The following is a 66,592-nucleotide window of genomic DNA, read 5'->3' on the forward strand; positions in this document are numbered from 1 at the left end:
CTAGTCGTTGATTCCGGGGGCTGACTTTCCAAAGACCGCCGGAGGAAGAGGTTTAAAGTCGCCTCTGTGATTTTCCCGGGGAGGGGACTACATCATGACAAATTCGAGGTGCAGGTCCTAATGGCTGGCAAGTTTCCGCCAGGGAGGATGATTCCAACGGAAGGTTAAGTTCAACTCTCTGACTCTTTAGGAAGTGTCCGGGACTTGGGAAACGCGTCGCCGTGGCCTCCCCAGCCTAAAGGACTCGCCTCGCAGAGCGCTCGGGCACCAACCAGCGCCTCCGGCGACGGCGGGCGCGCCCACCACCGCGGTGTGCGATTCAGAGACTCGCGGCACTAGGCGGCGCCGAAGGGCGACGGTAGGCGGCGCCGCAGGGCAGACTGCGCATGCGCGGTTGGAGGCCGGCGCCGGAGCCCACGCTCCCGGCCACCGGCTCCCGGGAGAACATGAAGGCCGGCGAGGACGCCAGAGGAGCGCGCGGCGAGGGGCCACGGAAGCTGGGGCTCTGCGTCCTCTGCGGTCTGCCCGCAGCAGGGAAGTCGACCTTCGCGCGGGCCCTCAGTCAGCGGCTGCGGCAGGAGCGGGGCTGGGCCGCGGGCGTCGTCGCCTACGATGACGTCATGCCGGACGCGTTCCTCGAGGAGGCGGGCGCAACGCCGTTGGTCAGTGCGGGCGCACGGCCATTGGTCAGGGCGGAGGGGGCGGGGCCTAGGCTGCGGCGGCGGGAGGACGGGCACAGCCTCCCGCGCCCGCTGCGCGGCGCCTGGTGTGGCAGAGGCAGGTTGCGGCGGAGGGAAGTGGAGCTGGGTTAACACAGAGCGAGCTGACTCCGTCTCAGAGTAATTCGTTGTAGAGGTTTATACGTATGTTTGGGGCGTATGTGCATTGTGTTTGCAGTGGAGTCTGAAGACAGGCTTAGGTGGAAAGCTCCCCCCTCTCCTGGATGGTAACAGCTTTGCATTCTTTCATTTATTCACTCGTTCTGTCATTCAGTCATTTAATATACATTTCTGGAGCATCAGCTGGTGCCACACCCTCTGCGGGAGGCTAGGTGTACAGCGGACTAGCGGGGACATAGAGATGCTCAAAGAAATGCCTACACGGTAAATCCTGCTAGAGTGGAGACCCTATATGTACATAGCTGGGTGTCATGGCGGGCAAGAGAGGGTTGAGTCTGAGAAGTGTCCACAGAGACCTAGCATCATTGAAGAATTTCCAGGTAGAGTCAACGATTTATGGGGGAGGACACGGAGGCGTGGGAAAATAAGATGCGTTTAAATTAGAGACAGCCAAATGGTTCAGTATTGATGAAAGTTTCATATGGGGCCTGGTGGCAGTGAAGCATGACTGCCTTACTGGCTAAAGGCGAATGTAAATTGTAATTCTTTGGTCTTTTGTAGCCATCCCAGTGGAAACTGCTTCGACAGGAACTGTTGAAGTACTTAGAATACTTCTTGCTGGCTGTCATTAATGGGTGTCAGATGGCTGCCCCACCCAACAGGACGGAAGCCATGTGGGAAGATTTTATAACCTGCTTAAAAGATCAAGATCTCATATCTTCTGCAGCGCCTGAAGCCCAGTCTTGCTACCTCTTGACAAAGACTGCTCTTTTCAGTCCTTTGTTTTTGATTTTAGATGACAACTTTTATTATCAAAGTATGAGATATGAAGTCTACCAACTGGCTCGGAAATGTAATTAAAACGTTTTTTTCTTATGCACAGAGGCATTTATTTGCATATCAAAATCATTACTGTCTCTAGTGAAAATTAAGTAGATTGGGAGGTTTATATGGATTTACTTAATTTTCAAAGCTAGATGTTCAGGTTTGCAAATAGTCTTCCCTGTTGCAGCTGGGATAGTTTGTCTCATGTGTTGATTTCACGTTTTAGAAAATAGCACACAAGTAATTCTTGTGGTTTCAAATTGTTTTCAGATTCACTAGGCTTTTGCCAGCTCTTTTTAGATTGTTCTCTCGAGACCTGTTTACAGAGAAATGGACAGAGACCCCGGCCACTGCCTGCAGAGACCATCCACCTGATGGGAAGGAAGATAGAAGAGCCCAACCCTGAGAAAAATGCTTGGGAACACAACAGCCTCACAATTCAGAGTCCAGCATGTGCTTCTAAGGCCAGGTATCCTACTCAAAGCCATCCTTTACTGGGTGTCTCCCTGAGGGCAGGCACTGTGTTAAATGCTTTACTTGCGTCTCCTTGGTCAGCCTCACACAGGCCTTGGGGAGATATTGTTTTATCCCCCTCTGTGTAGAAGAGAAAAAGAAAGTTAAGTTTTCCCAGTATCACCGAGCTTGTGACAGCTGAGATTCGAATATGAATCTGTTTGCGAATGTGTGCTCTAGTTCAGATTCCGTCTCCCAAAGGTTAGAGCAGGGACTTCAGAGTGCGGCATATTTTTGGTACTCTCGCTAAGATAGAATGCTAGTCTAAATAGGGTGCCCAGTAGTTTTCTTATAGAAAGGAAAAGAGGAGAACCGGTACTGAATCCTAATTTTGCCTTAAAGCCTGCTATAGTTACGCTGCTTGTGTAAAGGTTAGGCTTGTGGCTGCGGTGTCTGATGCGTTTTATTCATAATATATGTCATGAGACTTTTACAGCAGTGCATTTCTAATAAAAATTTCACTGTTACACTGATGAAATGTTCTATATTTGCACTGTCCAGTATGACAGCTGCCAGCCACATGCGAATAGTGAGCACTTAAAACATTGCCAGGGCAACCGATGAACTGAATTTTAAATCTTATTCTAATTACTTGAAATTTAAATAGCCTCATGTGGCTAGTTGCTGCTGTATCAAACAGTGCACCTCTGCAGGTAGATCGCCCACAGTCCCTTAGCTCCTGCCTAACAGTTGTCCACAGGAGATCGGCAACTTTTAAAGGTTAATTTTTAAAAACTCAGTCTTCAAAATGTTTAGGTCCCAGGATTCAGTTTCCATGCATTTTATAATATATACTTTTACATACTAAAAAAAAAATTGGATTGAAGTGACTATCGTTTATAGGGTTTATGAAATAAGCTATTGCTGAGGTTTCTAATTTTAACGTCTCATAATATCTTGAAACTTTGAGCAGATACATAACCACTCGATTGCTACTCATTTAGTACTATTTAAAATTTTTCCTTTGGAAGAAAGTGGCTGGTTGAGACATCGCGATATCCCATGAGAGCAGCATAAAGTTATCATCCCTGCTTTCACACCAGTGACGGCCAGTTCTTGCTAGAAGCAAGGAGCAGCGTGGGCCTCTTCGATGCCATAGTAACCCTTAGCAGAATCCGCAGTTTTGTCTTGGGTCTTAAGAACCTGGTTGCCTTTTCTCACATATCCAAAATAGGCACCACATAATTGTGAACAGGTTGTTTGAAGTCTGGTGGCCCTGAATTAGAAGTCGATAGATGATCTGACTAATGTACCTTTCCCAGGCTCCTGTGAAATCTTACTACTGTTATCAGAGCAGCAGCTGCTGAGCAGATACTGTGTACTGGGCATGTTGTTAACACTTCATGTGTATAATCTCATCCAGTCTTCACAATGACCCTTTGGGAGTAGACACAGTTGTCCCCTTTTACTAGATGGGATAACTGAGGCCCAGGTAAGTGCAGTAACACATCCTGGTAGTAGGTGGCCGAGCCAAGATTTAGACCCAGTGCAGTCTCACTCACTCTAGAACCTGGGCTCTCTTCAGTGAGAGAAATCATCTTGAAGTTGAGATTTAACTCAGTGAGTTCACTCCTCTAAACGTTTTCAGAGCTACCCCTTGTACTCTGAGTAAAACACAAAGTCCATGCCATAACTTGCACATTCTAACCCTGATTAACCCCCCACCCTCACATCCGAGAGCGCTGTCTCCCCTTGCCACTTTTCGTCCACACTGGACTTCTCCATTACATAAACCTAGGAAACTTGTTCTTGCCTCAGGGCCTTTGCACTTGCCGTCCCCTCTACCCTCCCACTGTTTGTGCCTGACTGGCTTCCCTGAGCATCCTAACTAACCATCAAGTATGTTAGGTAGATCACCCAGTCACTCTCTTCCCGTTATCACTGCGTATATTGTCTTAACTCACTCGCTGCTTGTCACTGTTTGAAATAATTGGATTTTTTGCTTATTATTATCTGTCTCTCTCCATTACATTGTCTCTTAGAGAGCGTAGGCATCTTGCTTCACCCCAAGCTTAGCACATAGGTTCACATCCATAGCTGTACAGTATTTTTCATATAAGGCGTTCAATAAATATTTGTTAAATGAATGAATGCATTTCACCTCAACCCTCTATGGCCAAGTGAGGAACTTTGCTAATCTACCCAGGAAATGAGCAGACTCCAGAAAGTCAAGACAGACCATCTTTCCTTAGAAATAGAATTCTGGTAGCTAAAGCTCAAGCACTTAATGAGGGAAAAGAAATAATGTCTTTTCAAAGCTTATTGATGTATCTTTGGAAATTAATGTATTTTTAATGAGGGGTCTTTTGGGCTTATGATTTGTTTTAAGCTCCTCCATTTCGATTTTGCAGGTAGAAGGTAGCTTCCAGATCACTTCGTTTGTCACCTCTTGTTTGGGATCTTGGATTATTAACATTTTTATTCCTCTAGAATTCAGTGTGGTGTTCATAAACACAAATTCTTTGACAACAGATGTCTGCTGTAAGGATTTATTTTATCCCACCTTCTCTTACAGCCCAGAGTTGACCGATTTATTGCTTACTGCTTTGGAAAATCCAGTAAAATATGTCGAGGACGATGTGGAACAAAAGGTAAGCCTTCCACTTTAGGTTTAGCGTTAATGAGAAGAAACAGCTTCTTGCAGGAAGACTTTTTTGAGCCGAGTGTAAAATACGAGTGAAGTGTGAAAAATGCTTTGGCACTGCCGCGGCCTCTCAGCAGCGCCCAGCTCTGGTCCCTGGTGCAGTGGTGGCTGCTCGCACTGGCTGGTCAGAGCTGTCGAATTTTCAGGAATGGGGGTCTGCCGACATTGTGTTAGTAGCTTGAGAGGCGTGAGGATGGCGCTGTTTACACCACAGAAACCGACAAACTCTATAGAATGGTTTTGTTGTTTTTTTTCTGGAGAGCCCATTTTTGGACATTTACCAACATCCCACTGCCCAGATGGAACCCAGTTTATAACTGAATGTCTTTAATTTCGACCCTCTCTTACAGAAGAGAAAGAACAGGAACAGAAAAGCCACTTCGACTTTTCTTTTAATCTTCACCCCCGCATCACCTCCACTTTAGCCATGGCTTCTGTATCTGACTGTTCTAATAACGGCATCTGTGTTACACAGGAAACGGACCGAACTATCTGTTCAACTAACATTCTTCATCAAGCCGATCAGACACTCCGAAGAATTGTCTCTCAGGCAATGAAGGACGCGAAAGGTATGTTGAGGAGTCACACTGCTCAGGAGTGATACGATCGCTACGCTTGCTCTCTCGTTCAGCCATCGGGTTTACATCACGTTTTCAGTTCACATCTGCAACTTGGTAATATGTAACTAAACATTCTAGCCCTGGAACTGAGTACTCATCCATCCAGTGAATTCTTATGGAGTGGCCACTCTGTACTATTCTAGATACTGGGAAGTTGGGAAGGAGCAGAGCAGAACATTAAGATGAGGAGACAGACAAAAAAGAATGAGTATATACTCTGAAGAAAAATAAAGTAGGGTAAGGCAGGGTAGAGTGATGGGAAGACTTATTTTTAAGGGGTAATCAGGAAGGCTTCTCAGAGGAGGTGACATTTAAGCAAAGACGTGAAGAGCAAGCCGTGAGATACCTGGATCATTCCAGGGAGTGGACACATCAAGTGCAGAAGCCCAGAGGTAAAGTTGTTTGGTATGTTCTAGAACAGAAAAGAGGCCACTGGGTCGGCATAAAGTAAGGAGCAGTGGAGAGAGGTCAGGGACCAGGTGTGAAATCGGCATTAAGTGTGAACAGGCTCAGTATATTGTCAGTCTAGGCTGAGAGGAAATATGTGGTAATTATTGTTTTATAATTTTTAGGTTTTATCATCTTTTTTAAATCCTTTCGGTTTTGCTATTTAAACTTTGATATAAAAAATAACAGCAGCTTAACATTTCTTGAGCTCCTTTTATATGCTAAGTGCCTTATAAATATAATTTCTAGTCTTTACAATCCTATAAGGTAGGTTTACTTTTATAAATGGGGACATGAAGGTTCTGAGAGGATCACGTAACTTGCCCAAAACTAAGCAGCTACTAAATCGTGTAGTTGGGCAACCTGGGGTTCAGAGTTGAGTCTGACTGCTCTTATTATGCTCCCCCACAGCACCCACACTTTGCAAAAGGAAAATATACTAATCATATTATTTTTCAAACTTTTTTTTTAACCATGATTTGTAAGTAGATTTTGTATTGTAACCTCGTGTGTAAGTACATGAAGACAACCAGGCACAGAGGCAAATTTCGCAAACCCTCCCATGTTTAACGAACTCTGCTGTGTGCTATTTGATTCCAACACTGGCTGCAACTTGCAGCTCACTGATGAGTTTCAAACCAAAGTATGAAAGACAGAGGACTGAACAGAAGTGGCAGCGTGATTAGAATAAAAACAAAAACAGTTGCAGTTCAGTCTCAGCCCTTTGCCTTTTTTCATGACGGGAAGGGGCAATAGGGTTATGCCCAAATCACTCTTGACTCAGTTCTTAGCCATTAAAATAACTTTTTTGTGTGTGTGTGAGGGAGGTGGTACCAGCTTCTGGATCAGTGCTTTAAAAAAATTAGAAATGCAGTTATCCCACCCTCAAGAAATTAAAAAGACAACTCACAGCAGGGGAGAAAATATTTACAAATAATGTATCCTAGAAGGAACTTGTGTCAAAAATATATAAAGGACTCTTAATACTCAGTAATGAAGACAAATAATCTGATTTTTAAAATGGGCAAAAATGATTCGAATGGACATTTCTCTGGGAAGATATACAAATGGCCAATAACTGCATGAAAACACGCTAGATATCATTAGTCATCAGGGAAATGCAAATCAAAGCCACAGTGAGTACATCATGCACCCACTAGGGCAGCTGGAATCAAAACAGGTAAGTGTTGGTGAGGATGTGGGTAGATCAGAACCCTCAAGCGCTGCGTGCTGGTGGGGATGTGAGATGGAAAACAGCCTGCCAGTTCCCCCAGCGATTAAGCGTAGTGTTACCATGGGACCCAGCAGTTCTACCCCTAGGTGCGTACTCAAGACAAGTGAAAAATACGTTCACATAAAGACGTGTGCACAAATATTTATAGCATCATTCATAATAGCCAAATTGGGAAGCAGCCTCAGTGATCATCTGCTGACGAATGAATGGACAAAATGTGGTGTAGCCACAGAATGGGTTATTCAGCCATAAAAAGGAATGAAGTATCAATACATGCTACCACCTCGAAAACATTATGCAAAATGAAAGAAGCCAGTCACAAAAGACCACAAAGTGTTTGAGTCCAGTCATGTGACACGTCAGATAGGTAAACGTAGAGACAGATTAGTGGTTGCTTAGGAATTAGGAGGGGTAGAGTGTGGGGTAAGAAGGTGACAGCTAAAGGGTACAGGTTTTTGAGATGATGAAATATTCTAAAATTGTGGTGATAGTTACATATATCTGAATATACTAAAACCACTGAATTGTAGTTTAAATGGATTAAGTCGTATGGTATGTGAATTATATCTCAATAAAGCAGTTTAACAGCTCAGTTCCCCAGTCACACTACCTGTATGGCAAGTGGCTGCTGGATTGAATAGGGCAGATACAGAACATCTGTCATCATATAAAGTTACATTGCATAACTTGTAGGTGAGTTTCAAAAACAAATTGTCATTTTCTATCTCTGCTTTTTTGCCTTACTACCCGTTAGTTCCATAGGATTGTAAGTCAACTATCTCATCAGCAACAAAAAAATCTCTTTCAGAGTTGTGTTTTCCACTCGGGAATTTCATAGCAAGTTATTGAAATGATTTGCTCATATCACATTATGTGACCTTTTGTTTATATGTTAAACCAACTCAGGGTTATTGTGATTATTTATAGAATCCGGTTTGTCTGAAGTAATCAATTTCCTGATGTCATTAGATAACCCAGCTTGATTTAATTTACACAAATAATTTGAGACTATCTTTATTTTAGATGAACAAATGCTTCCTTACAACTTGAAGCTTCTAGCAGAAGAACTTAACCAGCTCAAAGCGGAGCTTTTGGAAGACCTGAGACAAGGAAACAGAAAACATCTGTGCTTTCAACAAACCATTGAGGTAGCAGATGTTGTTTCTTTTTTTCATTATGAGAAAGATAACATTGTAAGGAAGTATTTTTCAAAGCAGTGTTAAAATTTCTGAATTTCCAATCAGATGTCTGCATTTGATTAAGATTTTGCAAACTGTCTACGGCCACGCCACCCTAAACAAGCCCCGTCCCATCTGATCTTGGAAGCTAAGCAGGGTCAGGCCTGGTTAGTACTTGGATGGGAGACCACCTAGGAAAACCAGGTGCTGTAGGGACAGAAAATTAAAAGATAAAGGGATTGTAAACTGACAAAGTTCTTGCAATCTGTGAGGTCAACCAAGGGTTGCCTTGCTTAAAAAAAAAAAAAAAAGGTTAGCAAACTTATTACAACAATTTTGTATTACTAGGCCCATTCTGTGAATTGTTTTCTAGGCCCAAGGTGTGAATTGCCAGACTTATATTTAATAAAAATCAGTCGTCATAAAAAATCTATTTGTCATAACAAATTACTTCAGTCTGTCACTTGTCAGATGTGACACAGATAATCAAGTGTCACAATTAGCCTTCATCTTTAATGTGCCAAACACTTAGGGCAGGGCTGGGAGGGGCAGGAGCCAGGATGCATGGTTCTTAAATAAAGCAGATACATGAAAGGAGACAAAACGCAGGTGTACGGAGCAGTTTTTTTTGTCACTTATGTGACAGATTTTCTCATGGGCAAGGCATTCTACAAATTCAAACTCATGTAGCCATAAGTTTTGTTTGTTTGTTTTTTTAATATTTTACTTGCTGGAAAAGAACCAAAAAGCTAATTGGATCCTAGTCTTCAAAAAGAAAATTCGAGATCATTAGAAAGTGTTATATTTTTATTTATATATTACAAAAGCAAAGCTTTCACAAAGTGAACTACATACTAGGTATGGTTATTTCAGCATTAAACTGCTCCCTAGAACTCCTAAACAATATAGTGTTTCGCAACCATACTCGAGCTTTACGTTTTGCATACAAAATATGTTCTTTACATCAAAGTACATATTGACAAAAACAAGTTCTAGAAATCACATACCCTCTAAGACTATATAATGTAAAAGTCCTTAGCAGGGAATTTTTAAAAAATAATACATCCATTTGATAAATATTTTTGTAGAACTTAAAATGAGGTTTCTCTCTGAACATTTCTTTAGTAATATTCCCTTTGTTAAACAATTCTGCAGATGAATGGCAAACACATTTCTAAAATGAAATAGCACTGGAAAATATCCAATGGAATTTTTTCAAAGTAAAAGTCTAGCTTTTACTTGAATTTCAAGAAGTTGTAGCTATATACTATATTAGTAAAATCTGAAATAAAATTATTCCCTATTAATCTCTTCACAGTTTCTTAAAAAAATATTAGTGGAGATAAATCATCTACCAACTTTAAAAATCTAAACTTATGTTCACTGAACAAAAATAAATTTAGTTTCAGAACATTGCCTGTTAACAGCAAAGTACTATAAGTAGTGCATGTTAAACTTTTCCCAACAACTCATTCTATAAAATAGTTGATTAAAAATAAAATGAGACAAATGCATTTAGTACTTAATGAAGGATACTAACATCTTTCCAAATACAGAATTTAACTCACTGAAAATTTAAATAAAATCCTAAATCTCCTAAAAAATACAATACTAAAAAAGTTTCTTAGATTTGCTTCCAAACCTTTAGTGCATTTAGCATTGTAGCTTTCAAGCATCGACACCTTTGGAATACCAACTGTGCTCTTTAAGTCATAGGAAAATGAGAATCATTCATTCTAGTTTGTAATTATGAAAAAAATTTTTTCTATGTTTAAATTAAAATGCACCTTCAAAATTTTTCTTTAGTTGTCAGGAAAAAAGGTTATTTATTTGTCACTATTTGGCCCAGAATAGATATACTGGTTTTAAGAATTCTTCCTCTTTATTGAATGAAATTTTTCATTTTCTATTTTGGGTATTGCTTTTATTTGAAGAATAAAACAGAAGTGAGAGGGAAAAGGTAATCACAAAAGCTTACAAATGACAGCAGCCTGTTTCTGGCAATAAATAAATACTGCAGCCAAGTTAGTTACACATCTGGAAATGGCTGCACTGAAACCTATCTGAGCAGTGAGCAATTTAAGCAACAGAGCAAAACAGGACTGTGGAATTTTAGATGCACAAGCCTCAGGTCTGACAAGGAAGAGAGGAATGGTGGTTTGGAGAGACTCTGAGATGCTGCTGCTTTGAACAATGCAATTGAGATTAGTTTAGATCGGATCTTAAACCACAAGAGCTCATTTTAATGGCTTTCCAGCATTTGGGAGGGCAGAAGATCCAGGAACTTGGCACTTAAGGGTTTATGTGGACATACACTATATTTCCCCTTTTCTTTATTTATAAGAGTAGTGGCCTTTTTTGGTTAATAAATGCTTAATAGTTAGGATATTTTCTTTATGAAGCCAATTAGTAACACTGTCAAGCTTTGAACCAAATTAAAATGAAAATTTTTGCAAAGTACACAGAAACCAACAGTTAGTAATAATATATTTTATTGTTTGACCAAGCTCTCTTCAGAGTAACCTAGTTATGACACAATACATAAACAATAGTCTCCTATTCAAAATTACTCTAGATTTAGCAAGTCTTATTTTTGTAAATAAATTAAATATCATGCTTAAATGCACTTTATATCTATTTTCACATTTTTGTATCCTTTCCTATTAATCACAGTTTCCGTATAGTTTTGTCACTGTACAGGAAAGACCGATAAAATTGCAAATACGCTTTACAACATGAATTCACACCAAATATTTTAAATGGCCAATTCTGAAGAGGAGACCAGAATTCCTTTTGGATATATGTTCTCAGTTTAAATATTACTTTGCCATCACATTTTCTATATGTTTTTATACCCACCTTTGGGGGGAAATTATGGACAATAAATGGATATAAGGCAGGAAAAGAAAATTTCAGGATTTTTTTTTTTCCCCTAAGGACTGCACTTCCTAGGATAAGATGGATGACTTCCACTGTACCTCTTTGGTCATCAAAGGAATAGGAGGAATAACAGATTCTTAGTATAGTTATCAACCTCACCTGACATTAATGACATCAGCATGAAGGATTTAAATGAAAGTTTCAAAAGGGAACAAAAGGCATCTTCATAGATAATCCTCTGATATTTCTCATGTTCTTATGTATTACCTGTGGTTTTTAAAACAATCTAGAAAAGAATCTGATGGAAAATTGATGTGTTTAAACTAGAAATTGAGTAACAGGTATTTTAAATATTAAGTTCCATGTAATGGAAAGCTTTAAGTTCATTTCTTTTTCAGAACTTTTATCTCGTTTTTATAACTTTAATTTCAAAACAATGAACTGTTTTACAGTGCCCTTTATAGAAAAAGAGTAAGGTTGACTTACACTGAAATAGCTTTATTATCAATTCAACTTTATTAATTCAACTTAAACTATATGAACGAAGTAGTATTTCAATTGAGATCAGTTTTAAAGGCAATTCCTCTACTCAACAATGAAATAAATTGTAACAGATTTTGTAAGAGAAAATAATTTATTTTGAGATATGGCAGAAATAAAATCTAGCTGCAGTGTACATATTGAGACATCAAGAGTATCGATAAGCTCTGAAGTTTTTATGGACTATAAATGTGGGAAATCGAAAGGAATACCTGTAAGATTAAGATTGCACTTCAATTCTCAAATGCCTAACTGAAAGGAAAAGAGACACCAATGTGTCCGACTATTCTAATACCTAAGTGACCCTGACCAGAACTTTATGAGAAAAAAAGGAAAAGATTTTGTTTCCATTGTCAAATTTGTTTTTCATAAATATAATGTATAAACTTTAAATAAGCAGACATCTTATTGGGGATGGACACCCCCCCCCCCAAAAAAAAAAACCATAAACGAAACTATAAAACACAAAAAGGCAAAAAACCACGTGAAGCACCCACGATTGTTTCCCATCAGTGTTGGTTATGCTGCCCTCTTGCGAAATGACAGGCAAAATCATACTTGTTTTTACACTTGCATCCACATATGTTACACTGAAAAGGATTTTCATACCCATGGCATCCCATGTGGATGGTGTAAAGGATGTTGTCGGCAAAGTACATGTCACAGTGCTGGCAGTGGTGCAGGAGCTGCGGGTCCTGGACCGGCAGGGGCGGAGCCGGGGTGCTTGGCTGGCTGTTTCCTATGCTGGGCGTACTCGTGTGGGCACTGGGTTCGCTGCTCGGCCCCGCCACGGGGCTGTAGTTCCTCTGACTGTGGGCCGGCCGAGGTTCGGGGCTGGTGGGGGAGGAGCCGTGAGGGACACTGGCCGGCGCGGCGGACACCGCGGCCTGGGCGGGGGGCTGCTGCAGCATGAACGGCTTCTCGTCAGCGCACGGCACTACGTCCGGGGATGCGGGGTTTTGGTTTTCGGGTGGCAAACTGGACAACTGTCCTGCCAGAGTGGAGAGCTGATTTAAAGGGTTATCAACCAGCAGTTCTTGGGGGTCTCTTGGAAGGCCGCCACCAGTCGATGCGGTTTTTGCCATACTTTCGTAGGAGTCGGTCTGGATGTTCGGGATTTCGTGGGTGAAATCGTTAAGGTAGTCTGGCTTCTGAACCACCATAGAAGGTGGACTTAAGTTGATGAGTGCTCTTCTGCTATAGCCCAGATTGCTCGTTTTCTTCTGTAAAACGCCCCACATTTTCTTGCTGCCTAAGGAAGACCTAGTACCTTTAATCGGTACCATTTTATGCTTGCGCCTTCGATGATGGGACAGGTTACTTCGATCACTGCAGCGGAAGGAACACAATTCACATTTGTATGGTTTCTCTCCCGTGTGGGAACGCATGTGGGCTTCCAGATGACGCTCATAAGCAGATGCAAATGGACATAAGTGACATCTGTGAGGTTTCTCACCTGTTTAAAAAGCAAAATGGGAGAGAAACTGCAAGAGTAGCTCATTTACAAAAAGATTCATCTTGTCCATTCATTAGATTTGAAATGGATCAAAAAGAGTCCTTTTCAGAAATTCACATTGACAAAAAAGATTATTAAAATTTGTAAAGAAACCTGCAAATGAATATTGCTTAGACCTCATCAGCAACAGTCTGAAATACGGATATATCCTATTAGTCAATATAGTGTAAACATTGTTATGGCTTCAACTAACATTTGAGGGAAGAATAACACAACTGACAATAATATTTCCTACACAGTAATGACCTTATCAGAAGTATGCCCCAGTTATACTTTCACGTACATATCGGTGCACAAACCTTTATTCATGTTTGCACATGCGCACACATACCCCTTCCTCAGGAAAATGCAAAATACCTTTTTTAAGAAGTCCTATTATCAAATAGAAAGCTCAAAATTGAAATGGGCTTGCTAGTCAAAGCATGCGTCATGCAGAACTGCGGCTTCACCTCTACCTTCCTCCTCTTCAGCTGCCATAGAGGACAATGTCAGTGCTGTTAATTTGAGATGGCCAAAAATGTCAAATAAACATCTGGAATGTGAGATGTGCGGTCACTCATTTGACAGTTAAGTACTGAGCACCTACTATGTGTCAGATGCTCTGTTAGGCTGCGGAGGCACACGTGGCACTGACAACCCCTGTACACAGCGTGGGAAGCCACTGCGGCGCACACAGGAGGGACACCTGACTGGTGTGAGGCCAGGACCAGGTGTAGTTAGGAGGCGTTCGCAGCAGAAGGGATGGCTGAGGTGACGTGTGAGGTGTGCGGACTTGCAGTGGAGTCTGCAACTGTAGAGAAACCCATTCCCCAGTCTGCCAACGAAACGTGCTCAGTAAGGATCAAGATGGAAACATTTCATCACTTCGTACTGCCTTCCGCATTAACCTGCCCAGCCTGAGAAGCAGACGTGCTGAGACCCTATGTGCATCGAGAAAGATGGCTAAGGCAGGGGAAGCTCCTCAAGGGTCTCACTTCCTGTTCGCATGTTCTGCTATTGCTTCGTCAAAATGGATTAACGTCCCCGTTTATTCACACTTTATATCGACCTTCATTCTTAACTATCAGAACTTCCTTGGCCTGTCTCCTGCCCCTAAAGAAACGCCTTCTCCAGCCATTTCCCCATTACCTGTGTGGATTCTAATGTGTTCAATAAGCCGGGCTGTTCCTTTGCTGGCATAGTTGCAATACCGACACTTGAGCTTCCCATCGAAGGTCCTTTCAAACCCGTCTACTAACATTCCTGAGCTTTCATCCAGGGAAACTTCGACAGACGGGTGATCGAGTCCATTTTGATCACCATCTGTTCCAGCTACAAACAGGACAGCAACAGAAATTACGCATCTCAGAATCAACTCAATATAGCCTTCTTGTCTTGAGTGGCAGAAAATCTTTCACAAATTGACAGTTTACTTAGCTTGAAAGTCAAATTTGTAAAATAATACAGACTTTACGACCCGAGGTTAGCTTTATACAAAACATTATTCTACCTATGAGAACCTTTTTTTAGGGGGATCTCAAACTATTTACAACTTTATGCGTCCTCAATATGCTTTAAAAAAAAAAAAGAACGGGGAGTTATCCTTATTCGACCGGTGAGGAGACAGGAGAGGAAGCAGTGATGGCAGATACACGGTTAGGACTCTAGACACTTCTACGAATACAATCGGAAGTCACGGAAATCTCCCCCAAACCCGAACTCCACTTTCTTCAGCCTAAAGTGATCGACGCTGCGCTTCGCCCTGTCCCTCTCAGCTACACACGTGTCCTGGCCTCTGGGTTGCATCTGGGATCTTAAAATTCTGATTAAGCACATAAAGAAAAATACTGTATCTGATCCTCTGAATGTCAGAACTGTAAGAATTTGAAAGCTAAAAGATATATGTTTGGCTTTTTGCTTTTAATCTGAGCCAACTACTTCTCTGTATAGATAAACCAAAGGGGCAAGTGCTCGTAATCAGGAAAACTAGCATCAGAGGGGCTACGACCCTGGTTTCTTGCATCCCGGTCCAGGGGTCTGCACACTGGAGTGTCACCCTCACGGCTTCGGGGGCAAGCACCTCTGCTCCACCCCAGGATGCAGCACTGCTGCTGTGAACAGTTTGAGGCCTTCCGCCAGCACCGGTCAGCCACCCCCACCTGAAGATAAGGATTCCGCTGTCTGATGCGAGGCTAACATCCAACGATGCCACTGCGTTGGGGGGGCCGAGGCTCACTGTCCCCCTCTCTTCCATTGCTTTCCCATGCCAGCGACGACCCGCATTTAATGTATACACTAATCAGTTGGAGAGCTCATTTTAAAATATAGACTGATTCTGCAGATGTAGGGTGGGGCCTGACAGTGCTTCTAACAAGCTCCTGGGCCTCTGCTGCTGGCCTGCAGACTACCAGGCCAGAGACCATTTAGGTCGGGCCAGCTCGTCCTGTAAGGGTCAGACGGTAAATCCTTTAGGCTTTGGGGACCATATGGTTTCTATCACTACTCAACTCTGCTATTGTAGCACAAAAACAGCTACGGAAAATATGTAAACTAAGTATGGCCATGTTTCGATAAAATGTTATGGATACTGAACCTTGAGTTTCATAATTTTCACGTATTAGGACATTATTCTTTTGATTTTTCCCAACCATTTTTAAAGGTAGAAACCACTCTTAGCTTGCAGGTCATACAAAAACAGCAGTCCGGATGGGGCTCACAGGCTAGTTTGCAGGCCGCTCACTTAGGCTCACAAATAAATTCCAGTGTGTTTGGTAAGCAAAACAGCGACAGCGCGTCTGCAGCGGACCACTGCTCTGCCTGCTCTAGTAGTCCTCCCCCACCGACGGGCGCGCATGCTCAGCCTGTCCCCTTTTAACAGGGAAGGAATGCAAACCCGCCTTCCGTCTCAGGCCTGCTCCAGATTTCCTAATGGCTGCATCTTTTATGTAGTGAAGCGGAGGCCTGACCCCCACGGGTTCCCCGTGTCCACTGCCAGCTAACAGAACCTGGACGATGGGAAGGGTATTCAGAAGCCCTAGTCTTCCGACAAGACCAGGAAGCAGCTCCAGACCATGCCAAGCTCTTGGGGAGCTTCATTCTCCCTCGGCAAAAATCTGACATGTTTAAAGAAAGAAAAAAACGACCTTGTATCTTTTTAAGAAAAAACCTGAGATGTTCCCATTAGTTAATAACAGTCTTCACAGTATGGATAACTATACACAAACAATAATGTATTTATAAAAAGTGAATTATTTAATAGTATTAAGATGAGTCTACCTCCCTGAAGAGACTCTGCTTCTTTGTCCCCACTAACTGATCCGGAAATCATGTTCACGTGATGGGTCTGCTGAGTCAGGTATTCCTGGAAATCTTTCACGAAGTCCAAAGGCTCTGGTTTCTTTTCCCCCATCTTTGCCTTTTTTTATTTTAAGTTTGCAGTTCGTTATACCTAAGGGGGAAAAAAACTGAAATAATTTTACACTATTTAGGGAGATCCTGTATGTATTAAAACAATAGTGACAAAGATTATTGTGTGCAAGGCATTATACAAAGCATTGGAGAACAGTCCCTGCCTTTAAATATTGTGTATTCTTCCTGGTGAGCTAGGAACATATACAAAATGGTGAAAAATTAATACATTTAATATTTAAATAAACTGAGATTCAAACTTAAGTCTTAGAGGATTGAAAGAAATTACAGACAGAAAAAAAAAAGAATGTAAATCCAGATGAAAGAAACAGGCTCATGAGCAGGGATTATCAGTGGAGAAAGTGGACAGAACCAAGTGGCACAGTCTGGCTGTCAGAATTTTCTGGATGATGGACATGGTGCATGTTTACAGTCTCTATCAAATACAGCTGCTACTACCCGCATGTAGCTACTGAGCATTTGAAATGTGGCTACTACCAATAACCTGAGTTTTAAATTTTAATTAATTAACTTAAATTGAAACAGATATATATGGCTAGTGACCACCCTATGGACAGCAAAGGCTCTTCAGTCACAGTAGTCACATAAATCAGCACTTTAGAAATAGGTGATCTAGGACAAGGGGTGGCAAATCTTTCCATAAAAAGCTAAACGGTGAATACTTCAAGCTTTGCAGGTCGTGCAGTCTGTCAAAACCACTTAACACTTATTGCAGCTAAAAGCAGCTGTATATAGTATGTAAACGAATGAGTATGGCTGTATTTCAAAGAAGCTTTACATAAACACTGAGTCTGGTTTGGCCTACAGGCCATGGTTGCCCAACCCCTGCCCTAGAAATCCAAATCACCACCACCCATCACCCCACCCACTCTGAGAATGGGGGGCAGAATGAGCAAAGCAAGAAAATCCCTGATGCTGACTCAGGGGAAGTGGCACGGGAGACACTGTAATCACAAACTAACCTGGTCCTCACATAGTTCTATGGCTCAAATCACAAAGCAAAGCTCCAAAAATGTTTCTAGTAAGAACAAAATTAGGAAGTCTAGCACCCATGAGGCAAAAAGTCTTTTCTTCTGGTAAAAAAAAAATTTATGCAAAGGCAAAAGGTTGTGAAATGAGAGCGCTCCATAAAGGTACGTTTCCAATTAACAAAAGCTTGATTGACCAACCTTTTAAGACCCTAAACTTCAATTTTAATTGACTTAACTAGAAATCTCCTGGAAACAGACCAAGCCCCAATGACGTCACCGTCACCGCTGCCGCGCTGTGTTAGGGCGCTGCACAGCTGCACTGTGACAGCCTAGGGACCAAGGAAGAGCACAGGCCCCCTGCTTTTCCCCCCGCTTTCTCTCCGTAAAGGCCCCAGGTTGACAGACTTTGCATTTCTGTCTTCCCCTCTTCTTGAATCTAATTTGTTTTTTATCTTGAACACAGCCAAATAAGGACCTGCAAGTGACCAAATTCTTACTTTTCTTAATGCAAAATTTGTGAATAGTTCCTTTCCTCCCTTCTTAGAAGCTGCGCAGGGGTTTTAAAAGGTATTATTATTATTGCTACTTCTTTTCATTGTTTTTCTAGAGTTGGGGCTACCGGAAGTCTATCCTCTGGATGAACAGAATGTGATGGCATTAGCTCAGACTTACTGGATTTAAGAATCTGAACAGTGGCTTCTCCCAGCTTAATTTCTTTTATAAAATGGGATGATAAAACTTACAGTGCTGTTTTAAGTTTTACAAGTACCTCGCAACACGTGTAGCATTTAGTATGTTCTCAGACAACAGTGGCTATCCATGGTCAGACCCTGGATCAAGAAACTCATCACTGTCTCAGATTCAATGTTTTTTCCCTTTTTCAAATCAGTTCATCAATCGACCATCTTATGTGACCATCTTATGTAACCACTTTACGTATCTGTTCCTCAGTTACAATGAAACAAACATGGCCTACCTCAGTACCATTAATTGGATATCCCAGTTTGTAATTTCCCAAACTCACCTCTTATATTACTCCTGAAGGCTACCTCTTTAAATCGCTTGCTTTTGTCTGGCTTAACTTTCTCAACCTTACGAATTATTGTTGGTTTCTGAACAAGTTTGTTTCAGTTGCTTTTTCTTTGCATGTTTCAACTGGTTCTCTCTGTTTCCTAATTATTGTACTACTATTTGTTTTGTGACTATAGTTGATTCTACTGATGAGCTGTCCTTTCAAATTTGCCCTTTGATTAGAGAAAAAAAATGTGAGCCAGTCAGCTCCAATGAAAAAGATTACTAAGAATAAGATCAAGAACAGTGTAAGGTCATATCTCATTAAAACAAAGGGGGGAAAAAGAGACTCAAAACACACAGGTGTGGGGGAATTCTAAAATACACATGTAAAGGTAAGAAATATATAGCAGACAGAGGTGTAGAATGAGTTCCAGAAAGAGAAGAATAAATAAGAGAAATATTTCTTTAAAAAAATGATTAAGAAATTTCCAGAATTAAAAATCTTTCAGACTGAATATGTAAAATAGAATATATGATAATAAAATAACATTTAGACACATTACTGTGAAATTTAAAAACCTCAAAGACAAAGAGAATTATACAAAACTTTGTGGAGAGAAAAGGTAGCCCACCCACATAGGAAAAACAGTCAAGCTTGGGATATCAACAGCCACACTAGGTGCAAGAAAACAGAAGATAATAAAGGATCATCTCCCAAAAATCTACATCAATTAATGGAGAAAAAGACAAGAATGCTTGCTATTACTACTGCTGTACAACATAGTACTAGAGATAGAGGCCCCCACAATAAAAAAAGGGAAAAAGAAATAAAAACAATGAGGATTGGGAAATATAAGGTCAAAATAAGATGATGATGATCTGGGAAATTGTTTTGTAAATTGTAAAAGCTGCAAGGCCCTATAACTTGTCTCTGTTCTAACTGTAAAAGTTACAATTGAGAAAGGAATTCAGGTATTTATATGGTTACGTAGCATTACTTCTTGCCAAAAGTTCCTATGAAAACTGGTATGTTTCCACTGGAAAATACCTGAAGGTACTTTGATGGGCTTCAAGAAGCAAGATAAATCTTACCAAAGCCTCATTAGAAAGTATAACACTGCTACAGTATAACATGTGACAATGTAGAAAAAAAATGCAGGTGACTGCCAGTAAGCAAGCAGAAGAAAATGATACTTTTAAGAACACAAATGAGCCTAATTAGAGAGGATGGCTGACACGTTTTGACAGTCTTGGCTATTATCACACTGTCACATTATAAATTTCACTGACTTCTCTGCCATAAATTGTGTGCTGCTTTTCCATCATAACGTATGACAGACTTAAAAAAAAAAACAAAACTAAAAACAAGGAATGGCAATTGAAGAAGACGTTGTAAACATGAAGAAAACAATTCTTAAATTAGTGTTTTAAATACATTGATATGGTTTGAAACCTCAAACCTCTTCCTCCTTGCTCTTGCTCTGACATCTAATTTTATCAACCAAAGAAGAATTTTCCCCATACTTTATAATTATTATTCATGATACAGTAAAACATGAGTCCTTCCTGTGAGTACTCTGATTAAAATTAAACTGGGTCTCGTGTGGTGTCCATGGGGTATGAGCTACACATCTATATAGGAACTGGCTAAAATATACATAAATTCTTTTTATGCCACTAGCTTCTCCCAAATCATCCATTCAAGGCTCAAAAATAAGGTTCTTACAAAACAACCAGAGACTACTCGTGCTAGCAAAGGAAAGAAGTATTTGAGAAATAAGCTTTGATATTCTAAAAGAACATGATAACCTCTTTACCTTTAAGCAGGTAACTATTCTGACCTTTCTTCAGCTTCTGCTCAAGGATTTATTTGTATGAAATGCTCTGATTTTTCTTCTTCAATCTCATATTATAAACAGGAAGTTGTTGATCAATATACACGCACACAAAGAATATCTCTTAACCTGCAGCTAACAATACAGAGGCATCATGATGCAACTTACAAGATAACCACAACTATGAAATAGAGGTAATATAAGAACCAGAAGAGGCTCGTTAATCCACCTTCCTTCCAAAGTCTACCTTTTTTATAAGGTATAGGAGAATTTTGAGAACGTGATTAGGAAATAGTAGAATCTATTTTCTTCACCCAGAATTTTTGAGAGGGGTCATTACTCATAAGGTAGAATACTCAGCAACTAACTACTTATATAATAACTTAATGGGGAGGTCAGGTAGGCCTATATACATAAAGTGATTGCGGTTCAAATGGTGTATTTACTTTTAGGGTCAAATAATTATGGTAACTAAAAGGCTTACTGTGCCATAGGCCATATATCAATGGAGACGTCTGACGAAGCTTGTTTGAGCAGAGAATAACATGGACCTTCAAAGAGAATTAGATCACATTTCCTCTGACTACAGAACTGTCAAACAAATTCTTTGAAGGCAAAAAGGGGCATTATGAAGCTTTGAGAAATCAGAAAACATAATATAAAAGTAAAACATAAGTACAAGTTAGAAGAAATCCAAAAGTGGAGTTAAACAATCTAACCTTTTCACCCCAAATCAGTTCCTCCTTTTTCTTGCCACTCCAACATGGATGAAATGTAGAGTAACTGAAATTTACTCTGGAGACACATCAAGGGACTCCAAAAGGCCATGGAGGGAATTTCAACTAAAATTGAAAAGCCATACAGAGGTCTGCAAAGAAAAGCACACCACAAATGAAAACCTTTGACAAAAATTTAATTAGCATCTACAGGTTTAAATAAGCTCATAAAATAACTTGTACCAATTTTACCATTACCAGGAAACTTAGCTAACAAATAATCAAAGAAGAAAGCGAGAGTCACGTCAACAAAAGCTCCAAAGAATCACCAAAGAACAACATGCACTAGTGTAACTGTTGTTATTTTCAACCAGTGAATTTCATAAGATTTCATTTTTGGCAAAATTTTGAATGTCTTTCTAAGGTTAAGTTATTAATTTCATTTGTTCATATAGTACACTTCTTAAAGGGTCAGGCAGAACACCTACAATTGTATGAAAAAATGCACTGGGGCATTGTTTCCCAATCTTTCTGGCACCCGGGACCAGCGCTCCTATGAGCATCTAATGCCTGATGATCTGAGGTGGAGCTGAGGCACTGATGCTAGCGCTGGGGAGCCGCTGCAAATACAGAGAAAGCTTTGCTCTCACCCGCCAGTCACCTCCTGCTCCGGTTCCTAACAGGCCGCGGGTACCGGTGGGGGGGGGGGGGGTTGGAGACCCTTGCACTAAGGGAAACATTGGTAGGAAAGAGCTTCACACACACACACACACACACACACACACACACACACACACCCCATCACGCACACCCAGTGAGGGCACATTTGGATTCCCACCTTTATTTTCCTCTTTATCGCAAAGCAAAACACTTAGGGTTTTCTGGGAAACACTTTGGAGCCCTAGGGGCAAAAATATATCAAACATCTCAATGTGCTTTAACGAATTCCCAAGAATATATTAATCTGCAGCTGTTGAATCAAATAAACTAGAATTTTATAGCTGTTAGTCCAGACATTTTAAAAGCTGGCTTAAACAAGTTTTGTTTCTTCTAAACTGAATTTCTTCAGATCTCAGTTTAAAAAGCTTATATTTCAACTTCTTTTGGATTCTGACACTAAATGGGCCAGTGTTTAGTGACCGTGGGAACTGGTTTAACTTCAATTCAGAAGCAATTCAGAATATAGTTACCGAGCACTTACTAGGTGCACGGCTTGGCTACTCTCACTCCAGACAGTTTATAAAGACACTTAAACCCTACGTGAACCCGAACAGTTCTTTTGCTGCAAAGTCCTCCCCAAATCTCACATCTCCCCATAACTAGAGTGCACAAGCAGTAAAAACGGATCTGGGCAGGAACATTAGATAAAAGACGCAGGTTTTAAAAGTCCTTTTCCCAGCAAGTCACCCGGGACTGGCGTCGGGGCGGCGTCCTCACCAGGGTTCGGAACACCTAGGAGACCTGCGCCTCGCCTGATTCCTAGAACCTGGGACCCGGCGAAGACGCAAACCTCGGAGAGCCCCGGGCTTGACCACCTGTCAGAGCCAGAGGCAGCTCCCCACCCCAGCGCCTTCAAGCCCCTGCCCGCGGCGCTGCAACCGCAGGCGCCGCTCCCGCGGGACTCCGGGGCCACAGACACCGCACCCTCTGCACTGCGAGTAGGAAGGTCCCGGGTCGTGACCCCACCGACCCATGGACCACGCCCGACCCTCCGCCGGGGCTGAGACCTGGGCGGGGTCAGCGGATCAGCCGCGATCGCGGCTCTCATCTCCCACCGCTCCTTAACTGTCCTGCTCGGCCGTGTCGCCGCCCTCCGAGCCGGCAGCCTGAGACTTACCACCTGACAACTGCACCGAGTAATCCCCACCGACTTGTTCAACGCCGCTGCCGTCGCCGTAGCCGCCACTGTCTTCGTCGCCGCCACCGCCGCCGCCATGTTTGGTGCGTCTCCGACTCCCTTCCCGCCCCACTGCCTTGCCCAAGTCTCGCGTGAGCAGGGAGTAGAGCAAAAGCGGAGAGGGGGCTTCTGTCTCTCTTGGGCTTCCGTAGGCACGAGGGGGCGGGGTCAAAAGGGGGTGTGGGGGAGCCGTGTGGGAGGGGCGGAGCCGAGTGGGAGGGGACGACTGCAGGGGCTGAGCGGGCGGGGGTCCGCCTCGGCCCGCCTCCAGGCGCTGGCGTGCTGTCCGGAAGCCCAAGGAGCGACTTCGCGCGTTCCGCGACGCCACTCGGTCTGCGGCAGCGATGGAGAGAGCCGCGGCCGGTTTGCTTCGCGGTAGTGCGCTGGCGAGTGCTCTGGGGGCGGGCGTCCTGGGGGTCCCGGACGACCTTGGTCCCGGCGGCGGAGTCTTTCTCTAACGCGACTGGGGCTCCTTCCCCCGCCTGCAGCCGTACAGTACACATCCCTACTCTCTTCGGCCCTTCGGCCCCTCGCGCTCCAGCGTGCTTTCTGGAACCCCCACGCATTTGGATGCATCCCGTTTGTCAGTACACTTTGGGAACTTTCCCACTGCTGGCTGTTTACATTTTGCATTTTTCATTTGCTTTAGCGAATTAAAAGGCTCTTCAACTGCTTTTCCAATCTTAGGCCCGAAGGCATGACTCTTTTTGTTTCATTAGATATAATTAAAGTTATTTGACTGTTTTACAGGCTTGGGTTATTAAGAAGATAGTCTAGTTCATGTTAATATATTTCCTCAAAGGAATGTGTTTTTATGGTGACTCTTTAATACTATTTTATAGTTGTCTACTAGTGTAGCAAAGGAAATCGCATGGGCTTCACAGTTTGGCTCTTTTTCAGAGCCCACATTTATTGACCACATTGGGTGGCAAGCAAGTTCTTGGGGTTCCATCTGCATCCTTTAGTTATCGCAGTCATCTTATAAAGTAGTTTAATCTTTCAGATGCCGAACCTGAAGCTGAATAAGATTAAGTGACTTGCTCAGAGGCATTCAGCTAGAAAGTTACAGAGATGGTGGTCTAACTTTGATCTGATTCTAAACTTAACCTTAATGCACTGCGGCTTCCACCCTTTCATTAGAACTAGAAACCTCTTTTGTTTGGATTTGTTGGTTTTATTGTGGCTTATCATCCTTCATAGTTTTTAAAGGTCTCGTACAGAAGTTAAATTGATGGGATGTTGAGTATAGCATAGTGATTAAGAATGTGGGTTCTGCAGTCTGATTGCTTGTGTTTGAACTCAGGCTCTGTCACTATGTTTCTCGTAGTGTGATCTAGGGCAGCTTACTTAACTTCTTTGGGTCTTAATTTCCTGATCTGTAAAATGAGGAAATAATAGTACCTATGCCCATAGGGTTGTTGTGAAGATTAAATGAATTCATATATACATATAAACATGTATATATGTATTACATATTTATATGTATATATGAATTAAAATAATGCCCACTTAAAATAATGCCCAGCATAGAGTTAACTGTCATAAACTATTAGCTCTTATTATTGTCATGCATGAGGCATCGGGTGCTATGGCAGATGTAGTAAAGACCCTAAACAGTTACCTTTAATAAGTTTCTCTTTTAGTGGAGACATTAGAACTATATCCAACCGACCTCATCATTTAGATGTGGTACAAATTCTAAGCGGTCCACAGTCTGTTGTGAGTTCAGAGGAGGGAGAGATGACTAGGACCATTAGGGGAGACACAGGCTCTTAGAAAGCTGGGTTTGGATTTTAGGAGGGGAAAAGGAGTGGGGAGAATACTTAAGCAAAAGGGGAATGGAGTCATTTGAAGGAATTTTGGAGTTTATCCTTTGGGTTGTAGAGAGCTATGGAAGGTTTTGAGCCTGGAGATACAGCTATGATGTGGTTAGATTGCTATCACAGCAGGTGGTATAGAGAGAAATGCAAAGTACGGCTAAGCTTGGTGTCTATGCAAAGATAAATGAAGAGTCAGCATTTAGTGAGAGGTTGCTGTGGACCAGGGACAGATGGCATTTTACATCCACAACCCTGTTTACTCACTCTCCCTATGAACCCTACGAAGCTGGCATTAGTGACTTCACTTTGCAGTTGAGGATCTGGGAAACTGTTCAGTGTCCTCTCGCCACACAACAGTCAGGTGAAAAACTTGTCTTCTCAGAAGATCGGTCTGTTCCTGCAGACAGATTAGAACTAACCTGTATGTACATTTGGAACCAGCACTAAGTGGTGGGCAGCGGTCTGGAATGTTCGGAGGCTCCTGGGCTTCTGTGGCTCCTGGCTGTTCTCTTTTGGGAAATCACAGAAATGGCCACCTGAAAGTTAATTCAAAGATCCAACATACACCCAGGAATGTGGGCAGTCTTGTTAACAGTCCCCCATGTGAACAGGCTAACTGTTCCTTTTCCCTCATTCTCCAGCCTGCTGCAATTTAATCTAGAACGTCACAGAGTAGTTCCCTTGTCAGCACACTAGCCCTGTCGTGGGTTCACATCACTCTGGTTCCTTTTTTTCTAAGCGCTAGACCAGGCCTTCTCGATTTTGACTGTTGGCATTTAGCCAGATAATTCTCTATTGTGAGATACTGTCCTATACATTGTTGGGTGGTTAGCACCCCTGAGTTGACAACCAAAATTGTCTGAAGACAATGCTAAATGTCCCTGGAGGCAAAATTGTGTCCCCAGTTAAGAACCACTGTTGTATACTGCCACGTCCAGCGAGTGGTAAGTCCTGCCATGGCCAGCGTGGCTCTGGAGAATGTACCTGAGCGGGAACGGTGGGAGATGAAGAAAAGAAAGAAGACAGAAAGCGGGGAGCAGGGGGTCCACTGCCCACTGATGGTGGACAGTGACGCAGTTTTATTTTTGCAAGTTGCTTTTATACAAGAACATTCAATTGCTGGCCTAGGCAGTTTCTCTAAGACATAGCAATACTGTTTCTTCTACTTCTCCAAAGCCATATCTTATCACGACCTTCAGCTTGTTAGCCTGCCTGTGGCTACATGTGTACTTTCTTGTTCTCAGAAGGAATTTGCGGAGGCAGAGGTGAGGTAACCCTTTAAAGAGCGTCAGTAAAACTTATAACTGGAAGTACGTATTTGTGTGTGTATACTTTATATTTATATTTATATATAGATTAGAGATAGAGTAGGTGATAGCCAAAGCCACAAATGGGTATGGGACATCCAAGGGAATGAAGAGGCAGTGCAAGTCTGAGCCTTGGGTCAGTCGCTCAGTTCAGGCCCCACCTCCTCTAATGACCCGTTACAGACCATTCCAAGTGAATGTGGAAGAAAGGCAAGGCAGGAGAGTGAACACATTACATTCGGTCTTGTAGCGGGTGGCTGTCTGTACGGTGTGAGTGTTCTTCCCCTGAAACTCGCCCGAGAGGGGGTCTGTGGTTGCCTCATTTCCCAGAAGGTACTGCTTTTAGTCAGAAAAGGAAAGCGCCAAGAAGACTTCTCTGCATATGTTGAATCTTAGATGTCTTCAGCTTAAAATCATCTTTATGCCAACTCCAGATGGGTCCCTGCACCCTGGTAAAGATGCTGCGGGACTTAACCATTCACTCGGGGAAGGACATCTAGGTTGTTTCCAGTTTTTAACTGTTATGAATAAAGCTACAGTGAACATTTCTGGTGTTGATGTGTGTTTGAACTTGAGTTTTCATATGTCTAGGCTAAAAAGAAGTAAAGCTGCTGGGCCATGTGGTAATTGCATGTTTATAAGAAACTTTTCCAGAGTGGCACTACCATTTTACAGTCCTACCATCAGGTAAGAGAGAGGCACTTTCTCCTCATCTTTGCCAGCAGTTCGCATTGTCATTATTTTTATATTAGCCATTCTGCTGATAGGTGTATAATTATATCTCACTGCGTTCATTTACTTTTCAAATATTCTTTAATTTCCAGCAAGATTAGAGAATGAGATATCCTGGTTATTTGAGTTAAAAGTTCTTTTTAAAATATTATATACACATCTAATTATATCATAAAATAATATTTGACCTTTCCTTGGTTCGTAAAGTCTAATCAGTGCAGGAGGATGTTAAAAATGCCATCAAAATTTGCTTGCCAAGGGTGAGTACTCTTGTTTTCTAGCTTAGAATCACTATATGACCTTTGTGGACTTACAAGTTAAAAAAGACTTAGAAAAAAATTAAATTTGTTCATGTGTTTATTATCTTTGGCCAGTATAAAAGGGCACTTTAAATGTAAAAATTGAATGCATAAAATACTTAAACCTGAGCAAATCCCTTTTTTTTTTTCCTGAGGGTAAGGAAAGTCATTCTCAATAAAACCTGCCGTCACTAAGAGTTGATTTTAACAACATGAAAATCGAAAATTCTGCATTATAAAACAAAACTATAAGCAAAATCAAAAGACAAATGACAAACTTGTTACCAAAGAACTAATTTCCTTAACTTATATAGAACTCCTGAAAATCAATAAAAAAAAGAAAAACCGAATAGGAAAATGGGCAAAGGGCCTGAATTAACAACAAAGGGAAAAATAAATACAGATGGTTCTTAGGTACAAGAAAATGTGCTCAAACCCTTAAGAGTAATACAAATAAAAGGGTACTTTGCGATACAACTCACCTGTCAGATGGATGCAGAAATCCAAACATTGGCCAACAGGCTGTTTTGGCAAGGCTCTTGGGAATGTTAAAAAATAATAATAATAACTTCCACAGTTGAAGTCTTTTTTCTTTTTCAACTAAGGTTTTATTGAGTTAAAAATGCTAGCCAAAAAGAAGTCCACCTGGGGGCATGGAGTCTGAACCACCAGCAGCATGGCAAGGTAGGAAAGACAACATGTCTGTCACCCCAAAGTTTGCAGGCATTTTTATACATCAAGTAGGGGGAAGAAAGGGAGTCTCAAAGGATTCGCAGGAGTCGTGGGCAAAGGAGTGGAGAACTGGCCAGCTCTGGGATAGGCACAGAGTCTACAAAAAAAGAAATGTCCCCTCCTGTGGATTAGCTGGGGCAGCAGCCCTGAAAGCCGTGTGGAAATGACAGGCGGTAGCTCCTGGAGTCAATGTGCCTGGCTAAAATAATTTGTGGAAAAGGTTACGTTGAAATTAATTCAAAGTTTCAACAGGCAATGGAAGGAATGTGAGTGGTCTAGTTGGCTGGCCAGCAGCCGGCCATTAACAGACCAAAAATTCTGTCTCTTCCACTGCCCACCCACCCCCAACTGCTATAATTTGATTTAGAACATCTAGAATTTTCTCCATGTCAGGAAAATTTTAAAATTTAAAAATTTACTAATGGAAATTAGAACGGTTTAATTGCTACAAGGACAATTTGTGAAACTTTATCAAAATTTTTCATTCATTTTGACATACAGTGCCCATTTCCAGTTTGTGCTCCAAATAGAGTGCACAGATGTGAAATAGTGTAGGTCAAAAGTTATTCATTACACCATTAGTTTTTTTTTTTTTTTTCATTTCGTTGACCTAATAATAAAAGGCCAAAGTGAGAGGCAACAAGCGTTTGAAATAACAGAAGAATAGCTATTCGGGAAGCTCTGATTCAGGCAGAAACCCAAGGGTCCAATTTGGAGGTGAAGACAAGGAATATTTATGAGAAGGGGAACAGTTACATGAATAGAAAGAAGGACTTTCTATGGGTGTTAGTAAGCTAAGGAAGAAATTTCTGTGGGTACAAATAAGCTGAGCAGTGCTGACTCTGAAGAGCGTCTTTAATTTTCAGTCAGGTAATCGTAATGTCTGCTTTCCTTTTAGCCTGGCAAATGGTCGTGTCGGGCACCTTCCCGTCATCTCGGAGGAGCACTGGGTTGCCTTAGGGTGGGACCTGGTTGATCACGGTGGTGTACTTGGTGTAGGGGCCAAGGGAGGACAGAGTTGTAGTCCCATCTTAGTCACCGTGGCTGTCTGTAATTCCTTTTGGTGACAGAGTCACAGGTAATTCCTGTCACTGCTGTAACTTGTTACCTACCTCCGTAACTGAAGGACATGCTATATCCCAGTTAGAGGTTAGTGAAATAAAGATATAATTTTAACTCCATACAAGTTCACAGCCTTTTGTGCACAGGGATCTGCAGACCCAGGCTTGTGCATCAGTACCTCAGAATGCAACAGAACTCTGGTCAGGTGAGTAGGAAACAGATCAGACTCAACCTCTGAAAAGTACTTGCAAGGCATAAATAGCCATCCTTTCATTCACGTAGTAGTTGCTGCTCTGTACAAAAAAAACCCAAAAACCAAAAATGTGACGACGTGTGCAGTGGGTTATAACTGCGGAAAATCATTTCGATGGAGCGGACGCAGAGCTGCAGAGGTCAACAGCGACGGGCAGGGGACAGTGGAAAATCACCATTGAGACCTCAGGCTCTGTGGTTAAAGGCAAAGGAAACGGAACATTTCCTTTATCCAAGACTTGTCATAGTAAAGTGAATTTTTTTCCTGCCAAAAAGTATAGGGAATTCCTTTCGGTGCTTTGATTAAAAACGTGTTTCATTCACGTAGCACAGAGCGTATATATTTTATGATAAACATTTTCAGTCATCTCACCCTACGTTTGTATGGCACTTCATACTTCTCCAAGTACATTTTCCTCTCTTAGCTTGGCGATTCTAAAACAGTTGTTGTGTGTTGAACAGTCACATACTTTCTCAGTAGCAACATTGTGACTAAGGGGGTCACACCTGTGTCAGTAGAGAAAAAAATGGGTACTATTTTAAGACCCACTGGCTTCTTTCCTTTCGCAGTGGTGGGCTTTCAGTTAAAGATAAACTTATGTAGAAAGATGATGTATTGAGGGAGAGACACAAAGAACTCCATAGTGGGTTTAATAAATAATCGCCCCTAGAAATAAGGAACACGGGCCATGGATTACAGTTTTTGAAATGTAATAGGCAAGTCTCACAAGCATTTTGTGAGGACCGGCTCATTCATTCATTCACACACTTGTGGAGGGACCGTTGGGCAAACTCGTACCCCACGCGTCTCCTCCTGCTCCGTAATTTCATACCTTCTCCCCAGTTCTCCTTTCTGCGTGTCTACTGCTACAGATCACTCTTTTTCTGCTACGTAGCAAGCAATACTCCTCCCCTTCTTGAGCCGCTTTACGCTTCTGTTTCTTACTGCTCCTTGGCAAGAAATTCTTTTTATTTTCGGTAAAAATTCTTTTTAATTCTCCCCATATGTTTCTTCAGGAAGTAAACTACCTCATGTATCACCTTCCTTCTCTCGAGTCTAAACTTTTCCTGTCCCAACTCTATCCGTTAACAACAACAACAACAAAAATGTTCCATGCGACTTCATCCTAAACTATCTGTCTCCTAATTCTCAAAACAAAACAAAATTAAGTAGAAAAGTGAGATATACACTTTTTTTTTTCCTCGTCTGGCCAATATTGCTTTTTCCTAGTTAAATCCAGAGCAGAATACGTGGACCCCTAGGCACTCAACTGCAACTGACAGGTGTAGGAAAGATTAACGATGATTTCAAACATGATGACTTTCTGTTTTCTTTTTTCTCTGTGTATCAACAAGCTTTTTGGTGTAGAGTCAAAACTATTGAGAAAATATGTTGCAGTGATTAATACATTCACTTTTTAATCCTGCAAAGCTTGGCTTTGTTTCTTGAAAGCCAATACCAGGACTTATATCTCATCTTATCTAGATCATAAGCTTCTTAGAAGTCCCTTTGTACATACTACATGCTCTCAGGCATTTGGCAGATGCTCAGTACATTCTCTCTTAATTTTCGTTGAATAAAAGGAAAGCACTAATATTTTTAAACAGCTTTATTGAGGAATAATTTACATACCATAAAATTTAGTCTTTTTCAGTGTATAATGTAATGATTTTCAGTAAATTTACAGAGTTGTACACTATCGCCACAGTCCAATTTGGAACATTTCCGTCACCCCAAAAAGATCACCATGCCCTTGTGCAATCACTCCTTGCCGTCAGCCCAGCCCATCACTACTCTCCTTTCTGTCTCTCTGGATTTTCCTCTTCCGGAAATTTCATATAAATAAAAATCACGTAATATATCTATGATCTTTTGTGGCTGGCTTCTTTCACTTAGCACATTTTTAGGTTCAGGAAATGACTGATTTCTTGTTTCCTCAGTACTAATAATCCACAAAATACACTTAGAAAGATAGAACAAGCATTTAAAATTGGATGGTCTCTTTTGTCATAAGATTGTAGCAAATCCAGTTGCTGAATAGAACGGGCCAATCAAAGGATTTGGGATGCTGCAGCTGGGAGACGCGCTGGATGGCAAGAAGAGCTAGCCCTGCGGTTTAACCGGCCTACCGCTGCTACGGCTGCTTCCATTGTGACTGCCAGTGCTGGACTCGTAGGCATCATGGTAGAAACAGTCCTTACTGGTCGTTGAGCCCTTTCAGTAGGGCAGGTACTATGTATGCCAAACCCTGTGTGTGGGTTTTCCCTTAATCCTCACCAGACCCTGAGAGGAAATTCTTCACGTGTTACAGGGGAGGAAACAGGCCGAGAGATTATAACTGAGATTAAAAATGACTTGCCCAGGATCACGTAGTTGTCTAATATCAGACGTTAGCGTTTGAAACTAGTTCTTTCAGACTCCAGAACCTATTTTCTTAACTTTTATACTACGCTGTCAGGGGGAGGCGGGGAACAGCTGTGCATTTAAGGATGTAAGAGTGAGTTCCATCTAGAAAATTAATTTTTCCTTGAAAGTAAAAGTTAATTACCTGGGAAATGTTTTTATTTAGAACAGCTCATTGCCAGATACAGAAGACCAGAGCTGACAAAAAAGGGACATCATTCTGTCATCAGTGGGTGGAAGATGTGGATTAGCGGCACCGAGGACTCAGAGCTCTTCCTGCTCATGGCGAATGTGGACCCGGCCATCGTAAGTCAGAAAACAAGGTTTCTTCCCTTTCCCGCCTCATCTTTTCTCTGTGTATCTTTTTCCTACTTCCATTTCCTTTTTAGGACTTTGCCTTAAATTCTTCATTCTTTACAGTGCTGAAAACATTAGAAAACTGACATCTTTATATCCTCTTAGTTACTAAAATAAATATTGTTCATGTAATTATTTATTATACATGGAGGACTCTTTATTATCTAACATGTTATATAGGAAGATAGTCTTTTTTTTTTTTGTAGAATTTCCAATTTTCTACTGAATAATGAAGAATTTAAGGACCTCTTTAGTACAGATAGCTTTAAGAATATTTTATTCAACTGGAAAATAGACACATAGCAAAATAAACACATTTTAGCTTTTGTCTTTTCTCTAATGTAATATTTAATTGAATTACATTTAAACATTTTAAAGAATTTAATAAGTTAAGTATAAACCATGGAGTTCTTGCGATCTCATAATACTATAGTATTACTTAATCATTTTAGCCACAATGGTTTCTGACAAAATAAAGGAAATGGTAAAGGCCTCGATTTTGAATCCAATGCCGTCTAATTGCGCCAGTGTCGTGTGCATGAGCTGCAGGTCTGCGCCCATCCGTGTGTACTGCCCACGTTCATTTTTGGTTTTCTGTTTACTTCGAACTCTTCGGAAACAAGGGGTCTTATCGCTCCAGGTGGTAATAGCATTTTAAATCTTCTTCTTAGGGGTATAAAGGATTTACCTGCTTCTTAGTGGATCGTGATACCAAAGACCTTCATACAGGGCAAACAGAAAAAAAATGGGAATCAGAGCTTTGATCACCTGCCCATTACCACTTGAAAGTGTCAAGGTGGGGGTCTTAGAATTTCCCGTACAAGACCAGTGTGAAATAAGCTGTGCAGGGAACTGCAGGTACGCAAGAAAGGTGTCCAAACACTAAGCGTGCGTCCAAGAGGATTTTGTAAGACCCTTGAACTAGGTTAGGTCATGACTAAATAAATGTCTTTTTCACGAGAGGCTGTGCCAGGAATGGAAAGCTCTTTGCCCAGCGCTGGCCTCAGGAGCCAGTGCCGAGAGTTACTCCGCTTTGTGCTTTATAAACTTGACACTTGTGAACCAGACACGGCACTGGAGAAGGAAGCATGGGGTCCGTACACCAAAGGCCAGGAGACGGGGGATGTTGCTCAGTGCGGGCGGGACCACCCAGGCAGCGCCCCTGGGGCAGTTCAGCGTTGAGTCTGTCGAGCATGGGGAAGAGGAGCTGGCCGGAATGCCGCGCTCTAGAGCTCCGCAGAGCTGGGGCAGGTCGTGCCGCGTTATCCACTCGGGTTCAGACTGGAGCCTTTTGCCCGTGGTCGAGTGTGCATGCTCATGGGCTGTCTTGACAGATGTCGCTTGGGCCTCCCTGCTGCGCCCCAACTGGGTTCCCTCTTCCCGCTTTCTCTTTTCTTTTCCCATTCTGCCCGCTCCCCCTTCTAACTGTCCGTGTTATACAGCTACGTGTGTTTTTTATTGTCTAGATTTTTTCAAGTTATAAATAAACATTTTGTTGTTTCTTTTTCCTCTCCCTCCCTCTTATGCACAGGTGCATGTACACACACACACACACACACACACACATGCACACACACAAACACACGCACCATTTAAGTTTTACGGAACTAATAGTCTCAACAGAAGAAAGGTTTACTACCCATGCTTTAGCATGTATTTACATGTTTTCCATAATTCCTAATATGTTATACTATAGCATTCGGATAAGAATTGGGAAAAACTTATTCGTTCATGTTACTGGCATATTATATGAGGATTCCCTTTTCTTAGATTCACTCATTCATTGAACAGATGTCCGCCAGGCTCTGGGGGATGCAGTAGTGACCTGTCCGAGAGCCGTGTGGGAGACAGTGTAGAGCAGGACACAGAGATGGAGCTGATAATTTCCTCAGAGCTTAGGTACGATGCTGGAGTAATATCGCACAAATTGGGAGTTTATGCGCATGTAAAAACATCAAATCAAAATGAATTCCTTCAAATTTAAGCTTCTGCACAGGTCAGTCAAATCTTAGACGTCTAACTTGAAAAAAATATCTTAAGACCCAGGAGTATTTGCAAGCTTGTGAACACAAGATGGCACCCTTTCCTTCCGTGAGCCGAAAGAGTGGCTTCTGTGATTTCTTTGAAATTTCACTTTGGTCGATTACATAATGTTCTGAAAACCAAACAATGCTTTCGTTAGTGGTAACAGTTTCTCTGCTTTGAGACATTAAAATACTGTCCAATACCTGGATTGATAATTCCTAAAATGTATCTTAAATTAAATGTGGTATTTTTTTTTTTAAAATCAACTTTTCGAAGCATGAAATTCATTCTGGAGGAAGATTTTAAAATTTAGAATAAATGATATTTCACTATGTAGTAAAAGTTTCTATAGATAATGAAATATGTGTTGCTCGGTGTTTTGCTTGTGAAAATCAGGTAGTTTTTTTGTGTGCCACTTGAAATAAAATAGCCACGATTAAATAGATGTAGAAAATGAAAACTTCGATTTTTTACCAAATTTACCTTTTATAGTACACTTTCCTATTCGATATCAGTTATTTTCTACTATTAATAAAATGAATAAAGTCTTTGGTTTTATTATAAATTTTATAGAATATATTTATTTTTAATCAGTATCCAAAATTCAAAACTTAAGAGCTTTCTGATTTTGAAGATGTTATATATACATTAGCTATTGGACTAAGTGTTGTAATATTACTGTAGTTTTTTTTTTTTTTTTTGCTGCTGTTAATTTGCTAACAGAATATTCTTAGATCAAACCTTAACATGTTTCCCACAAAATTAGATAATATGTTACTAAAACAAATTAGCTTATTTGTTCTTTCTAAAGTTTTCCTATGATTTGTCTTCATATCACTTCAGCTATGGCATTGAAATGATGAATCTCTTTGTTTCCAGGTGTATAAATAATACAGATGTCCTGGCAATAAAATACACCGCCTGGGCTTGAGTCTAATTACTCCGAGTTATCTTATAACCTAATTAAAAGTTAAGGTCAGGTAGTAATTATTTTCTGGTTTTAATACGGTGGGTGCCTTTTAAAGAAAGATGCACAAATATCAGTGAACTGAAGTCATCCTTCCTCAAAACTCTGCACTGAAAGAGAATTTAGGTTTTCAGTATTTATAATGAAAACATTTTAGAGATGGTAAAGCCTCTTAGAATAACTGATCATTTCAATTTCATGTCAATATAGGATATTAACAGACCATAAACTTAATTACTAAGGTATAATGACATCATCTTAATCTCATAGCCAAAAGTACAGTGAGCCACTGCCTCACTTTGATTTGTTATTTTGTTTTCCTGTTTTTTTTGTTTTTTGGTTTTTTGTCCTTTCATTATTTACATGATATTCTGCTCTCCAGAAAGTTCAAAATAAAAGGCTAAAGAAAAATGTGAACGAACACTAATGAAATATCGATAAGTTTGTGGGCATTTCCCCCAAAAGCTTTACCTATTGATTTTTTCCCCTTTTTCTGAAACCTGTGTAGTTTGACATAATTAGATACGTGATTTAATGGCTACCTGATGCTGAAATTTAGAAACCATTTCTAAGCTTGTATTGTTCAATAGATATGGAGATTGGTTAGCAATGAAACAAGTCAGCTAAAATTGTCACCGTGTCTTGATTTATTCTTCAAGTATGTGAATTAATGTCTTGACCAGATGCTCTCTGAGTCGTTCTCAACTCCGGCTCTGCATTAAACCATCCAAAGAGTTTCTAAAATGCCCCGCTCGCCACCTTCCCTCCCAAGGTTTGGATTCCGTCGTTAGACCCCCATGTCCATATTTTTTTTTACAAAGTTCCTCCAAATGGTTCTCACTGCAGCCAGGGTTGAGAAACACTTCTCTTTTGTATTCTAATGCCCTCACCACCAAAGCTCTTATTAATCCTGATTATATGCAAAATGGGCAGGAAGATAGAAGGCGAAGGAGTGACCCTCCTCAATGTATCCCTTCTAGAGACCAGAGCGAGCTACTCTGCAGTCTTTGAAGCCAGTTCTGAGCGGAGTTTCTGTGGCTCACTTTATGCTTGGGGAATCATCTTGAAGGAGGAGTTTCCTGAAAAGTAATCTGATTATGTAAGCACAGCCAAGCTGGGAGATTTACCTGTATGCTGGAATTAAATATACTCATTTACCTCTGAAATCACTCACATTTCTTCCCAATTACCGGAAGTAGAGTTCCACAAGTGCAGAGGGTCAAGACTGTTAACACCCACCCAGCCACTTGGGGTCTCTAGTGCTTCCCTCCCCCACCCATTCAGTTTGCCTGTAGAAGGTCTTTGTAACTTGAATAATTAAAAGCATAAACTTATATAAGAAATTTTGATTTTTTTTTTTTAACAGATGCTAGGACTGGCTCAAGGATGTTTTGACTACACTGTTCCATATGTTAAAGAAAGGATACAATTTGGCAAAAGAATATTTGATTTTCAGATATGTAATTATTAGCATCTTTTTATTGTATTGGACTCTCCTGTCTTCCTGTTAATGCAGAGATGTGTTAGGAAGCCATGGAGGGACTCCCTCGGGATGATGCTGGGAGAGGTGTAGGGGAGGAAGGAATAGGTCTCTGGGTGTGTACTCATGAATGCTTTGACCTTCTCCAAGGGCACAACAGTAGTCCTTGAGGCCCAGCTATTCGGGATATCTCAGGATATCTCGGTGAGAACTTCAGAGCTGTCTCCTCACTGCTTTGTAAGTTCCAGGACTTGGGGTCTGCAGTCAGACTTCCTGGAGTCACATCCTGCCTGGTTCTTTGTTTTATTAGCCTTAGGCCTTGGACAGGTTTCTTGACCGGTCTAAGCCCCAGCTGCTTCATCTGTAAAATAAAGAAAATACCACCTGCCCTCCAGGTTGTAACGTGTTGAATGCCGTACCTGAGTCTAACCAGTGCTCAGTAAATGTAGCATCTGTTAGGAATCAGGCCAGAGCAGTAATCCTCGAGATGACAGTCCCACACTTCAGCCTTAGAGAAGGCAGTTTGCTGTGGTCAGTGCAGACGAGATGCTCTTGGTCAAGCATGTTTGGTAATACCAGCCTGGTCCCATAGCGTGAATTCGCAGAGCTCCCAAGGGAATCATGGGATTAGTCAGTAGCAATACTCAATTTTCCTCTTTGTGTTCCTGTCCTCAGCAGGTCTGACCAGGTTGGGCGAAGCCTGGAGTGGCAGCGTACCAAGCTTACCCCGGCACATCACCTAGCGATCCAGAATTACTTCGCGTGTTTGCAAAATCTCCCTTTAAGCAGCCCTAGGTTTCAAGTGCAGTTTCTTATGATGTCACCGGCTCTATGGTGCTGCATTGCCGTCAGGTCCTGTGCTAACGACTGGGCATCATACGAGCATGTATGGACGGAGCGTGCGCAGAGGCTAAGCTGTGGGTGTGCATGGTCAGCACGTGGCCTGGAAAGACTGAGCATATCAGGCCTGGCTGGGGTCTGCCTGGCTCATGCTGTTGTCAGTGTCTTACACAGGGGAACCGAGGCACATGGAGACTGAGTTCCCGCCATTACGCAGCTAGCGAGGAATTACAGGGTTTTGGGTCATGGTTTCCGATCCGACTTGCACTTTGTAATACTGGACTGCCCTCTCAGAGCCAGCCACCACTTTACAACAAAGGGGACAGAATGCCAAGACAGTGTGAGGGAGGCTTGTGATCTCCTTTGCACCCAGGAAGTAGTGTTCTCATGAATGTGGGGTGAGGCGGGGCGGGAAGGAAAAGGGGCCACGGGTACTAATAGGTAGAATCATGACATTTCTAAAGATGCCTAGTGTGGATAATTAAAACTTTCAGAAATTCGATCGTGAAAAGCAAAGTCATTTTATGTATCTGTGCGAAGAGTTGATTAAAGGGTTTTTGTCCTAACGGCTTTATTCTCCTTGGAGCGATTCGTCTTTTGCTTCGCGCGCGATCGTCTGTATCTTTCCCTCCTCTGGACTGCGGGCACGCCCATCGAGGGCAGGGACCAGGCCTCTCCATCCTTGCTGCTTCGGTTGTTCAGTCAGCGTAGATTCGTTGAGCATGTTCTCCGCCCCAGGCCCTGTGTTCACAGAGCAGCGAAGGAACCGGTAGTCGGCAGCGACGAGTTCTCATTGGCTGGAGACATGCCACGGTCACTTTTCTGCCCCTCGTGGCACCTAACGTGGTCTTCGGAGTAGACAACATGGATGGCGACTGCCGGTCTAATGAAACTGAACGTCCTTTTCAAATAATTAGAATCTCTACATTCCACATAACAAACCATGCACGATTTCTCGAATGGGGGTATTGGTGGAGAAATAGATGAATTGGCTTCTGGAACAACACAGAAAGGCCAAAAATAGACCCCTCCACCTATGGAAACTTGGTATATGATAGAGACGGCATTGCAGACCACTGAGTGCGAGCATTCTTTCTTTCCTTGGAGGAAAAAAAAATGAAACCGGATCCCTGCCTCACACCATACACAGAAAGTAAACTTCAGTTGTATTAAAGGCATAACATGAAAGGCAAAATTTTAGATTTTAGGGAGACTATCTTTGTGACCTCATGGTAGGAAAATATTTCATAAACAAGACACAAAAAGGGCTAATTATAAAAGATAATAAAAATTGTGAATTTGGCTATTGAATTTCTTTTCCTCACAACATACTATAAAGTAGAAAGGAAAACCATAAAGAAATTATTTGCTCTACAAACAGGTCGGCAGGTGTTCATTTTATTATTACGCCTCATAACCTACACAGATGTAACATAGTCTTTTTTGCGCATACAAATATTACGGAAAGAGAAAAATCTATAGTGTATTTGAGAGCAGTATTGTTTTTCTCCAGGATGTTCCTTTTTTTGTTTGGGAAAGGCCATCCCTAAGATTGCTGAATAATCGCCTTAAGTGAGGTTTCCTGACAGTGCGGTCATCACACAATGTCACGATTATTTAGCTGCCCGTTCTCCCTGCCGGGCTTCATAAGTCGTAAGCCCCAGGAACTCTGGCTGTGATGTTCAGTGTCATGTCTCCGTGGCTCAGCACAGTGCCCAGCATCTGGTAGGGTCTCAGTAAATATCCGGGCGATGGATGTATCAGGCATGACTTGGGGAATCCTAATTCTCTAACCGGGGCCTGAATGTTACAGGGGCTCCGACACCAGGTGGCTCAGGCGGCCACCCAGCTGGAAGCTGTAAGGTTGCTAACATACAATGCTGCTAGGTTTTTAGAAGCTGGAAAGCCATTCATAAAAGAAGCATCTATGGCCAAATACTACACATCAGAGATTAAAAAAAAAAAAAAGATTCAGTCTTTATTTTTTTTCCCGGGTATGTATGTATTATCTTTTTCCTTCAGGAAATTTGGTTGAACATCATTTGTTTTTTTTTTAAGTAAAATAACATGGATTTTTCAGTTGCATGAGGTCTCAGTGCTTTCACGGGATCTTAAATTGACACCAGGTCGCCCGGTTCAGTGGAAGACTCATCATCGGTCCCCAGTGGGCCTCGTCTGCATTATGGTGTCACCCCGTGGTTCCCAGCCGAGTCAGAGCGAATGCCATGGGCGACGACGTGGAATGAAACACCGAGGACCCATGTTTTCAATGCTTTCTGTTCTTACACCTGCATTCTGCATTTAGCGCATTAGACCTGGGCCGGAGAACTTAGCCGGATCGCCGGGCTGTCGTTTCCCAGCCTCAGCAGTACGTCTTACTCATCCCACGGCTTCAAATACTCATTTAACTTCTTCAGCCCCCAAGTTTAATCTCCTGCCTCTACCTTCCTTCTGCGTGCCAGATGAACAAAACCAGTTTCTACTTGACCTGCCCACCCCATTGCACCACAAGAGTGTTTGTAATGTGATTTCAACAGGTGACTGGCTGCTCGTTTTTGGTAGATTGCAGGGCTGACCACTGCAATCTGACCACTGGCCTATCAAGAGGATAGGAGGTGTGGGCTACACCAAGAGTTACCCTGTGGGAAAATACTTCTGAGTTGCCAAGATTGGTAAATAAATTTTTTTTCCATTTTATTTTGTTTTGTTTTATTTGCCTATTATATGCTATTACCTATTACATATTATTATATATTATTTGGCTATTGCATTTGGTTAATATTTATTCTTTGGTACCTAGGCAGAGGCAATTACGTCTTCAGTATTATATTTAGTGGTTCTCTTTTTCTGTGGCTGGGTGTTTCCCCCACCTCTTCCTTCGAAAAAATGGATTTATATTTTTAAAAACACCAAATTGCCTTTTTAAATGCCTCAACAGGCCTTTCAGTAAAATGACACAAAATCTTCTGCCTTAATTTTTCTTTTACTAAAAATGTTAATATTTTTGATGCATTTAATGTTATTCTTTGAAGCCGGAGTTCTGATTTCAGGAGCTGAGTGCCCAGTCGAGCCTGAGCATTCCGACACTCCTCCCCTCCCCCCCTAACCCCCAACCCCCCCCCCCCCCCGAACATGGGAGCGTAGAAACAGCAGTTCGGAAAAGCTGCTGCCACGTTGCTCTTTTAGGAGTGAAGATCTTCACCTGCTTAATGCTGATTCCAGAATCAGAATCTAATTTCCAAGTGGAAAATTATCATCTCTTCAGCAAAATTACTTTGTCAGATAGTAGCATATTCAGAGGACATGGAGTGATGTTACTAGTAACAGTTTTATAGCAAACGCAGAGGTAACGTTTGTAGAGCTTTGTCTTGTGTAGATGCTTAACACTCCTAATTGTTCTTTTTGCTCCCTTTTGTTCAAGGTACGAGATATGAAGGAGCTTCAAATGTCCAGCTGAACACCATTGAGAAGCACATTGATGCAGAATAATGACAGCCACAGGAGCAGGACCCCTCCCTGATGTCCCCAGTGTCAGCCTTCAAACTGTCATGCCTTCTGCGGGAGCTACGCACCATCACATTGAAGGACCTTAAGCCCTCGTTCGTGGATCTTGGGGTAGACCTTTCCTGTTTTGTCTTTCTAGTCTCTTTAACTTAGGCACATCATTTTAAAATTTGGGAAGAAATACATCCATATTTTCTTGAAAAGGTTCTATAGATATTATCATTCTAACTTCAGGGTATACAGAAGTTTCACTCTTAACAGAATTTGGGAAAATAAACACATACTAACAGGTATGGCTATTTTATATTCCTAGTCAACCTTTATTTTATGGCATCAGAGAAACATTTGTTAAAGTTGACAATTTTATAGGATAGATTCAATTCTAAATTGCTTAATTAGATAGAAACCGAAAAAACTTATTTAAAAAAATCAAAAAGTTTTAAATACCTGAGAATACTGTAGGTCATATCCCTGAAGAAAACATTATTTTAGTGAAGTAAAGCAATATAATTTGCTACAATAATTGGCTTGTATAAAAGATGCATTTCATGATGGTTTCAGCATGTCATTTTTTTTGTTCCAATATGATTTTTTAATTAACTTTATTGGGGCGACACAGTTAATAAAATTATTTAGGTTTCGAGCATACAGTTCTGTAATACATCATCTGTATATTACATTGTGTGTTCACCATCAAAAGTCAAATCTCCTGTCACCATATTTGACCCCCTTGACCCCTATCTACCTCCCCCTCTCCCCTTTCCCTCTGGTAACCACTCCACTCTTGTCTGTGTCTATGAGTTTTTGTTGGTCTTGTTCGTTTGTTGCTTTTATTTTTATATCCTACATATGATTATTTTTATATCCTACATATAATTCTTGACTTTTTCCATCTGACTTACTTTGCTTGTCAGCATGATGTTCTCAGATCCATCCATGTTGTTGCAAATGCCAGTTTTCCAGCTTTTTTATGGCTGAGTAATATTCCATTGTGTATATGTGTCACCTCATCTGTACCCATTCCTCTGTTGAAGGGCACTCTGGTTATGTCCATGTCTTGGCCACCGTGAATAGTGCTGCAGTGAACAGAGGGGTACGTGTATCTTTGCAAATAAATGTTTTCAACATTTTCAGGTAGATAATCCAGAAGAGGGATTGCTGGGTTATATGGTAATTCTAGTCTTGATTTTTTTGCAGATCATTTTAAAAACAAGTCTCTATATTAGTTTTCAAGTGTAAAACTAAAATAATTTGGTTTTAGAATGTAGTCAATATTGTAATATTTATTCTATCGTGCGCTATTTTTCAACAATACAATTTCTCTTTATGCTAAATTGAATACTGTCTCCTCGAACTTAGTTGCTTTTTCATGACTAGTTCTTTAGAAATTATGTTTTGGTTCAGCAATTCTCGAGAGGGAGGTGTCTCACCCCCATAAAGAAGGATATCAAAACCTTGTAAGGAATGAGGCGTAGAAGAGTTTGAAAAAGTGTATTCTGTCATATAAAAAATAATATAAAAATAATTTTATATCTTTCAAGACAAGAATAGTGTATCATTTTACAATACAAATTATAGAAAGGCAAAGCTCAACAAAATCTATAGTTGATGCCATTTCTTCATACTGAGGAGCCTCAATCAGGAGAGACCCCTGTAGGGTACGTATCCTAAGTCCCCTCAGGAGGTAGGTGGACAATAGAGTTTTATATTTTCTGAAAAGGGGATATGGGCAAGAGATGTTGAAGTGTTTTAAGGCCCATACAATAATCACTACTGTTGAATGGGAAGCATTTTAGTACTTAAACGAAAGGATAATGTTTAAGAAAACTTGAGATTTTCAAAGTAATTTTGCTTTGCATTGTGTTTATTGAATTGGATTAATTTCTGTAATGCAAATCTCAGTTAAATATCCCAAACTGTGTGAATGCAATTGAAGTAAGAATTACATTAAAATATCTGGAAGAAATAAGGACACATGTAAACCGTGCCTTAAAAGAGATGAAGTCTACCTGACTTCCTGATGGGGAGACGGTGGGAACCCGCTCGTTCCTCAGACGAAGACAGGAGTCCGACGTGGCGGGGAGGGGTGGTTGAAATGCTCCGAAAGAGGGCTTGGACATCCGTCATTTCTGTGATTATGTGAAAGAGGTGGACTTTACAGACGATGGAGTAGAAGCCCACATTTCTTTAGTAGAAAGAATCCCAACTTCCTCCTGCAGAATTACAAACATGTAAATAAACATGAAACGACAGTGAACCTTAGTCACGTTCAGATTGGCAGCATTCGAGAGTCTCCACGTACACCTGGACCTTGGATTTATATTTAGTATTGCTGGAGTTCTAACTGTGTGCAGATTCTTTGTGCATCTTCGCAAAGAACAGTTGAAAATTAATTATGTATCACAATTAACATATGTACTTATCTTCTTCTGTTAGTGATTCATTGTGTTATTTTACTGTTTCCCAAAGAAGAAGATGTGGGTTTTCCCTGTAGTTCTTCCATTATAGCTTTTCTCAATAACCATGATTTTGGAGTCTTTAAAACTATCTATCTTGAGTTTATGTCTGGTGGCGGACAAGCTCATTTTTCTCCTGAAACCTGTCCTTGTTTGTTAATTTGAGGACTGGGCTGTCATCAGGCTCAGAAGGCAGAGACTTAAACACAAGCACCAAGGAACCACTAGCTGTATTCGTGTGGACAGAGCTGGACTCAACCCAGCTGCCCAGGTAGTATTGTTGGAGATTTCATCTTACAACACGAAAATGAGTCACCGTCAAAGATTTCTGGAATCATGGAAAGTAAATCCTAGAAAGACCTTAGAGAACCATCCAGCCAACTCTCCGGTTTGGAAATGAAGAACTCCTAGCCCAGAATACTCGCGTGAGGTCATCCATCTAGAGACAAGGACCAGGCAGGAATCCAGGTGCACTGGCTTCCAGTTCGGTGCTCCTCCCGCTGTCTAGCATTGTCTCGAATTTGGGGTTTCATCCTTGTTACGTGTTTCAGTGTTCTTGTTGATTTATGTTGGGTTCAACTGATAAAAAAATTAACATCTCGGAAGCGTTAGGATGGACCAGTGTCATTGTTTACACAGAGATCACCTGCCAAAGGCACTAGCTCTGGGGCAGCTCGTTTGTCAAATGTGAAGGCTCTCGTGTGTGATCAGTTTTATGGTTATGGCATGTTTTTGTAAATGTGCCACTTATATATCCTTGCTGATCTTTCATAAAGCGAATGTTTTGTTTTCATGGTACATGTCAGACTGTATTCACTGTTAAAGAATCTGTATCCGATGAAGAATGGAAAAATAAAGCGCTACGTTAACCAGAGACTTGCGACTCTGATGAAGCGAAATTGTCTGTTACACACACAGATGAAGCAAGAAAATAAAGTCGTCTTCCTGCAAAATGGACACAACACCTTGTTGACCACACGGATAGCGACCTCTCGGGTAAGGCAGTTTTGTTTTCAGAGAAGAGGTCTTATGATGAAGACCAGACTTAAATTCTTGATGCTAAAGAATATTTTAGCAGAGGATCCTTTTTCTCTCTTTAAGCAAAATAAGTAGCTCTTCAGTAGAGAAGGCACCTCTTGAGTGTGTCTGCCCAGGACAGATCTTACGGGCTGATATTTATGCCTGAGCTTTACACTAGTATTACTTCTGGAAATTTTATAGATTGTACCTTTCACTCAGTGATGCAGTACAGTCTGGTGCCCTAGGAGATTTCAGCCTGTCTGTTCCCTACATTATTTTAGAAACCTAGATATCGGTCCTATTTTCCCTTTTGTCATTCAGCAACATGTGCCAGAAGGTCGTTGTGTGTCCAAGGTGCTCTGGGCTCCGGGCTGCCATGCAGAGACGAATGAGACCAGACCCTTTCTGAGATGTGTTCACCTTTCCCATTATTGGTGCATCCTCACACAAAGATCGAGAGCAGAGAACCACCAAGGCCAATCCTACTTAAAAGTATTTCTTTAGATCCATTAGAATAATAACAGTAAGTGTTATCTTGAGCTCTTACCATGTGCCCGCCATTATTCCGTATTTTTGACACAGGTCAACTCACCACAACCCTATGCAGTAGGTAGATGCTCTTATTAGCTCGTTTTACAGGCATGGAGATGTTGGATGAGATGCTCGTTGGGGCCAGCCAGATGAAGACCCTCCCAGACTCATTCCTTTGGTTCTTTAAGGCTCATTCATCTTTAGGAGCCTTCCAATGAAACGCCACTACAACTAGCCCTTTACCAGGGAATAATGCTTCAGAGGAACTAGCCGAGAACAGGGCCCGCAAGACAAGTAAGTAGGTGTGGGAGCATGCATGTTTTGGGGGAAAGAATCGGGGCATAAGTAGATAGGGCAATGGAAAGATAATGGGTAAGAAAAGTACTGAAAAAGGAACTAGGGATTAGCATGTTGTCTTTCTTGCAATTTGATTTCATGTGGTTTGACCTGAGATAGTCATTTATTTCCAGCAAAAAAGAAAATACAAAACTTCTACTCAAGTCATAGGACCCAGACCCATTGAGGAAACTGAGCACACTGTGGCCTGTGGACCCCTGGCTCTTTTTGTTGTTACCTGCAAACTATAATTTCTTTTTACATTTTAAATGGTATAGAAATATGTACACAATATCCCCAGTTTTGCCTCTTGCCCACAAAGCCTAAAGTATTTGCCGTCTGACCTTTAAGGAAGAGTTTGCCAACCCTGATTAAATGATTGCCTCTTCGATCAAATTTTACTGAGAGAGTCAGTCTGTCACAGGAGAGGGAGAGGGAGCGGGGAGGCCTCCCCGAGGAACTTGGGTCATGATTCTCTGTTAACTTCATTTGTAGCCTGTGCAGCCCGGTTGGCTCCCTCCTCCCATCTACACAGTATTTCAAGTTCCTCGAAGAAAAATTCCCATGAGCCACTGCTGCGCGGCACCGAAGGGCTGGGCGGGGGTCAGCACCTGTTCAGCCCCCTTCATCCTTGGCACCTGCTCTTCTCACCTCTTTTTACCTGGACTTCACTTTGGTGAGTAGATTTAAACCACGTTCTCAGAAGTTATCCTCTTACTCTTAGTCAGGGACTGATGATCATCTCCATTCCACGCTCTGTAGTTTGGGGCACGTCTCTCCTCCAAACTCTGCCTCCTTTGCTTTTTGACGAGGCGCCGCCTCCTTCTGGCCGACTCTTCCGGTTTCTTTTCCCTTCTATAGAAATTCCACCGTTTATCAAGATCATACCTCTTCTCCTCTCCATTCGCGTCTTCGCTGTGCTTCGGGGTAACTGAGTCTTAGAGGTGCAGGCCGATGCCCCGTTCCTCGGGTTTCCTAGTCGCTCGGTATGACACGTGTCTGTAGGTCTGCCCTGACCGGGTGTCCAGCAGGCTCTTGGAAATTTATGTCTAAAATGCCCCACAGAGGTTAGGGTGGGAGACAGAGTCTTACGCAGTCACTGATGGCCTGAGGACAGATGAAGTCCTCAGGAAGAGACCAACAGCCATCTCTGGGCCCTCGGTCTGTCTCATGTCACCCTAGGTCCTTGTGAAAAGGCAGGCTTTCTTATACACGGGTCAGATCGTTGAGGCTGGACCCTGGAAGTGCCCGTTTCAGAGTCACACGCTAAAACCTGAGTGGTGTTTTCAAATGATTCCAGCCCCGAGGTCCATGAGCCTTTTCGGCTGCCCCAGCGTTCCAGGGTGGCCGGACCCCACGGACCCGCCTGCTTCGAGGGGCTGAGAGGCAGCGATGGAGCGGGCAGGGGACCCCCCCTCCTGCCACCGAGGTCAGAGGCGAGTAGCTCACGATGGGTCACCCGACGTGCCGCTGACGAGCTGCACGTTCTGTTTTCCTGGTTCTGTGGAACCGAAGCAGTCGAGGGCATTGCGTTCACCACGTTTTCACCCGAAGTAGGAAGCTCGGTGGCACTTGCTTTAACGAAATGTTAGCTTTCTTCGCAAGAGTCGAAGAAACTGCTTTTATGATGATGACCTTAAATTCAGATAAATAACCTTAAAATCTAACACTTTCTCTTAGAAAAGGATTTTTTTCCTCATAGAGATATAAACTAATGATGAAGTAATTCCAGAGTGGGGAGGCTGTGTACCTTAGGAGGGTTAGGGAGCCCGAAGGGGGTGCATCTGGTTGAGTGGGGAGCGCCTTCGAGTCTCGCTTTCTTTTGCACTGGGTCCTAGAACAGACCCAGCACCGTGTAATGTGTGTACAGTGCCTTTGCACATTAATACCCCATCTTTCCAACTCGATTGATTTGTGCAAGTAGACAGAGACTAAGGACATGCTTATTGATTGCCGTTAAGCTCATTTTAAGTGTATTTTGTAATAAAAGGCATTTTGAGACTGAGGCAACCCTGTACTTGCCCAGCGGGGAAGAAGTCTTAGGAATTACTCAGATCAAAATGTACCAGTAGTAAAACAGTCACTAGATAAAGATGTAGATTTTTTTTTTTTTTTTTAACATTGTGTAAAAAATTTAGGCTCTGTTCATCTACTGTCAAATCATCATTTGGTGTGGACATTCACGTGCTGTCTTCGGGCTAACACACTTTGCACCTCATTGATCTGAAATTTATACAGATGTTTGCCTCATTCCAGCTGATGTTTCGGTCTGAAATTTTTGCTGGACCTCAGCGATCCAGGGCAATCTCCAAAAGAATGGAAATTCTGAAACACATTTACTTCACTCTGACTAAGAATATAGACGGTGAAGAACCTGAGTCCACATCAAATACTGCGGCATTCACCGCTGGCCCCTCACAGGAAAGAATCACACGTTATTATGCAAAACTAAGACTGTTCCACAGACATATGAAAGAAATAGCTCTCAAAAGAAAGCCCTGAAAGAAAGCCCTCGTACTTTCTTGTTACTGTGCAGCTGAAGGAAGGGCTCGGGATTGGTTCGGTCGGCCGGCTGGCTGGTTTGGAGGGCTTTCTGATACTTCTTTCAAGACCCGGTTGTCTTGTATTCTCCTGAAATTATCCTGCGCCCTTAAATTAACTTGTAATATTTTTTGGCCTCTTGTTCCTCCACCATTTTGGGTTTCCTCTCTATGACCCTTTAGCGACTTCAGCATGCCCGTGTACAGGAGGACACCAGACCCCTCCGGCATCTCTGCAGATGCCCCCTGAAGGCCAGCAGGCCACCGCTGAGGGTCCTGGGCCCGGGGCTAGCCTACAGCTGGAGGCCCAGCTTTGGTCTTACTGTTTTGATGCACAGTTGCATGAAATTAATAAAGAGGGTGAAATTGTAGGAATTTCAAACTTCTCACATGGATTTGATGAGCCTGGTTTTCCTATAGATTTTCACTGTTCTCTCGGTAATTAAAGATCTCATTTCCAAGTGAGGTCATATTCACGGGTTCCCGGCGGACATGAATTTCGGGTGACACTAGTCAACCCAGTACGTATGGTAACCAACCAGAAGGAGACATGTCCTCCATCAGTGGGCTCCATCATGACTAACGAATGCTTCAAAACACCCGTAGAGGGCGGACCTGTTCGACCGCGGTGTCGCCTTCACGGTGGTGTGGGAGGCCCAGTCACCAGTGACCTCCTTGACCTCCTCCGCCAGTTCCGCCTCTAGAGTGATTCTTGGCCTGAGTTTGTATTTCCGTCTCTACCAGGACCTTAGTCCAACCTAAGGCGTGTGCTCTCCCTCGGAGCAGCACGGCCATCTCGTAACTGGCCTCCAGCTTCCACTCCACCCAGTATCCAGTCCATTTTCCATCTAGCAGCCTGAGACAGTCCTTTAAACTTAAGTGGAGCTAACTCACTCCCCTTCAACCATGTCTTTAGATCTATGCTGTCCAGTATGATAGCCCCTGGACAGATGCATGTGGCTATTGAAATTGAAATTGAAATGAAATGAAATGAAAAATGCAGTTCCTCAGTGGCACTAGCCACGTTTCAAGTGCTCACCAACCATGCGTGGCACGTGGCTGCCGTATTGGACGGCACAGGTATGGAGCGTTTCCGTGTCCGGAGAGCTCTCCAGGTCTGCTCTGCTTGAGAAGATGCAGCAGCGGCTCCCTCCAAAGAGCAGGCGGTGTCCAGAGCACCTGTCCCCGCCATCTGGGTCTCCAAGAAAATTTGACTTTGAAGCAATATGACAAGATTAATTTTTGGAGCTATTACCTTCTCCCCCCGGCCCCTTCTTTCTCTTCCGCCCATTCAAGCAGGCTCTGTGCTCCCCGCCTCTCACAAGGCTGGTCGCGGCCCTTCCTGACGTTTGTCCCTGTTTCAATGGCAAACAGGGTTTGCAGGAAAAGGGAAACCTAAGTCCAACGTGGAGGAAAAGCTTGAGATTAAGGCCTCTGTTGCCCCGAATGAAAGCGGTTTCTCAGGTTGGGAGAAAGAGAGGCCTTCGTGCCCCTTGTGTAGCCAAGGTTGGGACCCCAGGGGGCTGGATCCTGGGCAGAGCCCTCTGGCCTTGCAGGAGATGCTGAACCTCAAGCACGTCCCGGGCCAGGCAGCCACGTCAACCTGACAGAAGCACCTCGGGCCGGTTGGACAGGCCTCCGTCTTGTGGATGTCGGCATTGCATGCAGGGCAGAGGCTCCCGGAGAGCCCTGTGCACCTGCGCTGCGTAAGACCCCAGAACCCAGACAGGACTGCTGGGAAAGGAGCCCTGAGCAAAGCCGGACACCCCGTCGAATGGTCGGGTGGGGCTCAGAGGACATCGCTCCGTGTGCCTCTGTGGAGGGTGTCCGATGAGCTCTCTCTCTCTTTTGCAGAACTGGCACTAGAGTCCAGAGGTGCTCACGGGTCCGGGACCAGATGTAGTTTCCCAGGACGGTCCCAGTTAATGCCTTCTGGTTCAAAACAATTATTAATAGTGCCATCTTTTACTTTCAAAAGGACCTTCCCATGTGGGTGATAAATTATAAGGCTACCACATGTAAGCACCTCATATTCTAAGTTCAAAAGGCCACCGGGAGTAGGACCAGCTACCTCCCCCAGGCCCCAGTTCAGTGCTCTGTGTCCCCAAAGCCAAGGTTGAGAATTCCACAAGCAAGGCAGCCCGGCAGCTTGGACACCTTACTTAGCCAGTGGATTGTTGTTTTTTTCTGTAAGAGCAGGAGAAAAAGAGACCTGGGAAATGATGGCGTGATGGGGGAAGCTACAGAGAAGAGACCAGAACCACCCCATATGGAGTTCTTGGTTCCAAAAAGTAAAGGAAATGGGTCCTGTGTGTGCCCGAGAGTTAGCGCGGGAGGTAGATGAGACTGTGTTATATGGCCTTCCTATAATCTCTTACCTTGATGACCGAGAGGAATGCAAAGAGCCAGCAGGAAAATGGAGGCGCCCTTGCAAGAGACCCTTGGCAGCGGGACTTACTGTAGCCAACCCTCATCTGGTTGAACAGCACAGTCACGGAGGGTGCGGTACCTCGTCTGGCTACATAAGGAGGCGGAGGTCTCTCTGCTCTCCTTTCGCCCACGGCCGACCCCAACACCAGAGGTAGAAAGGAAAAAAGAGAGACCTTGTGCTCCCTCCTTCACACGCACGCGCACACACGCTGCAAGCTGCTAGAGTCACAGACAGAGCCAATGCCAGGGGTCAGGGCATAGAAGCTTCAAAGTTGACATGAGACCGCAGTCTTTAAATGAGCCGAGCCTGTTCGATAAATCAAAAGTGACTAAGAAGCTGACACACTGAACTGAGGTATGTAACTGCCCAGGGAGCCACCTCCTAGCAGGAGACGGGGCTCAAGGAGAGGGCGACTGAGGATTATTAGAAAACAGCCCCAAAACCTGCTCAACAAGCCTGTCACAACACTAAGGAAATGCACTATTTCCTCCTCGCTGCCCTGTGTTGGTAGCGGGAGATCTACGTGTGCCGCCGCCGTCGGGCCGCCTCCTGGGATCTTCGGCTGTCTGAAGGTACCTAAAATCCTTGGATGCCTGACTCTGTCCTCTCTCTGCTGGGAGGGGCCACATCTGGCTCCTCAAAGGAGGCCCCCAAAGCAAACTATGCCCAGGGAGCTACCTCCCAGCAGGAGACGGGGCTCAAAGAGAGGGTGACTGAGGTTATCCCAAGATAACCTACCAGGTCTTCTGAAAAATCCCGTATTCGTCAAGCTGCTTGGGACACTGGGGGCTTGTCAGCTACCCTTTTCCTTACATCGTGGGAACCGAGCCCTGCGCGGCGAAGGCCGTTTCTCCCGTGGTCAGGCAGCCGAGAGCCTGGGTGAGGATATCAGGCTGCCGGGTTCGGCAATCCACCCCCGCCCCACACTCAAGTTCACAAGCTGGCACGGGGGTACTTGACCTCTCTAAGGATTTTTTCTTAACTATAAAATGGACATGCTGATAATGCTAATGCCCCCCGGGAGGGCTCGCTGTGAGGAGTAAGATGTACAGGGTGCGAGAGCCCTCAGCAGCATGCCGGGCGTGTGGGGAGCCACTCAGTCACCGTCGGCTCTCGGCACCAGCTGCGGCCACCGGCTGGGGCTCCTGGCTCCCGGTTTACTGCTGTTATAAAGTCAAACCAACCGCTTAATGAGCAGGTCAGAAGGTAAAGTTAAAAAACTTCTCGAAGTCCCCCTTTAGCTCGTAGTACAGCACCTTCCCGAGCCAAGGGCAAAATCCTCTGACCAGCTCGGTTAGAGGTTGGCCATCAAGGCCACCGCTGCATCTGGCTGCGCAGCCAGCAGGAAACGCGGAGCCTGCTCGGGCACGTCGGCTTCGCACTCCGAGACGATCTGCATGACATTTGGGTCAATCAATCTACAGATAATGATTCTTGCCGCAGCGCCGGGCATGTCCAATCACGAGAAATAGGGGGCCCCAATTGATTTCTGTGGGCCGCCTTCATTTTCTCAGAAAGCGTTCAGGCCAAACACCGGCTGGAGCCAGGGAAGGAAGTGGCGTCTTTCCATCTACTTTTGCCCAGGAATGTCTGGCTATCAGTGTGCTCTGTTGAATAAAATTGAAATCATCAAGCCCTTTGAGGCATTGCAAGGACATTTTTCAAGCAGGACTTTTAATGGGGGTTGGGGGGAGTAGAGACACAGAGCATCTGCCTGGAGGAAACACACACGCGCACACACACACGCACACACGCACGCACACACGCACGCACACACACACACGCACACACTTTATCTTTTCCAGAATAAATTTCTCCCAGCAACACAGTGAGATGGAAGAACCTGGCTGGGCGTGCCGGGGGAGGGGGCTTCCCTGTGCCACCTCAGCGTGCGGACTTCATTTACAACCGCCTCGAAATTAAAGTGTAAGGAAGCCTAAATGAATAGTTGAAGGAGTAATTAAAAATAGGCGAATGGCCTTATTTCTCTCCTAAACCGGTTGATTTATGCCTTGTTGTGGGTTTTTTGAGAACACAAAACTATTAATTTATGTGTGCAGAGAACAGTGAATTAATCCCAAACAGCCCTGCAGCTTTGAAAGACCTGAATCGTATGTTGAGCTCGTTTCAAACTTGCATAGGAAATTAAGGTAGAATAAAGGCCTTTAATTTGAAAAGTGCATCCATGTTGCAGTCCCTAGGATAGCTGCAGGGTCATTATTCAGAAAGGTTAAGGAGGACTTTATTTTTTTATATTCACTACGTACTTCCCAGATCCAGCTCACCATGGTGCATCTCACCTTATAAAGGGAAGGAGATAACAGAAGGGGGAGGGGAGCTTTTTATTCACTTTCCACTTAATTTCCTTGCCGCCACGCCAGTCCCAGCTTAATGAATGTAATTGCTACCTTTGATGAAAATACTATTATCAAGATCACACATTACATTGGAAAACAGTTTTTCTTTAAACACAGCGACTGCAGTCTCTAATTATGCATGTAACAAGTGTCTCCCGAACAAAAGAGCATGTTGTCTACAATTGCTAGGAATTGGAGCAAGGCAAATTCGAACAAAGGACAGATTAGATTCGCTCCCCGCTCCACAAAGCTCAGCCCTCTGATTAATTTCCTGCAAAAACTAAAACAATTCTCTTAAAAGGCGCTCCCCCCTTTCTCCGGAATGATCCATATGCCATTTGGGTCTTTCTATAGGGTGATAATGGCCCCTGATTTGAACTCGTGTTAGAAAATCAGAAAGGGCTTTTATGAACTTCCTCTTTCATATGCAAATGAGCGGCACGAGATCTTGAGGGATAATGAGCTCCCCCAAAAGTGACTTTTCAGGGGCTATCAAAGAGCTCACTGGTAGGGGAAAGTCGGCATTGAGCATGTTCATCCCAATTATTTTATTAGTTTCGAGAAACGTGGCATCTTTGAGGAACTACTTTCTGCCCCCGTCGAGACAGTGACACAGGTCTTCTGGGGTTGCCGTTCCTGAGAGACAGACAGTTTCTTCGCGTACGCGTAGAATTTTCAAAATGGATTCGTGGTCGAACATAAAGTATAGTTGTGAGTTGAGGAGACCCTGGATTTTTATTGCGCTTTGCTATTAATTTTGGAGGCTGCATTTGGCAAGTTGTTTTTTTTTACTTATCGAATATGGGAGATGGGCTAGGTGACCCCGTAACACCTCAGTACTGCTCCCCCAGTGCTATTCAAACCCAGAAGAAAAAAGCCATGTTGGTTTCCAATATGATATTAATTATAAATATGAGGTCTTGCATCCGACTGCCCGGGTTCACATCTCAGCTCGTAACTGATCCCTTGCGTGACGTGGAGGAAAGTCATCTTTCTATGTCTTTATTTCCTCAACTACAAACGGGCAGTAACACTAGAAGGGTGACGAGAATTAAATAATAGTTGTCACACGTTTGCTACAATACCTGGCACATACTAAGCAGGCGATACATTTTACCTATTACTATCATTATTTGATGCCCAGAAGACACTGGTGTTCAATGGAATGGCTTTTCCAAAGTACTGCTCACCACCTCCTTGAGTCCTGCGGTGTGTGCCCCCTAGAGAAAGTGGCACAGGAAGTGTCATCTCGGATTGAATCCTGTTTCCTGTCCAGGGGTAAGAAGACTGCCTGAACCCAATTTAAGGAGGTTTTGGGTGAATCTGGAGCTCCCATGGACAGAGCTCCACGGTGTTAGACTTGGCCTGATCCTTTCCGAGGCTCACGTCCCCGATCATGATGACTCTCAGCTAGTCCAAGGACCAGCGGAGACATCACAGAATGGAGCTGGTTGCGTCTGCAGCTCCCGGTGAGAGGATCTGGATACGCGGCGGGAGGACCGCCACGCCTAGGTCCTCACCGTTCTTGGATTCGGCACCTGATTCCCCGGTCATGTAGCTTCCTTAGGGCTGTGAAACATCATCGCACTGTGTTCACTGAAGAATGGACCATCTATACAAACAGTGGCCACCCAAACGTCCCCCTCCGCCGAGCTCTCGCGTCCATCTCTGCTCATCTACGCGAAACCCGTATAAATCGATCGCGAAGTGTAAATGAGTTGCAAAGTTGGGCCAGAGTTGCAGGATTTCACGGAGTCGGGGAAATGGTGCCGGAGGAGCATTTGAATTCTATGCAAGGCCGTTGATAGATGAGGGTCTGGGCGGGCATTCCTGATGAGAAGGAAGAAATGGGCAGGGCTGAAGACACGGCAGACTTTTAACAGAGGATGGTTTGAGTGTCGTGGATTAAGATATGCCCTTGCGAAAACGCATGAAGCCTTTGGCTAAATTGGCAAAAAAAAAAACAAAAAAAAACAAAAAAAACACTTCGTAAGACCGTGCTGTAAGAATCAACCACAAAGGATGGCCTGCAGAATGACCCATCAGACAATTTTGGGCTGAAAAACATATCCCCAAAGCAACATTTGATTCACGCTTGGCTCAGATCACAGATGCAATTATAGCCTTAACTAAAAAAAAAAAAAAAAAAAAAAAAAACCAAGGTAAATTTATTCTAATAAATTATAGCACAAATTTTAAATTTTAGGACAAATTCCATATCAAGTCTCTTTTGTTTTCATCATTTACCAGGAAAGGAGGTCCCTGTTTTAAACAGATTCATTTAAAGTGGGCTTTTTCCAGCCATGTGTTTCCTAGGACGGCAACGGCATGGACCTGCGAATGCCAGGTGAGCCCCCGGGACCCCCGGAACGAAAGGCACATGTTCTCGCATGTAGGGCTCGGGAGGCCTGAGCTCCGTCATGCATGTTATCTGGTAGCGAGAGCGATCCCAGCCCGGCCTCCCTGCAGCACGGGCAGTGGAAATCTCTGCGGCCGGCGGTCAGGAGGATGGGGCCCAGGAGGACGGGGTCCGAGGCACTGGGGCTGCAAGGCTGGGACGCGAGGGGCTGACGGCAGCCACGGAGGCAGCGCCAGGTCTGGCCGGCCCCGGGCACGTCCCAAAACCTGGAAACAGGGCTCTGCGAACACGCTCGCCCTCCACCTCGCGAGCCACGGAGAGGGTCCACCAGGCAGCGGAGGGTCAGCGGAGTCCAGAAATGCCCGTCAGCCGCACGGCAAGCCCGTTCTCATCCGGGAGCCTCGTGGCCCTGGAAGCAGCCCGCCTGCCCCCTTGGACCCGGCCGCAGCCCCGAGAGGGAGGCCCGGTGAGCACCAAGGCAGAGGAGGAGGGCTGGGACCCACCCAAGGGCACCCGGGGGGTGCCGGGACGCAGGGCAGTCAGAGCGCTGGCGGGTGGGGGGCTCCCCCGAAGACCCGCACGCCCATCCATCACCCGTCCCGTTCCTCCTGCTGCCTGCAGCTCTGGAAATTGGCTGGAGCGATCGCTCTGAGGAGCTTCAACAGGGGACAGCGTTAAAGACAAGTGAGCTTCGAGGCGGCATCTCTTGAGTCTTGATGGCTGCGCAAATGACCGGCCATTTCCTGGTCCGCTGGTTAGCGGAATTAGCATAGCGTGAGCGGGAGCAGCCTCCATCTGTCTTCTGCTTCCTCATTACCCGCGCCAAGGTGGAAGCCGCACCGCACCTTTGCGTCCATGAAGGGTAAAGCCCGGACTCCCGAGAAGACACGGTCACCTCGGATGGCACGAGGCGGGGCCCTGGGACACCCCGGGGGGCCATCCGGGCCACGGCTGCATCCCAGAGCTGGTTTAGTGAGGGCTCAGGGTGAAGGTGGGCCCCGAGGGCAGAGGGGGCTGGGGAAGGACTCTGGGCTGGGAGTCGTCGGGAGGCCTGGCCTCTCTGCTGGCTCACCTTGATGCCTGTGGGTGTTTGTCCTTTCGGCCTCATCAGGTGACAATTGTCTCAGCAGATGAGAGGTCCTCTGGGCCCCAGATCCAGGGCCGTCCCCTCAGCAGACTCTTTCCAACCCTGTTCTCACCTTCCCCCCGCCCCCCTCCCACCCCCGGCCCAGGGAAACCAGCCACGAGCCCACCCCCAGGCTCCCGCAGTCTCTGCCATGGCTCCCACCGCGATTAAGGAACTCTCTGGCCCAACGAGGCTGCAACCCCAAATGTGCTCAGCCGCACTCCGCAGGAGCAACTGGCCCCAGCTGCCTCCCAGTTTGCTTTTGCTTGCAGCTGCAGGCTGGCTTGGCGGGCAGAGTCCCCAGGGGAAGGAAAGGGAGACAAGGCTGGAGGAGGATCTTGCCTGAGACTCCATAACAGGCTCCCCAGGATGCCCCAGCATCTGCCAGAGGCTCGTCCTAAGGTGACCTGGCTCCTGGAGCCGGGCCTGTATCCTGTAAGGTGGCTGGTGCTGGTGGGCGGCCACCAAGCCGAGTTGCCAGGGAGGGCTGGGGTCTGCACGTAAGAGGATCTGTTCATTTTGTTAGGTACGAGAGGTATTACGAACATGTAAGAAAAGGCCCTTTTTTCGGAGACGCATCATAAAATGTTTAGATGTAAAATATCATCATGTCTATGACTATGTTTAATTACTTTAGGGAAAAAAAAGAAGCAAATATGGCGAAATGTTAACTATTAAATCCGGGTGGAGGGTCTATATGGTTGTTCGTTTCCCTAGTCTCTCTTCTTTACACTTGAACATTTTCTTAATAAGTTTGTTTGTTTAAAGAAGAGATTTCCCACAATCCTTGCCCAACGACTTTTGCTTTCTCATTGGCCAGTTTTTGCAGAAATAGAGGATGGGAGCTGTATGTAGTATTTTAGCTGGGCAGAGTGATGCCTGGCTGTAACCCAGGTTTTGTTTGGGGTAGGGGCTTGGGAGACACTCTGGTCCATCAACTAATGAATGGATTAATGAAAATGTAGTATATCCATGCAATGGAATATTATTCAGCCGTGAAGAAGAACAGAGCACTGATACATTCTACGACACGAATGAACCTTAGAAACATTATGCTGAGTGAAAGAAGCCGGTTGCAAAGGACCATGTATTGTTTGACTCTCTTTCCAATAAATATCCAGAATGAGCAAATGTACAGAGACAGAAAGTAGATTAGTGTCTGCCTAGGGCTCGGGAGTTGAGGAGAAGTCGGGAGTGACTGCTAATGGGTATGGGGTTTCTATATGGGGTGATAAAAATATTTTAGAGTTGACCGTGGTTGATGGTAGCATATATCTGCAGACATATTAAAACCTATTGACTCGTACACTTTAAATGAGTGATGTGTATGCTGCGTGAATTATATCTCAAAAAAAAAACTTTAAAAAGTAAAAAAAAAAGGCACTCTGAAAACAGGATATTTTTATCAATGGCAATGATATCAACAATATGTGGGCTGGTCAGGACTCAGTACGTTGTGGACACCCAGGGAGCCCTCAGCTACTCCCAGCCTGGAAGGTCCCCGGGACCCACTGGCACTCCGGACGCTGGGTCCTGCTAGAACGGGCCGGGCCGGAGTCCTGCCCGGCTCGGGCCGGCCGTGACCTGATGAGTTAATGCATCTCCACTTACACATATCGATCGTTTACCTCCCTCCATTCCCAGCGCCAGATCTATGCGCGAGAAGGAGGGAAAAAGGAGTCCAGGTTTAAACTCTTATCACTAAAGCGAGTCTCCCTCTACGTTAAAAGAAAAAAAAAAAAACCTGCCCAGACCCTGTGGCAGGAACGGGTTCTGTTCTTGGGGCATAAATTTGTGTGTGTGGAAAAAAGACTTATCGGTGAATTTAGCAGTATTTTTCGTTGAGCCGGCAGTTGCTACCCATTACACCAGTATTTATTTGATTCTTAAAGAGTACAAAACCATGGACCACAAATAAAGAAGATGGAGTAATAGTTTGTGGCTGGGCCACTAGCTTTAAACTTGAAATGAAGTGTCCAGTTTTGAGTTACTGTGTCCAACCACCATTTGTACAGTTTGAAAAGTGGGGGCATTTTTCCAGGCTGTCAGTGCGACTGTAGTTCATTCCCGTGAATGATATCGCTGAAGGAGCAGTTGTTCTGCCATGAGCGCTTCACTCATGACCGGAATATATTAAATGTATTAATCCGTGCCTCCCGGCGTAATTTAGGAAGGCCCTCTATTTGACATATTCGTGTCCATCCTTGTTTTATTGCTTGCTCCTGCAGGTAACAATGTCTCAAAAGTCTCGCTCCTGAATGAAGTTAAAATTACATGTCACCCAATAGCATATGCAGTTTTGTGGCTTATTTTGCTGTCAAAATTACCACCCTGCAACAACATGAGACGTTAATGGGGACGTGGCGTGATTTACCTCGCCAGCTCTGGGCCTGGTGGCCAGGGAGGACTCCCCACGTCCCAGTGGCCACGTGCTCGGGGAAGCCACGGCCATCTCAGCCCTTCGGCTCTGCCTTTAATACCCAAACCATGTCACCGGGCACGGCAGGCCTCTCCTGAGATGAAAACCAACAGTATCCGAGATATTCTGCCGCATGATTATTCAGCCTAAGTCATTAGGGGGAAAAGTGTACATTTCAGGCAGGTTAGTCCTCCATCAACAGAACTCAGCCTGTTTCTCAGTCAGAACGCGCCCGAGACTTCACATAGAAATGTCTTATTTTAAGGCTAATAGGAGCAGCCTTGATTTACACTTTGATGCAATATTTTTCTACCCTGCCAAGCCAACCTCTTTGAAATGTTTGTTACATCAGGTAAGAACAGAAGGCCACAAAGCTGGGGGGTGCCTTTTAATGAAATTATGGATTGCCCATATGGGAAGAGTATGGGATGTAGATTAAAGCCAGCTGGGAGCCTGGATGAGTGGCTGCATTCGAACTTTCACGGGTCCTAGGGTGCTTTTACCTTTATGGGACCCTCCCTCCATTGGGGAAAAAAATAAATAAAATAAATAAATAAATACACACACACACACACATAATTTTAGATATATAAATATGTACGTAAATATATATTATGTTATATATTCTTTAATTATGTTTTATAACTGCATTGGTATCAGGACAAAAATCTAGGCTGGATTCGTTATTATATAGTCTTTACTATTACATTGAATTTTTTTCTTCTGATTTGAAAGGAAGTGAAAAGGAACGTGCTCTGTGGGCCCCAGGCACTGGCGCTGTGTCCGATGGGTTCGTCGGCCACGACCTGAGCTGCAGGATCCACACTTCAGGTCTCTCTCCGGCAGATTCTTTCTTAAGACCAGGGTAGCCCGGCCAAGGCAGCTCATTGGAGGAGCGTAGGTCAAAGGCACCCCGATCCCCCCAGGCCGGCCCCGCTTGCTCCCCATGCCTCTCACCTGGCTCCCCGCACCTGGGGAGCAGCATCGGACACATCCTCCTCCACCGGCCGCCTCCCCCTCCCGTTTAGTTGTCTTTATTCTCAACAAATAGGCCAAGGGCTGCTGTTGTGAATTTTCCGGAGCCTTCGAGAGCCGAGGACAGTTTGTGAGTGTGGCGGCAGGGCGTTCCACCTGCAGATGCAGCAGCGGGAATGGAGTTAATGATGGGCCACCGCGGCTGACCCCTGACCTCATCGACCGCCCATTCCCAGCCCAGGTCCTGCGGTCTGGCCAGCTGCCCGGAGTTTAAGGGAAGCCATTGTCTCCGGTCGACCAGCCTGCCATTAATAATGTTTTCATTCATGACAGTGACAAACCCCACAGTACTTGAGGAGAGTTTATTAAGGTCAGTCGATAAATAAGAATTAAAAAATGTTTTTTAAATGGGTTGACGCAGAGAGACAGATGAATAAAGTGATTGGGAGAAACAGGAAACCTAAGAATGAACAAGGAGCTCAAAGAGCCCCACCTGGGAAGTGGGGCCCGGCCCCGTCTCCAGCCTCGCCCCAACCTGAGATTTCATGAAGCCGCTTCAGAACTTGCGGGCCTCGCGAATCCAGGCCCTGGCGCATGTCTCGTCATACGGTAGGTTCTCCAAGCTGATAAAAAGAATTGGAGCCATTTCTCTGTGTCAAGCCCATAACGGAGAGCTGGAACGATTTAAACGTCTCATCTGTCCTCGGGCTTCATGCAGATGGCTCTACCGAGAGCCAGGAGCTGGCTCCGGGCCTGCGGGCAAGTGACAGTTGGTTCCAGGTTGCCTGGCCCGGCCCTTGTCCAGGGGTGGACTGAGCAAAGCAGCCGGAGAGACTGTGCCAGAAGCGTGTCTCCGGGCAGCCTGGTCCCCGGGCTCAGAGGGCCACGTCCTCAGCTGCAGCCTGGGTGTCTTCGGGGTAGGCACAGACCGTTCACTCCATTTCTCAACTGCGTGGCTCATCCTATGCAGGGCTTTTAACAGACACGATGATTTTTAATCTCTCTCTCTCTCTCTCTCTCTTAACTCTTTGCAAAGCTCTTTGGCATGTGTTTGCTCATCGGGAGCCCAGGAGGGACTCGGGGCAAGTTTGACGATCTCCATTTGGAAGGTCACTATGCACTAAATGTGAGGAGAAGCAGAGGAAGGTGGTGGGTAGCAAGCCCAGTCACTGCAAGGAAATGGGACTTAGCTGGCATTCCACCTACCAGGCCCCCTGGCATAAAGCGGACTCATCTCGGCTTCAGTGATAACGAGGGAGCATCATGGTGACCGTGGTGAGAGCTGCTGGGCCCTCGAGAACCTTCCGAATCACCACATTATTAGGATTTGTGTCTTGTCAGTGCTTTATTCCACATAAGGGAATGTCACTGTGTCCCCTCCTTCAGAACAGATGATTAGACTAAAATGCCCTTGGTAATTAATCCTCGTTTAATCAGAATCATCAATAAATCAGATGCCCCGATATGGAAGCAGACGATAGACAAGATGGTGAGTTCTGCCTCCTGTTAGCTCTCAGATCCTCTGTGACCCACGCTGGGGCTGGAGGGTCGTAGGGGTACGCCAGAGACTGGGAGCTGGCCAGAACTCTCACCCACGGGCAAGAAGGAGAAAGAAGACTTCAGAGCCTGGAGCCATTTAATCCCATTTGGCAAATGTCAAGCGAGCATGTGTTCTATGCCAGACCATGAGCCAGGAACTCTGAGGTGAGGCCAAGCTGAAGTAGCCCCAGTCCTTGAACTTCAGGAGGGGAACAGACAGGTATGTGGCCGGTTGTGAGGTACACTGACAGAGCTGTCAGTAGTGTGAATGCTGGTCTACTGTGAAAACTTCTACTGCGGGAAAAGGAATTCCAGGAAGGCTTCACAGAGGAGGTGCCCCAATGGTACTGAGCCTTGAAGGACAAGTGAGAAAAATCAACGTGGGAAAGGGAAGAGCATGCTATCGGTGTGTCATGGGCTGAGTTTTGCGTCCCCTCAGATTCACGTTTTAGAGGTACTAACCCTCAGTACCTCAGAATGCGACTTATTGGGAGAGACGGTCTCTAAAGAGGTGATTGACTCTAAAGGAGATCATTGTGGTGGCCCGAATCCAACAGGACTGGGTGGGGTTAGCACCCAATCCGCTAATAAACATGCAGGCCCCAGGAACCGGCCTGGAGAGGCCCTGACTCCCGGGACATGCCGCGGACAGACCCCCGTGCGGGGAGGAGTTGATGCTTCCAGCTCGAGGTCCCCGCATGTGAGGGACTGACTGAGGCACAGGGAAGGAGGGCAACGGGGGGAGCAAAAGGGGCGTGTGCTCTGGCGTGGAGTGTGCTCGCCAGGCAACGGAGAGGACACGTCCTTGAAAGGGGCCTCCTGGCGGTCCCCACTCTGAAGAGGATGCCCAGGGGCGCCGCTCTCTGCCAGCCCTGGGAACAAGTCCCGCCCAGGAGGCAGGCGGGTCTGGCCACCCCAGCGAAGGGAGCTCTGACTGCAGCGGCCCCTGCGCTCGCTGGCAGTGAGCGCTCTGGGGTCCTCTCCTGGCTCCCCGTCACCCTTCCCTCCCCGGGCCTTCTAACCTGCACCTCACTAACCGCCGGGTCACCCTCACTCACATCCTCCACTCTCACTTTCTCCGCGGCCTGAAATCGTGTATTTTTTTTTCTCGTTTATTGTCTGCCTCTCCCCGCAAGAATCAAAGAGATTGGAGCATGTAAAGCTATCCGCCGTCACAGAGGACCACTCAGTAAATACCGAACGAGTGAGTGAGTGAATGCATGACTATGAGGGATGCTCGGACCCGGAGCAGTCTCCCACAGAGGGCCAGGAGGGGACCTGAGAGGCGGGACGAAATCCGAGCCCGGAAGTAAAGCCCTTCCCTGGACAAGCAGACACGCCCCCTGCTCTTCCTGACCCAGCGTTCACTGGGCTGGCTTCCAGGACTCTCTAGAGAGCTTTCTGGAAGCTTCCAGAATAGGAATGAGGAAGATTCCTGACCTCCTCTCTCTTAACCCCAGTCTTGAGGCCTGGGGACGGAGAAGCCAACCCGAAGCCAATGCAACGCAAGGCGGGTTATGACGATGGCTGTGCCTGGGGGTCGGACAAAGCCAAAGGGGCAGGGGCTGGCTGGAGAGACGCTCGGACTGGGCATCTTGGGTGCGCTTCATTGATTTTCCCCCTAATGTTGAAATCAAAGCCCAAAAGGCAAACAGTGGGGCTTCTTTCAAAAAACGGCAGCCATCTCTCGACCCAACCAGCGACGCCGACAGCCTCGGAGCTTCCGAGACCCCATCCGCACAACCGCCGGGCTATTCTCCCCGCCGCCCCCGCCCCCCCAGCTCTCTCTGAGCTGGAACTCGACAGGGGCCCATCCACGTCATGCAGATGAAGGTGACCCTCTCGTTTCTTCCCGGCACTTGATTCCTTCAGTGACATTTTAATCAGTTTGAACTGGAAGGAAATCGTCCCTTAATCACCCTCCGAAAATCTTTAATTGTTAAAATTCTTTTTTTGCTGCTTAAAGTTTCATTATTTTTAAACAATCCAATTTTACGGGCATTGCACCCTTAATGTGACTTAATTATGGGGGGCGTTTTGGTAAAGGAGCCGTGGGCTGCCTCCTCCAGGAGATGTCGCCTTCCCCCGGGAGGGGCTGACCGAGGATTTCCGGGGATTCTTACATCATTACACACTGTAATTACAGAAATTTTTACGAGGGGCTGTGAAAATGCTTCGTCACAAATAATTGAATTAAGAACAACCAGAACTGCGCCGAGAAGACGCAAGCCTTGCCCACGAGCAGCCCAGCCGGCACGTTCCGAGCTGCCTTCGAAGCCGCCTCCGCGAGGTGGGGCCCAGCCAGTCTCCTTCCTTCGCTGTCGCCCACCGAGCGGCGGGGGATTCACCTGCATGACAACGTGTGAGTAGCTCGGAGCCAGGAAAGCTACGCTTGAGTCCTGGCTTTGCTTCTTCACCAGCAGCGTGAACTTGGATGGGTCATTTTTCTCCTGAGTTTTGTTTGCAGTTTTGTTTGCCTTATCTGTAAAGTGGGGGTAAGGGCAGTAAGACACCCCTCCCCCCCCGCCCCAGGACAGCTGTGAGGATCAAACCAGATAATGAAAGTCGACCTCCTTTACAAACTAAAAGGGCCGGATACACCACTTGGAGCCCTAGCCTCTCCCTGAGGACAGACTGGAGGACCCGAAGGCCTGGCTGCCCGAGGCTGCCGCCCACCGGCCACTCCAGAACCCTGCACCGCGGCATTCTGTCCTGTCTGCTGCCCAAACGCCCCGACAGCCTCCTACCATTTCAGAAGCTCCCCGTCCTCGGGGGCCCAGGTCAAACAAACCTCCCGAGATCTCTATTTTCATTCCTTGTTTTGATTGCCCTTGCTAGAGATCTATGAAATGGATATGTCAGGAAGCCCAATGCATGGGACAAGAAGCCACCGCCCGCATAGTCCAGCCTCTTTATTTTTGCTTAAAGGCAAAATTCAGTCACATGGTGAGTGATTCACGGAAATCAACCATGTGGATTTACCAGTGGCCTCAGACATCACAGATTCATTTCACATACATGTCAATATACTTATGTATACATGTATATATTGACAGGGCTATTGTCCTTAAAGAAAGGGGGCAAAGCAAAAGGGCCGTGGCCATCAGCGGCTGGCCACCCACCACCACCTGGAGCCTCCCTGGGGTGTGCGGTCACCAAGCCATCTTTGCAGATCCTACCTACATTCCCTTCCCCGCCCTGCTGTACATGCTGCTTGTTTGTTCTTTGGCATGAATCATAACTCTTGTTTGGGAAGGACACGACTTACCAGAGACCCCTTCACATGCCACTCAGCGGGCCTGGGGGCCACTAGAGACAGCAAGGGGACACAGACCAGAGCCCTCTGGGACTCTGGGGAGCCAGTCTGTTTACGGGAACACTGCAACCCTGGCCCAGTGAAGGAAACCTAGAAGCTCAAAGCAAGAAGTGACTTCTCCCAGCAGAAGGGGGCGGGCGGGCAAGGGACCGGAAGGGCTCTGGGCTGGGTGTCGTGCCGAGGCCCTTCCCTGCCCCGGCCCCCCAGCCACTTCGCTGGGTCGCGGGTGTCAGCGTCAGACCTCTTTGCTTCAGAAGCCGCGGGAGCCCCCAGCGTGGATTTGGTTCCCGTCTCTCTCAAGACAAAAGGCACTATGGCGACTGAAAACGGTCGTCGTGATTAATCATTCCTGACATCCGAAGAGTTCGCTGCTGAGGTCATTCGCCACAGTGGCAAAGCACAGGGGCCCAAGGGACCGCACCGCTACTTCCCGGCTGGGGTGACTGAGGACGTCGCTGGCCTCCCAGAGCCTCAGTGTCCTTATCTCGAAAATGGGACTGGCAATAAGGATAATTATGGTAGGGATTGTTTCATGGCGCCGCCATCGAGATTAAACGAGATCATCAGTGTAAGTTACCCAGCAAATGCTAAGTGTTCAATATACTTTGTTATTTGTGTTCCAAAGTACTCTCACTCGTGGCAATCACATTGCAGCCTCGTGGTAACTTTGTGAGTGTGCCATTATTGTGACTATTTTACTGACGAGGAAACTGGGACTCCAAGAGGTCCTCTGACTTACTCGTGGTCACTGGGCCACACGGGGTGGGGCTGGCGATGGCCCCGGTGCCCCCTGAACCCGTGGAAGGATCTCAGAGCTTTGGGGTACGTCAGAAGTTCATTGCCCTCGCCAAACCACTCCCAGAGCCCAACAAACCGACCAGTAGAATCACCTAGACCAGTGCTGTTCACACTCTGGACACTGGGCACGTGGCCGCATCTGATTAAAGTGAAGTCAAGTTGACATTTCAGCTCTTCGGTAGTTCAAGCCGCCCGTGGCTCATGCTTCTGTTTCGGGTCGAGCAGCGTTTCCCGCCTCAGGAAGGTCTGCCGGACAGCCCCGAGCACCCCACTTAGCTCTGCCTTTTTCTCCATGTGCAAAAACTTTCTCTGGGTCAAAAACAGAGCCCGTTTCATCAACACCAGACACCTGGAAGTTCGAGAGGGGTTCTCAGTCTGCAGCCCTAGTCTGACGACAGAGACAAAGATGTCACCATTTTGACCAGAAGAAACCAAACCTTGCCAGGGCAAAAGGGAGAATTCACTCATCAAGTATTGTTGAAATTATTTGAAAATAGACTGCATCCGCGTAATGTTTAAAGCAAGAGAAAGTGGCCGAGTAACCGAGCATGAGATAGCTTTCAATAAATAATCGTGGAATAAATAGGAATATTCGCATGGGAGCGCTGGAAATGCACGAGTAGTTTGGTACCAATAAAATGCAAAGGATAAAAATAAAATACAATACCGCGGCAAAAGTATTCATATAAATCATGAAAATGTAAAGAAAGAAAAAGAGGCAGCTGCCCCGGCTCACATTTGGAACAAGGTAATAGGAGAAATATAAGTCTGCCACCGAAGGCCGTGTTAGCAGCGGCGAAATAACGAACACGATTGCACCGTCGTTTTTCCAAGGGTGAGATTTACAAACGATTTGCCATAAATGTTTACCCAGTGTACAATAGAGAAACGTGATCAGAGATAATCTATCTTAAAATTTTCACCACATTCTTATGTATTCCACTTGAGAAGCGGACGCGAGGTTTTCAAGCTCGCCGTTGCGTGCTCACCTCTCCCAGGGCCCCTCCCCACCCTGCTTGTCACATTTTTTTTCCCTTTTTTCCCCTTTTTTTTTTTTTTTTTGGCTTAAGCTACTGGAACAAGTTGTCCCTTTAGCCTCTGCTAAGGAAGTCAAGCAGTGTGGCCTGCAGTGAGGTGTTAATTGATGACCAATCAGATCAATACTCGGTGATTTTTTTTCGGTTAATCAACAGTTTCAGAGTAAAATCTTCGTCCAAAGGGAAGGACGGTTTCCTCTCACTCCTTTTACAGAAGGAGAAGTTTGTCTGATGCACTTCCCCCTCCCGCCCCCCCTGGGGCTGCCTGCACCTAATAGACGCAAACTCTCTTTTGTTGGACTGACTGCTCTGCAGCCCGGGTCGCAGGAAAGGCAGAATCTTTGACACTGGAAGCTCACGTTCGGCTCTGCCCTACCTACCGCCAGGCCTCCGCCAAGCCGCGCAGTTTCTTTGTCGAGAAAAAGGGGCCGACGGATGTGATGTTTGGAAGCGCCCACACAGGGAAGCCCTCGGTGATTGTGGGGCTGTCACTG

The 66,592-nt window shown here is 44.6% G+C and overlaps 3 protein-coding genes and 1 pseudogene across 6 annotated transcripts; 3 read left to right on the forward strand and 1 right to left on the reverse strand.

The window, feature by feature from the left end:
- Nucleotides 1-272: 272 nt before the first annotated feature.
- Nucleotides 273-8,362, forward strand: PSTK (phosphoseryl-tRNA kinase). Its single transcript, XM_016155297.2, has 6 exons — nucleotides 273-662; nucleotides 1,401-1,692; nucleotides 1,935-2,133; nucleotides 4,693-4,768; nucleotides 5,297-5,390; nucleotides 8,146-8,362. Exons 1-6 carry the CDS (start codon nucleotides 387-389, stop codon nucleotides 8,343-8,345), a joined length of 1,137 nt encoding a protein of 378 aa, XP_016010783.2. The 5' UTR covers nucleotides 273-386; the 3' UTR covers nucleotides 8,346-8,362.
- Nucleotides 8,363-8,397: 35 nt separating this feature from the next.
- On the forward strand, nucleotides 8,398-8,516 carry LOC118604762 (annotated as a pseudogene).
- Nucleotides 8,517-9,086: 570 nt separating this feature from the next.
- On the reverse strand, nucleotides 9,087-23,139 carry IKZF5 (IKAROS family zinc finger 5). 4 transcript variants are annotated; one of them, XM_016155245.2, is made up of 5 exons: nucleotides 23,018-23,139; nucleotides 21,184-21,332; nucleotides 16,492-16,663; nucleotides 14,365-14,547; nucleotides 9,087-13,176 (listed from the first exon to the last, which is right to left on the reverse strand). In XM_016155245.2, exons 3-5 carry the CDS (start codon nucleotides 16,622-16,624, stop codon nucleotides 12,230-12,232), a joined length of 1,263 nt encoding a protein of 420 aa, XP_016010731.1. In that variant the 5' UTR covers nucleotides 16,625-16,663; nucleotides 21,184-21,332; nucleotides 23,018-23,139; the 3' UTR covers nucleotides 9,087-12,229. The 4 variants fall into 4 exon arrangements, with proteins under 4 accessions (XP_016010731.1, XP_016010752.1, XP_016010764.1 ...); XM_016155266.2 differs by having other exon boundaries at nucleotides 16,492-16,679; XM_016155278.2 differs by lacking the exon at nucleotides 21,184-21,332 and having other exon boundaries at nucleotides 23,018-23,132.
- Nucleotides 23,140-23,302: 163 nt separating this feature from the next.
- ACADSB (acyl-CoA dehydrogenase short/branched chain) lies at nucleotides 23,303-48,112 on the forward strand. The gene is given in 15 exon segments (XM_036223324.1): nucleotides 23,303-26,207; nucleotides 26,796-26,891; nucleotides 27,841-27,919; nucleotides 29,176-29,234; nucleotides 31,857-31,991; nucleotides 32,714-32,780; nucleotides 32,783-32,925; nucleotides 36,401-36,517; nucleotides 39,168-39,339; nucleotides 39,961-40,026; nucleotides 40,776-40,969; nucleotides 41,893-41,951; nucleotides 44,656-45,159; nucleotides 45,697-45,877; nucleotides 47,458-48,112. Coding segments are annotated over 9 exon segments (858 nt in total). The 5' UTR covers nucleotides 23,303-26,207; nucleotides 26,796-26,891; nucleotides 27,841-27,888; the 3' UTR covers nucleotides 40,844-40,969; nucleotides 41,893-41,951; nucleotides 44,656-45,159; nucleotides 45,697-45,877; nucleotides 47,458-48,112.
- The last annotated feature ends 18,480 nt before the right edge of the window (nucleotides 48,113-66,592 follow it).

Source organism: Rousettus aegyptiacus, unplaced genomic scaffold (assembly GCF_014176215.1).
Source record: "Rousettus aegyptiacus isolate mRouAeg1 unplaced genomic scaffold, mRouAeg1.p scaffold_m13_p_6, whole genome shotgun sequence".
In the NCBI taxonomy this organism is placed as follows: Eukaryota; Metazoa; Chordata; class Mammalia; order Chiroptera; family Pteropodidae; genus Rousettus; species Rousettus aegyptiacus.

Excerpts from the sequence above, each read along its gene's own strand:
- PSTK (XM_016155297.2), top strand. The coding sequence starts at position 387 with ATGCGCGGTTGGAGGCCGGCGCCGGAGCCCACGCTCCCGGCCACCGGC. Across the intron at positions 1,693-1,934 it reads CTACCAACTGGCTCGGAAAT|ATTCACTAGGCTTTTGCCAG; the intron begins GTAATTAAAACG and ends AATTGTTTTCAG. Across the intron at positions 2,134-4,692 it reads GCATGTGCTTCTAAGGCCAG|CCCAGAGTTGACCGATTTAT; the intron begins GTATCCTACTCA and ends CTTCTCTTACAG.
- IKZF5 (XM_016155245.2), bottom strand. The coding sequence starts at position 16,624 with ATGGGGGAAAAGAAACCAGAGCCTTTGGACTTCGTGAAAGATTTCCAG. Across the intron at positions 14,548-16,491 it reads AGCAGAGTCTCTTCAGGGAG|CTGGAACAGATGGTGATCAA; the intron begins GTAGACTCATCT and ends TCCTGTTTGTAG. Across the intron at positions 13,177-14,364 it reads ACACATTAGAATCCACACAG|GTGAGAAACCTCACAGATGT; the intron begins GTAATGGGGAAA and ends CTTTTTAAACAG.